Consider the following 72,089-nt stretch of genomic DNA (forward strand, 5'->3'; position numbering starts at 1 on the left):
GTAACGTTACCCTAGAATATGAGTATAATGATAATGGTTACTAACTATCTATATTCTGTGTATTCTTTCAAAACAAAACAAGAAAAGGTACTTCGGACGCATGAAAATTTCTAACGTGTCCCCCCTTTTTAATAAACATTTTCAAAGCATCACTTTGCGTTAGCGTGCAATTACTGAATATGAAGGTATGAAAATGTGCTATGATTGTCAGCGAGACAATTTCAACTAGCCACAATGCAGACTAAAAAAGGCCCGATGTGAAAAATATGTGAAGCAATTGATATGAAGTATATTGTACATTTTCAGGTAAAGACAGTTTTGTAAAGCAACTGATAAATTTGCAGACATAAGTTTTTGTGCCGCAGATGTTCATAATTATTCTTACTAACCATTTCCAAACAGTCGAAATATTCACTAAAAGGTAAGAAGGTAAGATTTTCCGAAAATATATATACAATTATGTATTCATGTTATCTAGGGCAGAGTCTACCTGGATTTTTAAATTGCGCATCAAATAAAATCAATCAGAAACAGATTTGTTCTTCCAAATTAAATTATTTTTAATGCCGATGATGTTGAAAGTCTTCCAGGAGCAACAGAATTCTGACTACATTTTAAACCAATGAAATTGAATGTAGGATTTCATAACTTTTGAAATCCCTACTCCCGCGTCTTAATATAAAGAAAACCCAAAGATATTTTTAACGCATATGTGATCTGACAAAAGGACAGGTTATAATTGAATGACCCCTCAAAAGTCACAGTGTATTCGAACCTTCTATTTATACTAAAGAACCGATATAGACAAACAACTATGTCAAGAAATTATTACTATTACTTTGTTACTTTCGGATTAAGCCAATACATTTAAGACGATGATAAAGCTCTGACTAGGAGGATGTCACCATATATATGTTTTATAACAAATATAAGTTTCAGAGATATACCTGTATCGTATTTTTTTAGAAACGTGAAAAATTATCATTCAAAACAGAGAGCTTAGGCTGCCTGGTTCACTTTACTGTCAATACAATAGCCTTATATCCTACTTTCTTTATGTTTCTTTTAATACAAGTCAGGAAACTGATAATAATCATGTCAGAAAGTTCTACAAACATCAAATTCTCCAGTAGGTAATGTAATACATTATAAATGAGGAATGCATGTCATTTTGTGAACAGCAATTCCAATCTGTGCCAAAAAATTTAAATTAATAAATAAGATACCAAATGAAGCATTCAAATATATGTCCAAGAAGACAGATAAATTCATGACCAAGAAAAATATCTCGCATCACAAAATGTAAGCTCAAACATTAAGAAAACATGCTCGAAGTCTCAAACTAAGATGGTCTAGCTATTTAAAAGGATTCGACACGACACGACCTAAGAAAAAAAAAGAAAAAAAAAAGGTATATAAAAAAGAAGATGTGGTATGATGCCAATAAGACAACTCTCCACAAGGAGAGACTAAAATGACACAGAAATCATCAACTATAGGTCACCGTATAGCCTTCAACAATGAGCAAAGCACATACCGCGTAGTCAGCGATTTTCAGGTAAAGATAGTGTTGTGTCGATAAAGTGGCAGAAATAAGTATTGTGCCGCAGATGATTCTTATGCTAACTTATTAAATTTCTTACTAAACATTTCGAACTATTAAGGATACATTATTGATAAAAGGATACTATGAACGATTTTCTAGAAATGTGATCAATTTTGTGTTCATGTTATCTGGGACACAGTTTACCTGGATTTTAATAATACACATTGAATGAATTAAAACAGAAACAAATGCGATCTGAATTTGCACAATTGAATTATAATGATATTCTGAATGGCGATGACTGAAAATGACAGACTTCTTACTAAACCAATGAAATTGCATGTAAGATTCCATAAATGTTGGTTTCCATATTGAATTGCCCAAACTTAAGAAAACCCCAAGATATTTTTAACGCAAAAGTGATTTCACACTAGCATGACGAAGTCAGGTTTAAATGACCAGGTCAAAAGTGCCTGTACACCTACACATATATTTATATATATATTTAAACTATACCATGTAATGATGTATTATTGACTTATTGGATAAACTTTGGGATTACAGCTTATATTACTCTGTTACTTTCGGTATCACGACTATATATATTAACGATATGTAAGTTAGTGCTAATAAACTCGTATGGTATCTGACAAATTGGTATGTTTTTGACATATGTCTGCAACAGCAAACATGTCTTAGTCATTTCAATTTATATATATGAATAAAAAAATACAATATATATACATTTGTATATATGTATATATTGTTGGGTTGATGTTTAGACGAGTTGTATATACATTATGTACACAGCCATGTATCACCATCATTTATGGTGATCCGACGGATACATCTGTTGTAGGGTTGTCACTGACTCAGACGTACTTATGAATATAATTATTTTCTGTGACTGTATCTTACATTAATTTGTAGGATCCTTTACTATAGATAATTTAGCTGATCTGTAACAATAACATCTTCATGCCTTATATATCATGTACTGTAGTACGCCGCTAGATTAAAACTGACGTGGAAAGGTAACACATGGCCAGCGAAAGCTCTTTTAATGAGAGCCCAGGTGGTCGTGTGGTCTAGCGGGACGGCTTCAGTGCAGGCGATTTGGTGTCACGATATCACAGTAGCATGGGTTCGAATCCCGGCAAGGGAAGAACCATAAATTTGCGAAAGCAAATTTACAGATCTAACATTGTTGGGTTGATGTTTAGACGAGTTGTATATACACTTGTATATATATATATCGATAATGCATGTTATTTTACAAAACATTAATTTATAAAAGAGGGACGAAAGACACCAAAGGGACAGTCAAACTCGTAAATCTAAAACAAACTGACAACGCCATGGCTAAAAATGAAAAAGACAAACAGAAAAACAATAGTACACATGACACAACACACAAACAACTAAAAGATACATAAAGTAGTAATTGAAATCGGCCAAAGAAAACAGACAAATCAACAACACATTAATCTCTCTGAGTATCATACTTATAAAGCTCAACCATAAAAAGCAATGCTCGTTTAGAGAAGTTACCAATTCCTGTTTCATTAAGAGAATAGCCCTGTTTTTCATGTCAAGTAAAATGGGATGACAAGCTACATTCGGTGATGGATGGTATCGTGACTATTTCCATAATGAAAATATCCATAAGCGGTCCACGATATCATCTACCAGTTGTAACGACTTGAACATAACTATGTTAAAAATACACTTTGAAGATCAGTCGTTCCACTTTCTTCATCTTCAGTAAAAACCTGTTGAGAACCGTCGATATGGTCTTCATGTTTTAAAATTTACAGAATTTATAAACATTTGAATTTGATTTATTTGATGAATTTCCTAATGGCACTAAAACAAATTTCTTTATTTTTCGAACTCACAAAATATACTTTGCAGTTTTGCAACATATTTTTGGAAAATATTTTTTATTTCCAAATTATTTAAATCGACATCAGAGACAACACAAACATAACATGTGTTTAAAATGATTAGTTCTATGGGAAATATTGCAGACACAGTATCTGAGTGTGTACATTATGTATAATATATAAGTTCCCTTGTTTTCTTTGTGGTTCGTGAATTCGCTTTTTCATCCATACAAAAAAGAAACAAAACTGTCAAACAAAGGATGATAAGTTGTCACTCTACCTACGATTCATTTGGTTAGCAATCACTTTATACACTTTTACTGTTTAGCCTGTGTTTTTTTTTGTAAATTTGAGTTCTTGTTTTTATTTTTGCTAACGTGCTCTGTCTATATAAAATTGAGACTAGAAATGGGGAATATGGCAAAGAAACAACAACCCGACCAATTTGATGTGATTTGAGTGCCAATGAGACAACAGATGAAAATGACACAAAAAAACTATTATAGGTCTCCATACGGCCATCAACAATGAATAAAACCCATCCTGCACTATTTACAAGTTCACATAAAAATGATATGAATTTGATTTGGCATGATGAGAATATCATAAACGTTTTGATTACTTAAATCAAAGTTTTCACAGGTGTTACGTGTAGAACAGGATCTGCTGACCCTTCCGGAGCACATGAGATTACCACTAGTTTAAAGTGGTGTTCGTGTTGCTCAGTCTTTAGTTTTTCATATTTTCAGCTTTTGTGTTCGAAGGTTCCAAATTGATATCTTTTGCCTCTCTTTTCTAAAAACTGGGTTTTTTTATTGCATCTGACCCACTATAACCATATTTTTGATGTTGTATATTGCTTGAAGTATAGTTTAGTTTAACTGGAATGAAGCAATGAATAATAAGCGCTTCTGCTTGAGCAATAAAAAGCATACACGCTTAATATTGCTTACATGTAATAAGAAAACCCATAAAAAAACGAAAGTGAAATGAAACTATGTAGATAAGTACAATTTCCGGTATATTGATTTAATTTTATGAAACTTTATGAAACTAAGGTTGTATTGCCGCTATTTACACGTTTATAAGTACATACAATTGTCAATGAACTACTTGCAGTTTTGGTTCAAAGTAAAAAATAAGTCCACTGATTAATTCATAGTATAACGATTGATAAACGTGACCTTTTGCTTGATTTGAATATGAAAAAATATATTTTTTTTGCGTGTCACCACATATGTATATGTCTGTTCTAGTGAAAAGTGATTTTTTTTTTATAATAAAACAAACATAAATAAATAAATAAGTTCTAAACTACGCTAGATTCTTTCATCGCATACGTATTTAAGCAAATACTGTTGGTTTTATCTTCAACGACAAATATTCCATGCATATTTAGTATAATAACTCCGTGTAGTGGGAAAATCAGGTCAAAAGATAGTAATCAAGACGACCACAGGAAAGTGAAGTTTGCAAAAGCTGAAAATGTGTCAAATCACCTTCGGACTTTTTGCTTCGAATCTATAACGTGCAAAGAGGGTTGAGCTTAAAATTTGCAGCACGATAAATATCATGCAACGCTCCCATTCTGACCGTGCGTTACTGCGTCACTATACATGCCACACAACCAAACGGAAAATGTACACGGCTTTGAAAATTCAGGTAAAATCAGTCTGTATCTGTTCTTTTGGACTGTTATCAAAGTACTGAAGGTATTATTTTGTAAGTGTCCAGTGTTTTAAAGTTAAAATCGGTAGTCGCAGTGTTGTTGATTTGAGTTACAATGACTTGATTTAAAGTTGAGTAGGATTACAAGCTGATATGCTTAAAAAGCATAATGCATATATGCAATTTATAATATAACAGTTAAAGGTTGGAGGCGTTAAACAGTAAAATTGATGATAATCCAAGTTTTCTATATACCGCCTTTCACGTCCACAAGAGCTGTCCACAAAGCTCGAAAGTGCCAGGAGTGGAAGACTGGTGTAGGTAAATTTGAAGACCAAATCCACAAATCCTAAAATTATAATAAACAAATAAACCATTAATATTTGCCAAAATACATCCACCAACGAATTTTAATTTTAAAGATAATTACCTTCCTTAACAATAAATAACTAAATATATGATCCCGATAACCTGGCTTGGTTCAGGTACAGAATGTGGTAGGGTTCAACCAGAAGCATGCACTCAAACGTAAAAAATAATTAATAATCCTGAAAAAGACATATTATGCACCACCCTTCCCCTTCCAGGTAAAACCGTTGTTTGCTATTTCATCTGTCCTGTTTAGGTCCTTTCGATTCTGTTTTTTTATAAGCTTTTTTCGTTAACTTGGCTTTTAGCATGCCTAATAGAATCATATTCAAAACAGTGTGGTCCTAGCCATTGATTGACGACCTAAATTATCCCATTGAATTGCTTTATTTAGGTGTTGAGAACCTTTGGTGACCCCACAGATTCAGTGTCTTTAACAAGTACATAGTGAGCAGTGATTGTTACCGACAAACGTTCACCTAATCTGTCCCAGTCAATGGGATAATTTAGGTCGTCAATCAATGGCCAGGACCACACTGTTTTGAATATGATTCTATTTTAACTTATTTCAGTAGCGTAATTCATTACTGTTGGAATCAAGTCTTTGGGTTGAATTGATATACCATTACTATTTAAGTCATGGATTAAAAAATAGGAAATCGGAATTAAATTTTCTTATCTAATAAGGGGCATAATAATAATTAACATTTCCGGTAGATTACTGTTTAAATTTAAACTTCTTTATTGAAATATTCTGTAAAGATTTTTTCGTTTCGTAAAACAAAAAAAATTGCATGATCTGGATTTTTTTAATCGTGGCTCATTAAGGAAAACAGAAACAATAACATTGAATTGGAAATGTCATGTAAAACATTTACATCAGTACCAGAATCATAGTGATTCACTGATTTATAATCTTGTGTTCGGTAGTCGTTGATTTGTTATGGAACAAAATCGGATTAAAATTGATTTTCAAATCGATTCAAAAATGTTTATTTGAATAGAATAATTATTATAAATAACACAATATGTTCTATTTTCAAATACTCTATTGGATTTTTAGCCGTTTAGTAAGACTGAAACTTTTCACCTTTATGAGCAATGACCACAGGTCAACTACTAAATATAAACATTTGTAGTTTGAACCAAAGATTAATTTTACAACAGATAAGAATAGTTTCAAAATTACTTAGTTAAACGTATGATTATATTTAAAATCAATATATACTTAGGCCGTGTTCACATTGACCTAAATTCGGTGTTGTGTTAGTGTAACTCACACGTAAACTAAACACAATTGCGTTCCCATTGATAAAACTCAATGTTTACATGTAGTTTAAATCATGTTTTATCTACACACAGTCGATAGTCAATGTAGGCCTTGTGTAGGTTAAGTGTACACAAAACTAGGCATTTAGGACATTAGTTTTACCGTGTATTTATTTAAGGAGGAAACTATTTTTGAGTAAAATTGATATTTTTGATAATTATTAGTATAGTTCTTTACATATATTGTTGTCTAAATTTTACAAATTTTTTTTTATTAAAAAAATTTCACGTACTTTATTAACCCCTGATCAAGACTCAAAGCAGCATCATTGCCGAACCCATAAGGCAGCAACCAATTGATTTTCGGGGGGGGGGGGGGGGCGCTATCGATTATAGTTGAGTATAAAACATAAAGGCAATGGGGTGGGGTGGTGAGCTATGGATTTTGTTTTGGAAACAAAAAATGTTTCCAGTTTTTGGCCCTGAAAAAAAAATTTGTTTGTTTCACCCTCAACGGCCACTATATATAATGCTAAAATTTATTTCGGCTTGTCACCAAAATTTGTCCTGAAAAAATCATAAGCCACGCCCCTCTACACCCCCCCTCCCCCTCCCCAACAAATGAAGTAAATAGTTGCTGCCTAATTCATTTGAAAAGATCTTCCCGAATCGATTTGACGTACACAGAAATATTCGCCACTGGTCTTTACTCAAACAACGATTCACACATAAATGCATGACTAAAAAAGTGTGGGGTAAATGCTATGTTTGTCTAGTATCTCAGATCCGTTAAATAACACTTAAAATAAATTTAAAAAAACGTTACCCTATTCTTTTACCAAATACTAGTACTCCTTGGAGAAGAAATACCATTTGAAACAAACAGAAAAGATAAAAATGTAGTGATCCCTAATATCTCAATCCTTTTTTTCGGCTGTAAGCATGCTGCAGCTAACGTTTTCTTATGCGTAATCGAGACATATCTAGTATATTCAAACTACTGCAAATTATAAAAATGGCTTTCATAAAGTAGCGACCACTTAACTTAAAAAGGGGGAGGGTTATTTTTATTTATATCTGAGTCTGGTTTTTTTTCGCGCGTACGTTTTTATTCCTTTTTTTTTCGATGCTGGTGATCAAATACATTTTTTTCAATATTTAACACTATGATGTATGGGGAAGCTCTTGATTCAGAATATTTTTTTATCATCTGTATGACCAATTTTTTTTTTTTTTTTATCAAATTGGGGATCGGAATATTTCCATTCCCACCCCCACCCCCCTTTTGAAGTCAAATGGTTATTTCCTTACCGTTAGAAAAATTGTCCAAAAATTTTGAATTCAGTTCTACGTAATGAACATTTAAATGACATATAGTTTACAAGTGGGAACAAATCTTATGTACAGGTAGCTAAACAAGGTGTATAGATGTGAACAAATGTTATGTAAAACCAGTGTACACTTCACTAAACTAATTGTAAACATGTTTACTCTACACGGCGTTTGGTGTGAACACGGCCTTATATTGGCTAGTGTGTGTGAGAGGGAGTGGCTTCCATGATCATACTTTAGAATGAAAGTTGATGCAAGAATTTTGGACTAGTTCGACCGTTTCAGCAGTTTCGGTTACATGGAAATTAAAAGCGTTCGTGTATAAAAACATTCCACATAGCCAGGTCACAAACCCAACATAGTCACATGAACATCAAAGAGAATAACGACAAAGATATTTATGGGTCAATAAAAGCCATAAACTCCTTATTATGTATTTAATTCTAATTGATTACTTTATTTGGACATCACACACATTTTCGCGTTTTCTTATTGGTCTTTACTTTCATACGTAAAGTTATGTTGTATATCTTTATAACACGTTTATTTTTGTTTTTTAAATTTTGTTACTTTTTGTTATGTGGATATCATCAAACTATGCATTTGATATTTAAACAGTCAAATGTCGGCAGCTGAAACAATGAAGGCAACAGTAACAATTGACTGAAATTTTACTTTTTTACAAAAATAGATTTACGATAGGTACAGTGTTTTAGTAATTCGAACTCCGGTATCTTCAAAATACTTTGAATGTTTAAATTCAGTTTATTCAAGCTCATATTTTTACAACTGCAACTGTAAGAAATATACAAAAAATATGAATATTTCCGCTGACGATAAAAGAAGTAAAAAAACAACGTTTTACCAAAAAAGTAAAATAACAAAGTTACAGAACTTCAGGGGAGAACGGAAAGTCTCGAAGCAAATGGAAAAAAAATCAAAAGTGCAAACACGCCAAACGGATGGGTAACAACAATACCTGACTTGATACACAGACATTTTTTAATGTAGAAAATTGTTGATTAAACCTGGTTTTATAGCTAGCTTAACCTCTGACTTGTATGCTTAGTCGCATAAAATTATTCCATTATATTGACACCGATGTGTGAACAAAACTAAAAGACATAAGAGGTAACAAGAATATGTCCCCTGGACACGGATGCCTCATCCGCACTATCATTGTCTATGTTCAGTGGACCGTGGATATGGGAGAAAATCTCTACTTTGGTATTATGATTTGAAAGATTATATCATATAGGGAACATGTCTCAAGTTGATGGGACATCGACTTCATCAAAAACTACCTCGATAAAAAAAAACTTTAACCTGAAACGGGACAGACGGACGGACGCACATACCAGAAAACATAATGGCCATAAATGGGGGATACAAATGTCAAAAAGAGGTACAGCTGTCAACATTGTGCAGTAATTTTAATCAATATAGACAATGACGGAATGTACAAGTGCCGAGCTACGTAAAAAAATAAAAGAATAAACTAAATAAATTAATCAAACATGTAATTTGTATCTCATTTTTAATGACCAATGGGAAGTAAAAAAGGAGGAAAATATAAGGGAAAGCAAAACAATCATGATGAAAAAATGTTTACGTAATTACGGTGTGTGTGACTAAAATATAATAAAGGGTATGATATTGTCTCACGAAACAATAATAACTGACTTTTTTAGTCAAAGCTCTCGTGATTTTCTGACTAAACCGACAGATTGTTATATTCTAGTTAAAAAGGAAATTTAATTAAAAGAGAGACCAGGTCCTCTCCTTTTTTCTTTTTTAAATCAAACTTCCTGTGTATTATGAACCTTATGAATTTGACAGTTTCATACATCAAAAGTATCCTTAAATGAAATAAAAAAAAAAAAAAAAAATTTAACAGCAGCGTGTTCAACATGGGGAAAAAAGTTGTGCCGAGAGTATCATTAACTCAGTAGTTGATACTCCGGAACTGACATGACTTATACCATACTTTTGTAATTTAGTTATCCAACCTCCTCAATCAAAAATGAGATATTGCAGATCTGCAGGTGTGTAGGTAATCATTATACACATTTCAGTATGCGCACATTTTTGGAAGGTATTAGCGTTCCTGGTAAAAGTTAATCCAGAAATGCACTTAGGACGTTATTTATCATTTTTTGTAAAAGGAAGACCATGGAAATTGTTGGTTGTTTTGTTTCTAACTGATACAGTATTCTTACAGCCTCATTATGATGTGTAGTGTTTTTCAAAATATATTACCATGCCGTGCAACACATTTTATATCCGTTAACACATATTATATCCATTAAAACATTTGTTAATATCTGTGAATAGAAAGAAAAAAAATATGGTAATTGAGAGGCGACAGATCCTAAAGAGAACATTTAAACTCAAAAGTAAAGAATATATATTGGGAATGTGTCAAAGAGACAACCATCCGACCAAAGAGTAGAAAACAGGCGAATGCCACAAATGGGTCTTCAACACAGCGAAAATAAATTGACAACGCCATGACAAAAAAAAAGAAGACACAAAACACATAGGAAACTAAAAGCTATGCAATACAGACTTCGCCAAAACCGTGTGTGATCTTAGTAATCCGGAAATGTAAGCAGGCAGATCAACATGTGGCACCCGTCGTGTTCATCTATATAGGTTAAAAAAGAGAACCATACCAGGACATGATCGATTATACCATATGGTAAATCCCTTATCTAAACATATTAAGCATGAAAGACAAACCGGCAGGTATTTTTTTTATGTTAGTACACCTTTGCTGTGCATTATCCTGATTATAGCACAGTAAGAACAAAGAGATTTTACCCATTCCATGTGTTAAGTCTCTTTTTGAATTCTTCGAATTTATTCAGTGCAATCTGCATATATTGCCCGAGAGTATTTTAAGACGTCTTTCGTTCTTGAAATCGTTTCATCGAACGAGTATGCATTATCATTTTATTGTCGAAATGATTATTAAAATAATTAACCTGCATGCTTCATATATTTTAGTTTTACTTTATTAGAAATGAAGAAGAGAGTTGCAAATGACTGTCAGGAGGTGTGTAATCTTCTCTCAAATGACTGTCAGGAGGTGTGTAATCTTCCCTCTTTGTTTCAGTGTTTCTATTCGAATACCAAAAAACAGTCAGCCATGGTTGGTCTTTTTTCTTGTTGACGGAACCAATATATAAGTGGGCAATCAATACTGAAAGATTCTAGAGGAATGTAAGCTGTCATTTGCATTTTCTATAAGAAGATATTACTTGAATTGTATCTGTATTATTGGATAAAATAAGACACGAAAATTTCTTTCAGTAATGTTATTAATTTAAAAAAAACACCAAAACATTAAGAATATTAAGGTCGCAGGACACATGAAAAATACACATTCGGTATTCAGATTTTTTTATTTATCTTTTTGTAAACAATCCTTGATATAAAACTGAGATCAGCTGATACATTCTATTTATAGGTTGATACCCGAAATATGTGTATTAGTGTCATCTATTCACTGGTTGTTGATAGTCTACTATGACTTGTTTCTTTACAATACAATTTCTGATTCTTAAAGAAAGACTCAGACTTTGCTTCAAGGTGAGACTATTTTTTTTAATGTTTTAAAGAGTCCTCAATTCTTTTAACAAGAAAATAGAAATGCCTTAATTTCTTCAATCATATCCCTGTTTTTGTCGATCCCAGTTGAGTATGTTTATTTGCCAATCCATCCCACATATCTTGCAGTAAATCTAAATTGTATATTTTGTTATTTTGCTGAACTATTCTTTTACATAACAATGTTTTTTTTCTGTGTTAAACAATTTAAGTCGATAGTATTTTGATATGAACAATTGCCATATTCCTATACTACATTGGGTCATATAGTATTTTAGCATGAAGTATTGCCAAATTTCTATACTGTATAGATTTATTTCCGACATAGTATTAAATAACTCTTTAACAAAAGAGTAGTTATCTATGTCATATAGTTTTCCGAAAATATCCTACTTCTTCTTTCAAATTCCATGAATTGGAGTGTTTCAAAAAAATATGGAACAGCTATTTCAATCAAATATATAATATATGCGTCGTGCATTATGGGTAACATTTTCTCCTACGACGATGGTTTGTCCAGTTAAGTAAGGTAATTTATGTTTCATTATAATGATACAAGTACGTTTTTTTTTTTACCAAATTTAAAAGTAATTAAAAAAGAGAGAAAAAGTAATAATCTAACATAATGTGATAAATATGTTTGTTTATACTAGTATTGGTTAAACCGTTTAATCTTTTAAAAATCTTTTGAAGTGCGTTATATTATACATAAAATATGATAACATACTAACGTAATAACACACAAATAATAATTGAATAATATTTCAAATACAGCAGAAAAATTTGTAGATTATTAAACAGAAAATATAGTTAACTTATCATCAGAGTCGGTGGTTTCCTCTGAATTCGTGTGTTTTCTTGTTTTCTTTGAGTTTACTTTTGAATTAAAAAAACAGAATAACATTTTCTCTTTAAACGTGTACACAATAAAAGTTAGCTGTAAGTTATGAAATTCAGTGTATTTAGAATTGATTGAAAACCCGTTCTGAATCAGTAGAATTTTATATTATATGTGTATTTTGTTGATTACTTTTACTCTTTATGCAAAATCAATTACACCTTTCATTTATTTTATTTTTTATTTGAACTGGATGTCATAAACCAAAAGACAAACAAGAAGATGGGGTCTACTTATCAATTTGGTACCCTAGAATATGAGTATAATGATAATGGTTACTAACGGTCCATGTTCTGTGTATTCTTTCAAAAGAAAACCAGTGCTTCGGACGCATGAAAATTTCTAACGATCTTTCCCCCCTTTTTTTAATAAACATTTACATAGCAAAACTTTGCTGTAGTGTGCAATCAATGAATATGAAGGTATGAAAATGTGATATGATTGGCAGCGAGACAACTGTAACTATCAACCATGCAGATTAAAAACAGGCCCGATGTAAAAAAAAAAGTGAAACAATTAAATATGAAGTACATTGTACATTTTCAGGTAAAGACAGTTTTGTACAGCAACTGATATAAACAGCAACTGATATAAGTAATTGTTCCACAGATGATTCATTATTATCCTTACTAACCAATTCTAAACAGTCAAAATATTGACTAAAAGGTAAGAAGGTAAGATTTTCCGAAAATACATAGTCAACTAATTAATTGTGTTATCTGGGACAAAGTCTACCTGGATTTTTTTAATTGCGCATCAAATAAAATCCTTCAGAAACAGATTCGTTTTAATCAAAATAAAATATTTTTTATGCCGATCATGTTGAAAGTCTTCCAGAAGCAACATAATTCTGACTACATTATAAACCAATGAAATTGTATGTAGGATTTCATAACTTTTGGATTACCTACTCCTGTGTCCAAAAATAAAGAAAACCCCACGATATTTTTAACGCAAATGTGATCTCACACTAGGACAGGTTATAATTAAATGACCATTCAAAAATCACAGTGTATATGAACCTTCTATTTATACTTTGCCAATATGGCCATATGACTAATTTGGTCAACGAAGGTATTCCTACTCCTACTATACTTAGTTACTTTCGGTTTGAAGTCGAGTACACTGATGACGATGATAAAGCTCTCGTTTAGAAATTAGTGACAATATCTCTTCTAACAAAAGTGTTTGAGATGCATGTAACAGTAATCTTTTAGAAACACGGGAAAATATCGCTCAAAAAGGAGAGTGTACTTGAATTGAATACGCCTTATACTCTTCTTTTTTCTGTATATATTTCATGCTCAAATAATGTTTCAATTTTGTTTATAAAAATTTAAGTACGTAAGTAAACAGTACACACTTATTTCACAAGGTTCTTCAAGCATCAAATTCCCCATTCGTAAAGCAATACATGTTATTTTGTGAACTTCAGTTTAGATCGGTGCAAATGATATGAAATGATAAAAAAGATACCAAAAGAGGCAATTGATAAAGTCTCCAAGAAATCAACTCCATTACCAAAGTTAAAATGCACTGAAAAAATTGTGTGCGTTCAATGAAGCTAAACCATACAATACCTATGCCAGAACTCAGAAGTTCTAAAAAAAAAAATTTTTAATAGGTTCCTACATGACAAAATGTGAAACAATAAAGATATGTTAAGTAAATTATCAAGTGACGATTAATTGAATATTTGATATTAAACGCCACTTTCAACACTATAGTGATATTTCGTAGGTAGATTTTTTATTGGTGAAGGCAGCCAGAGTGGCTAAACTGAGAAACACCAACCTCTTGTAGGAAATTGACAATCTTAGTATATTTTGATTTGAGTCGAGGTCATATGACCCGTGCGGGATTCGAACTCACAACCTCGTTGTTGACTGGCTAGTGATACAGTAGTCTGACAACTTAGACTACTCAGTCACCGAGGCTCCATTAGGTAAAGACAGTAATGTACTGACTGATAAATAACAAAAAACAAGTTGTGGCACATATGATGCTCTCGACCCAATGGTCCTACTGATCATTTTAAAATAATCAGGCTACGTATATCTAGGTATTGCACTGAATCCATTGGATTTTGGATACATATTGATGAATGTGCTAGTCTGAAATACAAGATGTTTTTTATAAGTTGTTATTGGCTTTGAACAAACTTCTTTGTTTCCAAATAAAAAAAAACATTCTTTGCAGTTTTGCAAATCGACATGAATTGACTTTCAGTTCATTTATTAGCAATATCAAGTAAAGAAAAATGTATTATAGAGTGTGTTTGAAATTAATAGTTTCACAGAAAGTACTTTATTTAGAGTATCTGACAGTGTACTTTAGGTATTGAGGATAAGTTTCCGTATTCGCTTGAATTCATTTTCAGCTATTGAAAAAAGTAGTTTAAGTCATCATTTGTTAAAGACGACATCATTTATTCACAAAGTGTTTTCACTGACCACCGGCCACCCACACCCCCCTTCCCTCTTAACTGAATTTAGGGAAAATTGATTGACCAATATAGATATATGTAAACCCGATTTTGGATAAACAGAACTTGCAGCAATTTTCACCCCCGTCCCAAACTATTTGATTTAAGTTTTTTTTTTATCTTTTGATGTCGTCTCTTATTCGTCCAATGATTTACTATATCACTATATTATCACGCTCTCAATAGGAATGTTGATTATGTGCCCCGCCTTTTGCGAACAAACCAGCATACATAATCACTTATAACATTCTGATTTTATTTTTATTGATAACTGATTTCGTTTTTATTTATTTCATCTTTTATAAAACATGGAATAAGAATTCACGCTTTTCCGCAAATGTTAAAAAAAAAAGGCAACCAAAGAGATATGGAACGAAATGAAACTAGATATTAAGGACAATTTCCGGTGTTATAATTTGCTTCACAAATTGAGGTTGTGACAACGAATGAAAAGTTTTATTTCCGCTATCTGTTCATATTTAGGTATGTTAAAATGTCAATTACCTAGTTGCAGTTTTGGTTTAACATTTAAAATCCTTACAACGATTACTGCAAAATATAACAAATTATAAACATAATTACGGGAATCCGTTTAATTTGAATAAAAAATATAAACCCCAAGGTCAACTATTTAGATGTTTTGATTTATCATTACCAAATAAAAAAAATATATATGTTTTAGGTGAAAATATGCAATTATGTCCATAAAACAAATCGCGTATTCTAAACTGCTCTTATGCCCTTAATGCATACAAATCCGATAGTTAACACTTTTCTATAACTACTGAAGTATTCTTAAGGTCTCACGGTATCATGGTTGCCTCGAGTATGGTAGGCCGTGTGATCGATCTCGACCGGGTCAAGTAAAAACTAGAACATAGGTATTTGCTGCTTTTCCGAAATAAAATATTAAGGAATAAAAACAACAATGGGGTCGGCTCTTAGTAAGAACAGGTTCTCCTTGAAGCGCAACATATATTCTTCTGGTTGTTAATTACCTGATGGCCTTGAAAGTAGAACCGTCTAGTTCTATTTTCTGACATATCAACCATCCCCCTTTAATCTTAATAAGTGTGGTAATAAAATGTAGATAAAAGAAAGAAAAAACGCTGTATTTTTTTTCTTCATGAAATGCACTTTGTTCTATAAAATGGTACAATAGCCTCTTGATATGACATTGAGCATGCAATCTTATATTCTAATATCGGTTGCTGTACTTCACAGTAGATTTCATACATCAGTAGACACTGACAATTACCTTTAGTCATAAAACATAGTGTAGTATTTACAAGTACTTTTTCATTCATAAGTTAAAAGATCAATAACCGGAGATTTTCCCATGCTATATTAAGCACTAGGTGAAATCCGTTATATACTTATAAACCGCGAACTTATATGCATGACATATATGGATAGATTAAAAGTGGAAACTTTCAGTTTCATTTTACTGCGATTGGAGTACCAAAATCAAGCAGAATTTCAGGCATAGGATATAAAAAGATGAAGTGGTAAGTCAATATTTCATTCAAGAAAAAGTAACAACACAAAAATGAGAGGTAAAATCAATGTTGTGTTTATAAATGTGCCTTTTATAACAGGGGCACGTGTATGTAACAAGCTAAAGTGATCTTGCATCAACACTTTGATTCATCCCGTTTCTCCAAAATTTAAAAAATCTCTTCAATACACAGTATGATATTTATGAAAAATAATACATGTAAATATATCTGCTTGTTTTAAGAATAAGATGAATGTTTAAGGAAGAGAAACCAAAACATGAGCTATTTATTTACGTGAATCTAACGGTAAAACTCCTATGTATGATACTTTCTCCATTTTAGGCCTAATCGTGACAGTCGTGTCATCTCTGATAATATGTCTGTACGGAACACCAATAAACCCACCACGATACTGTAATCCTTGCCAGGGTGGTAAATATACGTCACTTATACCAAGACGAGACTATGGTGTGACCAAAGACGCACTATCAAACGAAGTAGTTAATTTTTACCAAGTTCTGAATACAGCGTACACGAGAGAGGTAACTATAAATTCATGTTGAGACGGACAAAGACCGTTTTCTTAACTGTAATCAATGCGCCCAGTCATCATTTAAATAATTTATTTCTATATACACACCATTAAGTTTAAAAGGTGAATGGTTTATACTAAATGCTCTGCTCTTTAAAGTTAACATTTCTGAAACTTGTTTTCGAAAAGTTAATCCTGGATTAGAAAATTTAATATTATTTCTATGAGTGTTAAAGTTTTGTTGTATATACAAAGACATCTTGTCATCGTTGTTTTAATTTCAATGTAAGTACGTAAGGATGTTTTCTTGTAACATAAAATTCTGATTTATTTTATCCAGTCAGCAGCTTTGACACAATCACCGTCAAGGAATGATTTCCGGGATTTAACGACACCATGTCCAATGCCAACAAGACGTTCAATAGTAAGTGTTTTAGTTATTTGACGGGTTTTCTTGGGTTCTCCGCATGTATTTTTTGTACAGAAAAATAAAACCATTTGAATTCGAGAAGGAAAAAAGGGAATTTAAGTCAATAAACACGTGAATAATGTTAAAATATATAATAGTAGAAACATGTATAACTATATTGTTTCACAATTTATTGATTGTAAGAAATCATTAATCATATATGTTCATGTAGAATATTGATAAATCATATTGCTACCAAAATGGTCCAGTATAATTAAGCATTGATTGGGCGCGTGCAGTATATAATGAAAAAGTATATACTTTATTAGGAAAATTTCAGTTTGCCATAAATATATAATTATTACGAAAAAATTTGTCAGAGGTTGCGGAATTATATTACAGATGAAAGAAAATTTTCCAAGAAATCGTTTTGTTAACAGATCTAAATTAATAAATCATCAAAATTTCTACTGATGTTTTTGTTATAATTTCAATGTTAAATATATTTACCAAACGTCCATTTATTATATTTCAGAGAGCCTGGATTACGTGTGTATACAACAAATTATCAGATACTCTTAAAAATGTGACTGACAACTCAATTTATAGTTCAACTTTGAATACCAATGCTATTGTCGCAGCTGGTAGGAAAGTACTTTGCCATTTTAAACTCGTCTTGATACAGACAACAGACAGTCGTGACAGTCACTTCCAGACAGAATTATCAGACAATTCATGCTCACCAATTCCTCAATTGAGGATGGTGACACCAGGTCCAAGATTATTTGATAAGACCTTGGAATCTTTACGAGTTGCCAGAAATATTTTATATAAAACAAATGAGACACTAGTGAGGAATGTTTTAGGTACGTTGCTTCAATTTAGAAGTGAGAGAAGTAGAAGAAAAGGCAATAGAAAAGGGAGAAAAAATAAATGTAAAAGAAGGAAAAACAAAAATAGAAAATGTAAAAGAAGAAATAAAAATAAACTTAAAAGAAAAAATAATAAAAGAAATAATAAAAGAAAAGTCAATCGAAGACGAAATCAAAATAGAGTCAATAAAAAGAAGTCGAATAGCAAAAGTAAAGTTAAAAGTGGTAGAAAAAATATTGTTCATTAACATCTGAATCAGGAAAATATTCAATTCCTTTCTAGTCATATATTGTTTTGGGCATTTTGTTAACTTTTTATTTTTAATTCTCCAATTTATACTGCCGGTATTAGTTTTAACTAACGTAGCACAAGTTATTTTTTAATACAATTAGCGATAACTAACTAGTCACACTTTTAAAGTTATATCTATTGTACACTTGTAGTTAATAACATTTTATACTATGTACTAATATTTTTTATTTAGATTTATTTATGAGCTTGGTAAATAGCAGTGCTTCGAGTGTGTTCATAGATGAATTTAAGATGTTTTTCACAGTAACGGTGACGCACTTTGTATTTCTCCCATCTATATTTTTCCTCTTCTCTAAAATGTAGATCACTATATAGGAAGGGATATTTCTATTTCTTTGTTTTGTTGTTTTTGTGTGTTCTTTTCGGTGTAAAAAACTTGTTAAATTGACTTGTTTAAAATGAATCAATGGACGTTCAAGTAAATACTTTCATCATTTGGGGAATTATTGGAGATATTTTATGCAATGCTCTAAAGAATAAGTGCTTTAATAACATAGCTTTGAGTCATAGATATACTCTCATTTTCATGGGACTTTCTTACAAAAAGTAACGACAAAAAGTTTAACGTTTTCAATGTGTTTAGCTCAAATAAAAACCGATACTTTTAAACATGAAATAGTCACTATCCCTTTCTATGGTACCATGTATTTTCACATTAGCTTGCAGACATACACATGTAGTTATTAATATATATGTAGTAATTATAATCATGCTTACAAATATAATCTTTTCCTGTGTGTTTTTAATCTTATATTTAAATATATGTATTTGTACTAGCTATTTTAAAAGTATTATGTTGTGCCATGGCTTATTTGTTATGCAATCCTTAATAGAGTTTGCTTATATTTTTTTTTACAAATCTTAAATGAATTATAAATTTTTAAATAATTTCCTTTAATATTTTTTTTTTCTAAATTATGTTATGATTCATATAATTACCAACAGGTTAAAAGTTACATTTTATTTTATTCATGACTCATAAATCAAAATGTCATCAGTTTAAACTTTGTTTAAATCAAATTTTTCCTTTTAAAATGATTTATTCTTATTAAATTGATACAAGGCACAATACTTAATGATAATGTAACTCGCATAATTTCCCCGTTTGAAACATTTTTTGTAACATGCATGGTTATTTTTTAAGTTTCAGATTTCTAATACTTTAGCTGGAAGACAAAGAAATATGGCGATTGACTTACAAGTTGTGATTTTTTATTCAATGATGTATCAATTGTATTTGTGATATGTACAGACAGTCGTTTTGCATTTATATTTTGTGTTCATGATATGCATTTATGATGTTTTTTTGTGGATCTCTTCTTTATTTACAAAAGAGATTGTTTTTTATTTGTAAAATTTATCTGTATTGATTTTAAAACAAAAATTCCACAGAAGCGGATTCATTGTTTGCTGTCTAACATTAAGTGGCACCCGATAACATCTTTTTAAGTGGCGCCTGGGAACGTTTACATTAAGTGGCACCCGAGAACGTCTTTTAAGTGGCGTCTTTTTCAACATTTCAAGCGGACCTCTGATTGGATAAAACTACATAGATTTATGAATCAACTTTCATACGATGTTGTGAACCAAAACTTAACTGTATTACATCTATATATGGAATAGAGAGCAAACCGTGTGTCCACTTTTGTGGGATTATATTATATATGTGCATCTTCCATTATCACGTGATAATGATTTGACTATTATATTGGTCAAGACCTATCCTGTAGGAATACCGTGTAAGCTCTAAGAGCTGTATCCGTTCATATCATATCAGGGAAACATGTTTTTGTTTATAATAGTTTTCTAGGAAATTGTTGTTTATATATGTTTTACGTGATATTGAATAAATTTATTATTTACATGTAAAAGAGTTATACTTTTTATTTATATTGATGATTGTAAAAAATAAAAACTAGAATCTATATATAGATGTAGGAAGATGTGGTATGAGTGCCAATGAGACAGCTCTTCATCCAATTAACAATTTATAAAAGTAAACTAATATAGATCAAGGTACGGCCTTCAACACGGAACATTGTACAAGTTTAATTGAAACTTAAATCTACACTGAATCAGAATATGTGTACTAGTTCACATAGCATAGTCCATGTATCAAAAGACAAAGTATAATAAATCAATGGGAACATTATATCATTAATAACCACAATGTTAAGCAGCGTCACGTGAATGCAATCTATGGTGAATTTGCTTGACGAATTAGTTGTTTTGTGTATCAGAGTCGTTTGATTCTGAAAAATGATTTCCGAAGGCTTCTTCACAGCATCAATACGCTCTTGACCCGCATGACTTTTAGCATACCCATGATATCTAGCCGCGAAAGTTGCTTAACCAATGATGATGTTCGAATTTCGCAACTGCATTTTGATTTTTTTAACACTTCAGTGAGTTTTTTTTTATATATAGTTTGTTCTTATATTGTGTTATTAAAGCACTGTTTTGTGAAGGTTAGAGGGATTACTGTATAATTGATAGTTCTAATGTTTGAATGTCGTCTGGTTGCCTACATCAGCTTCATTTAAACTTTGGTAGATATTTTTCTCATTGGCAAGAATATCACATCTCCTTATTTTTATTTTTGCGTTTTGTGGACTGTTGCTTGTCCTGTCATCCTTTTACTTCCCGTCAGATTTTAAAAGGCGTATGAATACACGAAAATATTACCGTAATCAACAGAAAAAGGAGTTGCCAACAATAATGGAGGTAAACTTAGTAAAAGTAGTTTAAATGCATACTGTATTGGATGAATAATTTATTGAATAAAATTGAGATTGGAAATGGGGGATGGGTCAAAAAGACAATGCAACAACCCGACTAAATCGAGAAAATAGCAAAATCCATAAATGTGTTGTATTGAATGCATAATTTAATGTAGACTATCAATATTATATATATATATTTTTCTCTCCTAGAATAGTATTTATTCAAAAATATCATAACAAATGTGAATTAGCATGCGATTTTTCTAGCTACCTGTCGTGTAAAATTGCCAGAAATTTGCATACATTGTTCATGAAAGAACACATTTTGGGGGATAAAATGAAATTTTATGTGATAGAATTTTAAAATAAAATATAAGAATTTTAAAATAAAATATAAGAACTTTAAAATAAGAAAATATAAGAATTTTAAAATAAAATATAAGAAGATAGTTTTTATCATTTGCTAAAGAGAACAAAAAGATAAATGATCTCACCGAAATGTTTTTATCATGCTACAAACAAGAAAGAAAAAGTAGTAGGTCCTGTAAGGGCCGATTTTGGCATCAAATTTCAGGTTCATGATTTAACGAAGGATTTTGGACACTATCTAAACACTTAAGTGTCTATTTCGATTGATTCAATAATTATATGTGAAAGATTTTAACTGATTTAGTCATTAAAAACGCTCCAATTCAAGCTTAGACATAATAAATCTATCAATTAGGCCAAAAAGTGCACTTTTTAGATGTTTTTTTCTCAAATAGAAGTGGCCGCATCCGTGTTCATCCTCAACCTTTAGATATGTTATGTATTATCATCAAATACAACTTACATTTCAATATTATGAATGAACACGAATGCGGCTACTTTTATTTAAGACGGAAACCGTTTGAAATTTAACTAAAATGCTAAAATTGTGAAGATTTCAGTAATTTAGAATGACTTAATGATGCTTGTACCCAATATATGTGCATTGTATTGTCTAAAACAGCCCATATTTATGTAGCAAAAGCATTCTACTTTCCAGTAAATAGCTAAAAGATCACAATTTCACAATTTTTTAAAACTGCTATATTTTGGGGCCAAAAAGGAGTCTTACTGAACCTACTCCTTTCACTCTAATTCCAGTATAAAAAAAATACTATAAGAGTTATCTCCTCTTAAAGGAATCTGATGTACAGTAGTTGTCGTTTGTTTATGTAATATATACGTGTTTCTCGTTTCTCGTTTTGTTTATATAGATTAGACCGTTGGTTTTCCCGTTTGAATGGTTTTACACTAGTAATTTTGGGGCCCTTTATAGCTTGTTGTTCGGTGTGAGCCAAGGCTCCGTGTTGAAGGCCGTACTTTAACCTATAATGGTTTAATTTTTAAATTGTTATTTGGATGGAGAGTTGTCTCATTGGCACTCACACCACATCTTCCTATATCTAGTTAAACAGAACAAACATATGGTATTTGTTTAAACATTTTGGAAACTCATCATTATGCAATAAATCACTTATTTTTTGTCATTCATTTATATTGCAAATCTATCTCAATATTTACAGATATAAGCAAAGAACTAGACCAATTTATATTGTGATAATCTTTGCCGATTTGGCAATGAATATTATTGTTTTGCTATTTAAAAATACATGTATGTTGATGATTTTGACAAGAAATAGTATAATTGGCATATTTAATCAATGATGACTCTTTACTTAAAAAGTGATGAATATTTCATTTTTCATCGGAACAATTATATCCCGGATATATATATAAGTATGATTAACATAGTTTCGTTTGTTCTAGTTTTCTAACCCTTCACCTATAGTACTACAGCACTAATCGACACGATGAACAATATAAATATACGGCACTCTTTTTGTTTCCTCATTGTTAGGATACTTGTAAATTATTCAGCCTATTTTTTATTGATAAATACAATGCAAATATATTGTTATAACGTCATTGAAAAAAGATGTCACACATATGATTGGTCCATCATGAGACCTGTTTCAACAATCGGACCATGTCACGACAATGATAAAGCCATTCAATGTATACTTGCTACATTTTCGATTATTGAGGGTTTTATTCTTTCAAAATTCATCATTAAGTTTGACAAATGAGTTTTTGGTATCTCCAAGTTAGTATATTTGCCAATCCTATTCATACAGATATTTTTTCTAAATATTTTTTTGGGCTGGATATGACTAATTATGATATATACATGCATCTTATTGTTTTTAATCCATTCTTGCGGTTGGAGAACTTGGAATAATATGAAACGAATTCCTGGTGATTATGTTGTTAAAAAACTTATCTAACTAATGCATGCATATTCAAACTAAGTCTTTTGTGCACGTTTCTACCAATCTATACGAAGCTAAAACGTGATAATCACCTAAAACAATTCACACCGAAAGAAAATAATTACTACTTATTAACTCGAAGTACATGTATAAAGATCGCGACTCTGATAAACAAACAGTACAGCGAGATACTAGTAAGCATACACTGTAAAAATAGTGTTTAGAATTTAAACGTGTTGCAAGACTTATGTGCTGCGGAAAGTGTTTAATTTCTAAACATTAAAAACTAAACATGTTTTGGTTCTCAGCACTTCGCACTAAACATGTTTAGGCTGTCAGCACTTCGCAATAAACATGTTGTTGTGCTAAACATGTTTAGCTACATCGTCAAGTATAAGAAGCTAAACGTGTTTCAATTCTAAGCACTTCCAATATTTAGACACTTTCCTAAACACGTTTAGAATAACAACACATTTAGGCCGAAAACGGCATGCATACCACGTGCTAATTTTTGAGCTGGAAGAAGGAACAAAGAACCCGAAGTCAAAGGCCACGTTGTTTACTTCTGACCATAACTGATCGTAACTTAACTGTTTCAGGAAGGTAAGGAGTTATAATTATACTGATTTTTATTTTGTACTACCAATTTTAAATGATTATTGACAGTTATAGGTATTATTTACAAGTACACTACCGTATAGTCAATGCAGGAGAAGAAAAAGGGGGAATCATCCCACGAAACATGTGCTTGTAAGAGCATTTAGTGTTCAAACTATCTTGTGATGGATAAGAGTTGTTTAATGTTCTATCATACAAGCTAGCACTTATTATTTTATATGTATATATTCTTGGAAAGGAGTTTGTGAGGACAATTTTCATTTGGTATACTCCTCGGCAGATTATAATGGAACATGAAGGGAATTAAACGGAATCTGCCGAGTGCATCATTTGCAAAACCAGTGTCATAGCGAGTTCATTGTTTTAGTAAGCACTTCCTAAATGCACAATCAACATTTGTTGAAATAAATTAAAAGATGCTTGTTTTTCTTCAATAATTATAAGCGGTTGTGCTTTCTTATAGTTTTATTGATATGTATTGTTTTATTTTAGATGAAAGAAGTGCAGAGTAAATCATTTGTCTTGACATGCTAAAAGATGAAATAATGCACAGTAGCAACTATATTGCTAGGTAAGAATCCGAAGTGTATTTGATTTTATGAATGTCAATATATATTTGATCAAATGAATATTTAGCATGAAAAGAAGTTTTGTATTAAAAATATCAATTGACTCATCAGTACATTTATGCTTTTATACCACGGTTCTAATGTTGTTATCTTGTTCTCAAATCATGCCATTGCTTTTTGGTGTTTTAGTTCGTATACATTTATTTTTAGATTAATTCTACTTAGTTGCTTTTCTATCTTTCAGGCCAGTGACCAGCAGTTGGGTACTAAGAAAGGAGAAGCTCTTATTGACTTTTAAAATGAAAACAGGACATGTTCAAATTGTTTTGATTGGTCAATATTATGTATATGTACGTTGATATGAATTTATGATTTTATATTTGATTCTGTTCAATGATTAACTGGAAATAAACAATTACATAAATTCCTTTGTTTCATATGTTGTAATTTTGTTTTTAATCCAGGAATTAGTATAATAATAATTTCATTTCAAAAGTTCTAGACTGTTTAATGAATATTTGAAATGAAGAAACAATGCAATAGTCGAATGTCGACAATTGAATTAAAGAAAATACTCATTCAGATTGAAAAGGTTTTAGTCACAATCAATTTGATTTTGAATTCCAGTTTCTTAGTTTGATGCGTTTTGCTCCTTTTGTGATGGTATGAAAACATGTAGTATTGAGAGCCATCATACGTTTTACAGTCTAGCTTTCCCGAATATTAGTTTATTTGAGGTCTAATGAAGTAACGGCTTATCGTATTAAAACGATAAACATGTTTCTTCACGACCCAAAAACATGTTTACATTCAAAACTCTTCACAACTAAACGTGTTTCCTGAAAAAACACTTCAGAGCTAAACATGTTTCAGATACAACACTTTACAACTAAACATGTTTACAGTCTAAGCACTTTTTAGCAAAACATGTTTCTAGTCTTAAGCACTTTACATCTAAACATGTTTACAGTCTAAGCACGTTTAGGCTGTAAGCACATTAAATATTAAACATGTTTAGATTTAGAACATGTCAAAAGTCGGTTTCACAAATGTGTTTAGGAAAGTATTTAGGCTCTAAACACATTTTTTTAGAGTGTATGTATTATTTCAATACAGAGTGATGTTTATTTGATTTTATTTTTAATTCCAACGCGTTCCTATTTGTTGTTTAAACTTTGACAAAATAGTTGTTTTTGATTTTGGTGTGTTCAAAATTTTTCATTCAGAATCGGTTTTTTCGGCGTTAAACTTTTTCTTCAAAATCATCTGCGCAGTGCGATTACAGAATTTCTGCGAGTGGTCATGATATATTCACGACATACGTCAAGCTCTTTAACAAGTTATCGCAAATACTTCAATTGCATTAAATTTCCTGAGGGATCTTCTTTTAAAACGGTAGTCCCTAGAGAGGACATGTCACTTACCTAGGTCTTTGTTCATATTCAAAAAGGGACACTTTTACATGGTAGACTAGAATTTCACATATTACTAAAATCATTTTATTTGATGTTTAAAAAATCAAGATTAAAGGCAAAAATGATTTTTTTTTTGTAAAATTCATCATTTAAAGTCAATCACTCTTATAAAGGATCGTCTGACATTTGTAGATGGACAGTGTGTAATCTAAACATGTTAAACATTCTATCCATGTCAGATTGAGGCTGTTTATAACGGGTTTCAATATAAAAGACATAATTTGCCGTACATTCCTATTTTTGTGCTAAGCCATGTCGACTATTTTGCTTAGCAGGCGAGGTCATCGGACACATGTACACCAATCAAGATTGTAGTTTTACAGGAGAACATACTGTGAAACGACTTCTTGTCTACACATGAGTTAACACTGCCGAAATAATAATTAGTTGATGCCTTTCAGGAGCTGTTGCACTAAAATGATTTTAGCTCTTTCTCATGCCAGGGTTGAGAAAAAAGGGGAAAACACAGAGAAATAGAAACAGTAAACGGTAAAAATTATCAACAAGAATAGATATGTATGTGTATGGGCGTAAAGACGAAATTGCAAGTCAATTTCATATAAATGGTATTGACATTGAATTTCGATTTACCGAATTTGTTTGTATAATGGTCAAAAATAAAATTCATGTAGCGAGATATAGATAGAGAATCATTAAAAACGGGAAAATTATAAGCAATCCAGGATCAAAAAAGGGATCCGATTCATGCATTATATTCTCTACCCTATTGTTAGAGAACGTTCAGTGTTAAGCATGCACTTATTTATCGAGACGAGCAACACGAGGTCTTTATAGATCCCAGTAGTATTTCTGCGGATCGAAGGATTGAATATTGGTAAACATCCTTCATGCTCGAATAAAAGGATGTGACAAGAACCACAGTCTTTAGGGAACAAATACATGAAATAAGCGGTAGAAACAATTTCAGGTGAATTAAATTCATATCAGAACCATTTTCAAATAGTTAAAAGTTGATTGCTTAGTCTATATACATTTTGTGTAGTTCCGAATACCATAAAACCCTCTGCCGAATTCATAAAAAAAATAGTAAAATATGTGCTAATTACAATTTGATATTTCTTAGTGAAGAATCGCGTACGATTGTGATGTGTTTTAATTAATAGCTTGGAATCATTATTTCGAGGCAAGAGAATGTATATGCATTACAATTACTCAGGCGTGTCGTAACTTCCGCATTCAGCTATTCTATTATATTCATGTTAGTCCCTTCTAATAATACTTTGACAAATGATGAAAAATACAAAATAAATGTAACTAAACAAAAAGAGATGATTGACCATAGGTTCTAGTATACAAATATTCGTTTTCGATCCCTGTTTCATATCTCCTTATTTTATATTCGAATATATCTGTCAACTTTTACCTGGCTATTTAAAGTTCTATTCTATTTAAAGTTTAAAAATTCCAGATTTTAAACGCCTGTTTACACCTATGTGTATACTATGAGTTAGAAGCCTTTGAGAATTTTCACTTAATAGCAAATGCTGTTGAAAAAGTCTCCTTTGTACCAAAACCCAGAGATTTGGTTATTTAAAATGATGCCAATTTACAAGTAAGTATCAAACTATCAGAACAAAATCAAGATGAAAGGTAATAGATCTTTCTTAGCAGAGTTTTCTTAGATTAATACCAAACCATTGGTCATTAGATATTCATTTGTGATATCATAATCTTATTTGGCATGACCAAGCTCATATAATTTTTTGACAATTTTCATTCTATATCTTCGTCATAGATATAATGTTTATTTTTTTCTGTTTTTTTTTATCATGTATAACATTGACTAAAATTAAAGTTACACTTTTTTATTTACAGCTATATCAATCTGTGCAGTTGCTACATGTTTTGCCTGTCTCAATTCTAATCCAATCACAAAGACGGACTTTGGAGTAACTGTTGACGTAGTCGCTCATGATGTAACAATACTACTGAATTATCTCAATTTAACATTTCAAAAAGAGGTAGACTTTATGTTTATTATATGTATATATCTCTGAATAACATAAGTATAACGAATCGTACATTAATGTCATCTCGTTTTGATAGCCCATTGTTTCAAATTTTTGGGAGAATTTCATGTTATGAAGCGTTTCCATTAATAACAGAATGGATGACACTCGATATTTTATAAATGGTGTGTATTAATTCACTAGCAAAAAAAGTACATTAAACGTATACACCAGTAGTAGAATCATTATCATAAAAATGCTATAATTTCAAATAGCAGATTATTTAGAATCAAAGCACTTTAAACTATTGGTTTTATGCCATTTTGTTTTGTGTACTGTAATAGGTCCATGATGAAACTCATCATTGATATCTGGATTAAATATTTTGTACGCCAGACGCGCGTTACGTCTACAAAAGACTCATTAGCGACGCTCAAGTAATAAAAAACGCCGAATGGAAGGTCTATCTAATTTAACTGAATATATATATCAGTCGTACTTATGTATATCTTGTTTCATAATTCGATTAAACATCAGCCCAACAATGTTATATCTGTAAATTTGCTTTCATATATATTATAGTGTGAAGCCATAATCTTACTTTTATATTATCGTATAAACAGTTAATTAAACATAATTATACTTTAATGAGTAAAACAGTGATGTCTGTAAGTCATGATAAAATTTGGTTAAGTTTTTTAAGCACCTATAAATAATATATAACTTTACCATCTTTTAATTCAATTTTGTTTTATTTCAGTCGAAGCATCTGACAGTGAAATTGCAAAGCCGTGAAAAACAGCTAAATTGTACATTTTCAAATAAAAACGACGACGATAAGGTAATTGGGGATATATATCTAATCACAATTTTCATGCTGTAAAAGGGGCACTAGCTGTCATATTTAATATGCTTACCAATTGACTCAAAATCTTATATTTCACGGATTTATAACATGCTAAAACGTACATCCAAATTACAACCAATCTGAAATATTCTGTTTACTTTGCATGTACTCGAAAATATTTTTAAGAATTTCGTGTGTATTTTAGTCTAAACGCCACCTAACTCACTTTCCAGATGACCACTTGGGACTGCTGATTGTCATATAACCCCACATAACTAACTAATATGTTAAACTCCACATATATATTGAAATCACTAGAGGATAGCTGCCTATTATCATAAAATAGTGTTGTTGTTCTCTGCCTTATTAGACTTTCATTTATTAGGTGTATACATGAGATCGTTGATTTCTTGATTGAATCGTTTCACATTTAGTAATCCGTTAACAGCTCGATTTACTTCTCCTTGGTTTGCGTAATATTGATAAAGCCCGTGTTAAGTTACTTTTTGCATCTTTGTAGGCGCAAAAATACAGATAATTATGTATAAACCAAAACCGCTAATTTCGGGTATTAAATTATAAGTCTGGTACCTTTGATAACTATTTACACCACTGGGTCGATGCCACTGCTGGTGGACGTTTCGTCCCCAAGGGTATCACCAGCCCAGTAGTTAGCACTTCGGTGTTGATTTGAATATCAATTTTATGGTAATTTTTATAAATTTCCTATGTATAAAAGTATGATTTTTTCAGAATACTTTTATTCCAGTGAGAGATAACCTTGGTCGTATTTCGCACAACGTTTTGGAATTTGGGGTCCTCAGTGCTCTTCAACTTTGCACTTGTTTGGCTTTATAACTATTTTGATCTGAGTGTCATTGTCTTATGCAGCCTGGTACCTTTGATAACTACTAACACAGTTTTATAGTTGCTTCATATCTAGTTGTTGATTTTAACAAACATAGTTAAAACAAATAAGCCGACACATGTTGGTTACAGTAGCTAAGAGAGTTTAAATGTACGATCAGAGTTGATCGATGAATAAAGAGTTAAAAAATGGTTTATTTCCTAAACATTTTTTTAAAATAAGCAAACAAAATATAAATGCATATCATATATCTGAGAATGGAAAATGGGGAATGTGTCAAAGAGGTAACAACCCGAACAAAATGCAGAAAACTGCAACCAACTGGCATTCAACGCAGCGAGAAAATCCAGCACCCGGATGCCGGTTTCAGTCTGCTAATAAACAAACACTATGATGTGTACTACTTCAGTGAACATTGACGTCATACTTAACTGCAAAACATATAAATGAACTAAAATCATGTATGTTAAAATAATTTTGTTATCATGTATTTTTATATTTTACAGATTAAATGGATATTTTGTGCATATAATGCAATTTATGACATACTGCAAAGTATCAGAGACAAATATGGATTAAGTTTTGAAACTGCTGAGATAATTACGGCTCATATAACAAAGATTTTGTGCGACTTTAAGTTATATATAATGCAGCTTCAGAATACAGACGATGATATAGTTAAAAGTTTACCGGGATGTCCAAGTAGGAAATGTAAAGAAAAAGAACTTAAAATGCGGGAAATGATGCAGTCATTGAGAGACGCAATAACTATAGTCGGAAGCATAAAAAAAAGTGTTCGACAAGTTTTTGAAGTTGATGAAATGAAGGAAGATATTTTAAAATCAACTGTACAAAACGTTATTCAAACAACAGTGCATAGTATCACACAGGTATCTACGAATTCTGTAATGTCTACTACTGACAAAGGCATATTAGAAAATGTGACTGATGCTTCATTAAAAGACGCAAATGTAACTGCAGAGAACAATGTAAGCAATAGAAAAGCACATCGATCTAAAAGAATGAGAAAAAATAAGAAAAAGCGAAAAAATCGCAAATGTAGGAACAGAAAAGGAAAAGACGAAGTTCGCAAATGTAAAAGGCGTAACAGAAATAGGCGGAAAAATAGAAAAGGCAACAAACTAAACAGAAAACACAGTCGAAGAAATAGAAGAAGAAAGAATTTGAAAAATAGGAAGAAAAATAAAAACAGTTCTTCAAGGAAAGATAAAAGAAGAAACAAAACAAAACATTGATACTGCTTGTAAGATTTCGTTTATCTTCAAATACAATTGATCCTCAATACTAGTCAAAAGTGATTTGCATTTAACCACAAAAATATAGTCAAATAGTTTACTTTTATATATATATGATTGTGACTCTAGAATTTCATTTACTTATCTATTGCATTTCGAAAATCTCAAAAACAATGTGTTCTGAATTATAAGGTGCATATAATGTTCATTATTTTTATTTTTATAGACTGCTAATATGAATATGTATATACTTTTTGTAAAAAAAACTTTATTTTAAAAATTTTACTTTCTGTAATTATTACCAATGTGTTGTATGTTATATATTTTTTTATAAATATGTGTTCAAATAAAATAAACACAGTGCAAATCCTGTCAAAGGAAACGATATCTTGACGAATAGAAGTCTTAAAGCGATTTTCCCCTTATATTTATTTTATAAGAAAAGTTCAAAATATCATTGAAATAGGTTAGATTTTACCATATTTTTATATGTTTCTGGATATGCGATCGAACTTTAAAAACCCAAAGATTACTCTGGACCATAAATATGTCCGAATTCCAGTAATGGGTTTTGGTAATTCTTCGATTTTTATCATGAGAGTGAAAAAATGGAAAATCGTCATTTATCTGTATTTGTGAAGGACACAAGTTGCATTCTGACAGTTATGGAATTCATTTTCTATGGTATGTAGAAAAGAAATAGTTTTCATATTTTTGTAATCCAGTTAGGAATATCATGTAAGCTCTACGAGCTAAATCGTATGTATATATATATGCTTAATTGTTGAGATCTGATTAATTTCCATTAAACAAAAGGTTTATACAATTGTAACAGTTATACATTAATCTAATAAAATATTTTCTATAAAATCTATGTCAATGTTTTTCCTTAAAAATATATTCATATGACTTGTCATAATGATATAAGTACTTCACGAATTCCATTCATTATTCAAATGAAATAGCAGACGCAATGGTTATGAGGAGACTAACAGAAACGAACGTCTAATTACGAAAAATTCGAGCGTTCTTCCATTTAAACAATTGTTTAGTTATTTTATGTGGTAAAAAGAAAAATCTCAAAAATACTGAGCTTCGAGGATAATTCAAAACGGTAGCACATATTCAAATGGCAAAATTAAAAGCTCAAAAGAATGGATAACAACTGTTGTATTCCATGAATTTTTACATGTATTGTTCATGTAGAAAACGGTGTATTAAGACTATTTCTATAGCTAGCTAAACCTCTCATTTGTATGACAGTCGCGTTAAATTTCATTATATTGACAGCAGTGTGTTAACAACACAAACACAGGTAAAAGGTAATGGACTATTGTGGTGTTTAGACATTTTAAGAATTTCTCAATCCCTTCTGCTTGTGGGATCATATAGAAACATGCTTAAGTTCACACTGAGAATGTGTTGCCAATTTAAAGTAGCAACAATAATGTCTTATACCACCAAAAAATAGTGGCTCTGAATCAACGCGACATAAATTTACGGATGTTCAAATCAAGTTAATTGAACAATTCAAGGTAACACACACAGACTGATGGAATCTAAACAATTCAATTAGAGGCCAGACAAGGAACGTCGACATGATGAGAATCACCTGTTTTGAATATATAATCTCCATGCAAATCATTATAAGAAAAATATCAACAATATTGAGTAAGATGCAATCGGTAAAGTCAAAGAAGAACCCAAGAAACTAGAATGAAGTCCGTATATAGTGTGAACATGCAATACAAAGGAGCAGATGTGTATGACTGCTTAGAAATGGAAGGTTTACAATTACAAAAAAGTATGATATATCAAAGAAGGTAATAAATTGATAAAGAGACCTGTCAAACTTATATAGGGAAAGAAGGACATTGATTAAAATGCAAGTAACACGAATTTTTCGTTGTTTCGAGTTTGTTCATAATATCTTAATAACTTTAAAATCAAAGTCCTTTCAATCGATACTAGTAATTTAACTTGTTTTATTGTTTATATTCTGAAACATAAACATAACCTTAATATCGACCTTGGTAAGACTATATTTAGAAAATCCGGAATTTCAATCCCGGAAATTCTTTATTTCTTTTCATGAATTTGATTGGCCGAACAGTTTTCCGAAAATAGAAACTGTTAGTTCAGATTTTGAAATGAGGAATGCCCATACTTTATTATTCCTACCCCACAACAAGACTTTTCAATACTATTAAATGGTACCAATTTTATTACACAAGATGCATATTTTTAGAATTTATAATATCTTTTATTAATGTGATGCAATTTCTGAGAGGACTGAATACACATCGATCCACATAAAGATTTTAAAATAAAGATGAAACAATAATATAGAACTTAACCACGTACATTCCTTTTGTTTGGATACTTTTTCTTTTACCTTTTTATTTTTTAGGAATTCATTGTTTTCTTGTCGATAGCAGATATATTGTTAACTTAATGATCTTTATTTTTAGTATAAGTACATATTTGAGTCCTTCCATAATATACAATATAATAGTGTAGACAGTCGAAACGATCAGTTATACTAGTCGAACGAGACTAAGTACGAAAACAAACAAGTATGTTTTAGGACTGAATATTTTTAGTGTTAAATACTAGTTGAGGATTTTTTTCTGCGCAAGTTTATATGTCATAAAAATATTCAAAATTCAGAAATATTCGAATGCATGACGAAATTTGAACTATGTGATAAGAGTCTTTAACAATACAAACACTTTCAAACGATGGCGCTTTTTAAACAATAATAAAAATATCTAGTTTTTGCAATAAAACAACATGATTGCTTATTTTTGTTATTTCTGGCGTAGTATTTTGTATTTTAATATCCACAATCTTTTTCTTTTCTTTTTACACCAACTAATTTACAAAATTGAAAAAGTCATAATTGTAGCAATATAAAAGATTCAAATATATAAGTGAGCAAAGTCATGTATATCTGGCTTTCAGTATAACGATAGCTTAGATAATATAAAGGTAGCTGTAAACAGAACTATTCAATTTGTATGAAAGACCTTATATATTCACAGTTTAAAAATAAGTCACTTTAATATTGACGAGAAGTGGTTTACAGAAAATAAAATTAATAGCCATTTAAACAATTTTAAATAACTTCATATTGAGATATAAAAGGTATTTAAATCTCGTACTTACAACACATATAAAGGTCCTATGTATTTACATTTGTTGACGCCTACAACTTTAAGAAACCTGAGTCATCCAAACAAAATAAGTATTTGATAAATTTTGTCTTCCGAATAATTTAAAACTGAATAGTATAACCAGAATGAATTAAACAAATTAAAAAGAATTTTTATCAGAACACACTAATAGCAAAAATAAAAAAAAAACTTTTATTGCATTAGTAACGTACGAAATACCTGACTTTGGAAAACATGCACTATTAACACTTATAGGAAAATCAAAGGAAAGAATACAACAATTTATGATAGAAACATCTCGGTACTTATCTATCCCAAACTCATGTATTTGGTTTTAATGTTATATTTGTTATTCTCATAACATATTGTCTAATGCTTAGTCCGTTTCTGTGTGTGTTACATTTTAATGTTGTGTCGTTGTTCTCCTGTTATTTTTAATGCCTTTCCCTTAGTTTTAGTTTGTTACCCCGATTTTGTTTTTGTCCATGTTTTTATGAGTTTTGAACAGCGGTATACTACTGTTGCCTTTATTTTGGGATTATACGGTCTTGAGAATACAACTACATGTTAGGGGCTGTATATCAAGAAAAAACGAATTGATCAGTGTAGTGTTCTAACTACAGTGCATGTATACATTGTTACAAGACATTATCAATCAAAATATATAATAATGTAATAATGTGACTCAAAATAATAAGTAGTTAAAAGTCTCAGATATGAATTTACAGTACTAAATTATAATCCTGGTACCTTTGGTAACTATTTGATACCTCCTTAAGGATACTCTTGAGTTCGTTAAGTTAGCAATCATTTTTAATAAACATTTATCACATTTCATAATTTTCTGCATAGAAATTTATACTATATTAATTTGAGAAGAATCTTTAAAGTTAGAAAACATTAGCAAGTTGTATATAATTGTTCTTAAATGGCAATTACACCTTATGGGGGCAATCGAAAATGTTGGTCAAGTTGACTTATTTGTAATAATCTGATTTTGCAGAACACTTTTGCTGTAAACAGTTTATCTTTATTCATTATAATATTCAATATAATAACAAAAACATTTCCTTAAAATTAAAAATTTTTGGGCCAAAAAAGAAATGGGTTGTCTAAACCATCTCTAGGCAGATAGAGATTTCGACCTGATAAACATCTTCACAGCTGTCAGATTTGCTCCAAATGCTTTAGTTTTTGAGATGTAAGCAAAAAACTGCATTTGACCCCTATGTTCTATTTTTCGCATTGACGGCCATATTTTTTGATGAATCCAACATTTGGATACAATTCATAAACTAGATTCCTATAAAAGGAATATTCATTTCAAGTGTAGAAGTATTAGGTAAAGTAATTTCGGAGAAGCGTTCAAATGTAAGCAAACATGAAGAGCAAACATGAAGAACAAATTGTGAAAAGTTGTCTTTTATAGGCGATAATTCCATAAGAGGTCGATTGACAATTTGACCCCTATGTTATATTTTTAGCCATGGCGGCCGTGTTTGTTGATGGACCAAAACTCCGGATACAATTTATAAACTAGATACACTAAGACACATTCAGTTAAAATTTGAAGGTATTTGGTCCTTTAGTTTCAGAGGAGAGATTGTGGAATAGTTAACAAAGAAACATATCCGATATCATTCGTGAAGGCATGTATTCAGAAACGACAAGTTAATTTAAAAAGTGGCTAAAGTACCAATACAACAAAAAGATCCCGCTAGAATTGCTATACAAATCAATATACTTTCAAAATTCAATTCACATGTTCGATGATTGAGAAGTTCAGAAAGCACCGTTTTATCCCATATGAAACTGTTGATATTGTAAATTTTAACGATTTTGTTGCCGAAGACCTTGATATTTAAAAATCATATATACAAACGATTCCCTCAAACTTTATTTGATATAAAGGATTGACGGATAACATTCAAAACGAACTCGGACAATTAACTGTGAGATTGTCGGCAAAATGTTACATCTGAATGTCTATCACCAAATATTTGAATACAATAATGTATCATTAAAGTAACATCATTGTAAAGCTATTTATAGAACGTCATCAATATTGAACCCGGAAAATGTCTATTTTGGTTCAATGAATTTGATTGGTTGAACCGTTTATACGAAAATAGAAACAGAAAATGAGAAATGCCCATAGTTTATTGTAACAAGCATATAGTAAAAAAATAACCATCTCGAGTTTTACGTAGACGAAACAAATATAACATCAGCCTGGTATCTCTGTTAAGTTGAGTTTCCCAAATGAACAAAAAAAGGGGAAATCTGAAGCAGCCTGGCGACTTAAATTTCAAAAAGAATACCAACCACAAAAAAGGCATATAACATCACAATAGATATATATGAAGTATGGCAATATTTCACCGTGAAGAATGAATGTTGGACAGAAATTAAATTTAAAGAAATTATAAAAAATCTACCATCAAAACCAAAATATGACAAACGAAAACTAGCAATTAACAAGGTCTTGGATTTGCACCAGAAACATACGGAGGTTTCAAACTTGTGTTTTGAAACCTTAACCCTCCATGATTTTGCTTTCATTCAGAGTTGTACCAATAGTCCTATAATGTAACTTTTTAATTATTTGGACACATGGTTTTACAATAAATAGTAACATTAAGATCATCAAGTTCATGTAAACAACTTAAATCTCGAAAGATTAAATAGACGGATAGCGTAATCGCAGCTCTCCCTGCCAACTTTCGCGATAAACAAATTGTATCATGCATATTAAATGATTTTTTTAAATTGCTAATTTTCACATATAAAGACGAAAATAAATTAGAATTTAACATATTCTTATTATAATATATAAAAACGATGCTTTGGAGATTGAAAATGCTAAGCATGCACATTGTACTTAATTTTTCGAATTTCAGGCAATTGAAAAACTAATAAACTAATCTTTCCTTGCTCTGTTTTTTTAAATGATCATAAGCTTCTGGGAATAATTACTTAATTTTGTATGCCTACAAAAACCAATTTCGTATTATGTATACAATAGAATATGTTTGTAGTATATTATTATTTTTTAGAAACTGTATATTTAATTATACTCAACGTAGAGACAAAAATAAAAAAAAGAGCCATTTCATTTTCTATTTCAGTATTTCTGCTGCATGTATTATTAGCGTATTAAAGGTTATTGATATTTGTTGAGGCATTTCATTCTAAACTATTTAATCGGAAAAATAATTTATTCATATATTGTAAAATACTAATGTGTACATTTGATCTAGGTCAACAGCGATTTTCAGAAAATGTATTTTTAGACTACTAATGTTAACTTTAAATGTTGACCTATATATTTAAGTTATGCTAGGTATTTAAATTTTTCATATTATTCACTAATGTGAAGGTCCCTTTTATTGATCTTTTTATACACCTACTTATTATACATGTTATACATGTTATAAGAAACCCATGCGATAATTACAACATTTTGTTGTCACTGACTAAATGAAAAGCAATCAAGTATATAAATCACGTTTTAGTTACATATGGTATGTAAGAGGCCAACACGTAGACTCTATAAATCTAAAGATCAGTTTAAGGGTATTAATGATACATAGTATGCATCAGTTTCATGCCAAACCCCAGGGCTTAAAGTTAAAAAATATTGTGAAAAAATATAAAGAGACACCACATAATATATATTTTTAAAAACAAAATATAAAATGGATAGCTTAACAGAAACAAACAATTATATTAATCAACGAAATAATATTTAGTCGGCACAATTTAATGCTTAACCTTCAAGGGAGCCCTGATATTTCCCAGGCTTTTATGGGGTTCTTACATATTGCTGAGACTTTAATTTTCTATGTTGTGTTTTAGTAAACTGTTGTTTCAATTTGTCATTCGCCTTCTTTTTTCGTAACTTTGTCAGTATCTTTGAATTTTGAGTCTGAGTGATCTCTTTGGTATTTCCACTATCGCTTTGTAAAAGAGTAACAAAAGATACCAGATGGACAGTCATACTCATATATCGAAAATAAACTGACAACGCAATGGCTTAAAATGAAAAGATAAACAGACAAACAATAGTACACATGACACAACACAGAAAACTGAAGAATAAGCAACACAAACCTCATAAAAAAATAGGGGTGTTCTCATGTGCTCCTGAAGGGTAAGCAGACCCTGCTCCACATGTGACACCCGGGTAGATCACATTCATGAAAGGGAAATAAATTGTAGTTAAGGAACATGTCCGATTTCATCTGTGAAACGGTTATTCCATAACGGTCAACCAACTCGTGATGGCATCCGTAAAATTTATGAAGGGATGATTTCAACTTCACCATTTGAACATTTTTGAATATCTTGGTTTAATAGCGTCCTTGTGAGCAGCAACCCTCTATCAAGAAAATCATGATAGGAAATACAAGCACGGGGATAACGTTTAATTGGTAGATATATACCCCGTTTGCAGGTGCTGCAATTTATGAAACGTTAGGGAGATTCCAGGTTGATTGACGAGCACTCAATACTTTCCCGTCTCTATTTGTGATGGAAAGGTATCATATTGCTCTTATATTTTTTCAATTTGACCCACCATTTATTTAAGTTGTTTCACAACTTAAGTAACAAAGCTATAATATGAACGGTGTCATTCACAGACATTTTAGTTCTTTTTGCATCCAAAAGGTGAATCCATAATATATTCTTTGATTACATTTTGGTTTTGATGTTAATGTATAATAGATGTGAGTATGTCAATCAGATAGTAATCAAACGACGAAAACATCAATTCGATCCAGTTTTGTCAAGTAATGACTGTGATAATTTTTCTGTCTATGTAGAAATAACATAAAAAATATGATGCACACGGAATAACGCGCGTAGCTGGTTATTTTACAGTGTGCACCACATTTTTTTTTTTAACTATTTCGACTTCAAAGAAATATGAAGGACTGTGAAACAAGTTTCTTGTAAGTTGGAAGACAGACAGCTCTTATCAGCCAACCACTTTGAAACGGTAAAAGTACATTTTGTTTACCTCACAGTGGAAATATCACATGCATTGTAACACGGAATGTGTATAACACTAGATATATGTAGTCAGATAACAGGAAAGGGCTTGAATTAAATTAACACATAATATACTTATATGTTGTGCTTAAGTACAAAGAAAGATAATTCTGATACTTGTTTTCATACCTAAAAAATGTGTCGAAATGAACTATTCAGAATCATTCACATCATTGTAAATATTTGACACAGGTTTTAAAAGGGGTTCGTGAACACACTTTTGTTTTATTTAATGCATTCTTTATGATTCTGAATCATGCATTTTTTTGGTTATGTTGTGTTTATTCAGTTTTAAGTCGAGCTTGAGAGTTTAAGTCGAGTCGGTAGATTTTTATTTGTCAGATATTGCTCTTAAATGGTATTGCGTCTCAAACTAATAAATTATTATAGTATATAATTAAATCACTTGATTTGCTTTCACTATATTTTTAATAAAAAATATATATGTATGTTTGTGCACGATGATGTTCATAGTTTTTAACGACATTGGCTGTCTATACAGTAATGTTTGGCACCAAAGTGTATCCTCGTTGTCTTTTTTTTTTTTTTTTATGTATATGCATTTTTCTAATACTTTTTTGGCACATTCACTTTTAATCTAGCTCCCAAATAAAATCTTATTTAGTGCCCAATCGTCTTCAGAGCTATTATACCCTTGATTAAAAATAACGAAAACATATGAAACTTTCTTTTGTGTATTTTAATTTACGGCGTTGATTATCTCTCTTTTGCCACATGTTATTTTAGATAAAGTAAGGTTAAGCTTTGTCAAAGTTTGCATGCATCTTTGTCTCGAAAAAAAAATCGAAAAACTAATGCATATATCTTTTTTTTAAATTTTATTCTAAATTTTCTGAAACTTAACTTAATTTAGTAACTAGTTTTGTATCATCATCAGCATGAGAGACGTATGCAGATGTATTGTGACACTTATATTGTTTCAAATTCAGGGTCAGGTTGCAAGAGGGATGCATTTATGTTATTGGGATTGATATGAACAATGCTGTTTATCAAAACCCAAAGTGACTATAAGGCAGGGGATTAGTGATATCTAAGTGATTGGTCTCAGTCCATTCAAACTTTCTGCTTTCTGATATTCTATGACATAAGAGAGTTCATCAGTCATCAGTTTAGAATATAAATCTGTATGCTAATTTTGATGTTTAAAATGAAGATGTATTAATTTACTTATAACTGCTTTTTTCTATGCGTATCCTTGTTAAAATATTTGAATTTGCTCTAGCCGAAGTACAGCCTTCTTATGCTAGGGCGGCGTAAAGAAAATATCAATCAATATAATCTTTTAGGTGGTGTTTTTTTATATATCAATGTCAGGAACAGTATAAAGAATCACAACAAACACATGAAGCTCCGCCAGTAAATTTAAATCAGAATTTTAATAAAAAAAAAACTAATGAAACACCATAGTTTTGTCCCAACCTGTATTAGCTAATAAACCAATTGTCATTTTTCCTTTTATTCATAGGAAAATACATATTGATAATAATAAATATAAAGCATTGATACAATGTTTTCTTTTTAAGTGTATACATGTATATTTTATCTTTATCAATATTAAACGAATGATTTGAAGAACAATTTGTCTATCCCAAATTCATGCATTTGGTTTTGATGTTATGTTTGTTATTCTCGTGGGATTTTGTCTGATGCTTGGTCCGTTTCTGTGTGTGTTTTCAGTGTTGTTTCGTTGTACTCCTCTTATATTTAATGCGTTTCCCTCGGTTTTAGTTTGTTACCCCGATTTTGTTTTTTGTCCATGGATTAATGAGTTTTGAACAGCGATATACTACTGTTGCCTTTATTCTTTACTATATTAAATAGAAGATGTGGTATGATTGCCAAAGAGACAACTCTCCACTGTAGATAGATCTAGTTTGCTTTTTTAATATTTGATTTGAACAGTTCTTATAAAATGAACAATTGTTCATTAGTGTCCCTCGTTTTTTTTTTTTCATGAAGAGTTTGACGGGTTTTACACAAGTCAGTTTGGGGCCCTTTATAGCTTGCTGTTTGTTATCAGCCAATGTTCTGTGTTGAAGGCCGTTCTTTGACCTATACTTTAATAAATTGTGACTTGGATGGAGAGTTGTCTCATTGGCACTCATACAACATCTTCTTATATCTTATAAATCATGAGTTTATTACAGACTGAAACTTATGTTTTGCAGAGATATGCATACACTGTAACCGAATATGGATATGATTATAAAATTGATTAAAGATTGATTGATTGGTTGTTGCTTACAACTCCCTCATAGAATAACGGCTATATCGCGGCAACTTGTAAAAGACATAACGCTTATAACATGTTAAAATTTGTACATTTTTCTGCACGTTTTCTTTCAATAAATTTTACTTTCTTTGTTGACATAGTTGTCTGATATTATATTGATTAGGATAATAACACAATGTTGACTGTTGTATCCCATTTATTTTACATTTATAATGACAGCTTGTTTTGTTCATGTATTATTGTCAATATATTTGAATTGAATGCGAATTTCAAGTAAGAAGTTTAGCTAGCTATAAAACCAGGTATTATCCATCATTTTCTACATATGAGAATGCCTGTCAGAAATATGACAGTTGTTTTGAATTCGTTTGATGTATCTGAGTTTTTGATTATACCATTGATTAAGAACTTTTCGTTTTGAATTTTCCATGGATTTTGGTTATTTTGTTATATGACTTTCTCCCATATCCATTACGAATCTACCATTCCCCTTTGAGTTAGCATTTTTTGTTAGAATATTATTGGTATTTTTAAAAATTATCAATATTGTTAGTATGCAATCCCGCTGCAAATGTTTGCACCTTTCCTAACTCAGGAATCTGATGTAAAGTAGTTGTCGTTTGTTTTTGTAGTTCATACGTGTTTCTCGTTTCACGTTTAATAAAAGATTAGATAGTTGGTTTTCCCGTTTGAATGGTTTTACATTACTTATTTTTGGGGCCCTTTATTGCTTGCTGTTCGATGTGATAAGGCCGTACCTTGACCTATAATGGTTTACTTTTATAAATTGTTATTTGGAAGGAGAGTTGTCTCATTGGCACTCATCTCACATCTTCCTATATCTATGACATGTTCTGCGCCAAAAATTTCGTAATTGAAATATCTTAAGAGATGCAGATAAGGTAAGCTAAGCACATTCACCCTCCCAGTGATAGTTGTTGCCTGCCAATCAGATACAATATCTCTATTGGAACACAGACTTTTTTTGTGAAATCTTTTTGCTGTGTGTCAATGTTTTATGTTTTTTCTAAAGCAGTGATGGAAAGCACCGACAAATTTGGAAATAAAAAGTGGGATACAGAGCAATGCGGATGACAATAATATAAAAATGCTAAAAATGTGGCGTCCAGCACTCAAAACCACTTACGGATTCGGAAAATTAATAGTGGGTGTCTATGTCTATGGCAATCAAAATAAAACTTCTATGACTAAGAGTTCTCAGAAAAAGTCATCTACGGGAATATTTACCTGTTGTGTATGAGATGCACAGCACAATTATATTTAAACATTCTTGTATAGATGTGCAACAAAGCAGAAACAATAACAGTACTCATATTAACCTATATCAAGGGCTGCATTTAAAGTAGGAAATACGATACATAAAACTGTTACTATTTTGCCACATTAAAATAGGTAAAGGTTGCTCGATTCGATCAGTTAAGGATTATTTACCCTCCTGTTGATTCAATGTTAAACATGGAAATTTTATAGAAAATTTACAGCCTTTATCCTTGTACTATCATATTTCGCAATTCGACGACTAATAGATATAGGATTATTGCATGCAGTGTTAGCATTGATTTCCTTAACATAAGTTTATTAATGTAGTTATTGGTTAAAACAAACAAAAATATGGACCAAATCAAGTACGCCATTTAAGGTGCGCTCGACTTTAGTGACTCTGCACGAGGTATTTTAGACTTTACAGGTTTGTTAGAAGTTTTTTTGTAAAAAAAAACCACTAGCACACCATAGAAAAGCAAGTGACTAATCTCTGTTCCAAATTTTATGACAAAAATCTCGTATTAAAGGCTGTTGATTTTCTATTTAAAAATTCAGTTAAATGCAATGAAACAGTTAATAACGATGCCTTGCATCATCAAGTTTCCCCCTAGTATATGTACAAAAAAGCCTGTCTCAATTATTCATTATATCTGTAGTTTTGATACAATTGATGTTTGAAAAATTCGTACACAAATGGCCACAGAAGGGGTCATAAACCTTAATATAAGTTTTCAAAAGTGTATGGGAGGTGTTGTAAAAAGTAAAATCACAAAAATACTGAACTTGGAGGAAAATCAATTCGGAAATCCATAATCACATGGCAAAATCAAATAACAAAACGCATCTAAAACGAATGGACAAGAACTGTCATATTCCTGACTTGGTAGAGGCATTCTCACCACATAAACGCACCACACATTAGATTAATTGTTTTGTTTTCAAAATATTATGATTAATAGTCATGTAATTGCTGTTTATGCTTAACATAAGTCTTTGTTTTATGTTCTTTCTTCAAGAACCCTTTCTTCGTACCCAAACCCACACTCAAATCAATAAAACAATTTTGTGTTCCGTATAACCGAGACTGAGGATAGAAATTCAGAATCAGGCTATACGAATGTTGCAGGCTGGAATTGGTCAATGTGCTGTTGCTATACAAGTAAACGTCAGACATACCTCTTTTAGTCTTTAAATGACACAACTAAATAGCACATGGTGAAAAATTGTTCAGCTTTTCCCACTTTAATTCACAAGTGTGCCATTTCTAAAGAATGTTTCTTTATGTAGACGAAACGCGCGTCTGGCGTATGAAATTATAATCCTGGTACTTTTGATAACTATCTTTTCGTATAATTTATGATGAAATAGATGCTAATCCCCAAATGGAAGGGAGTGTGATTGATTTTCACATGATGAGGACAAAATGTTTTCATCGGTAAAAATATATCAAACCAGGAAAGTGGAAAGAAAACATGTTTACTGGAGGTGGTGCAAATTTGTAAAAACAGCAAACACAAAGTAGTAAAAAAAGTTTTACTTCGAGGTTACTTAACTTTTATTCATCGTGGCATGACCCATTGTTTCCCCCGATTAAATCACAATTTAACACTTTTACATACATGATATGAAAATGTATTTTTTTTGTAGCATTTTCTTAACAAAATTTCAAAGATCAGCTGTTTTGCATGTAAGCATAAGGAGCAGTCTAATACAAGAATACAACCTTACTACAACCTTCGTGCAAAGTATGTTTTTTTTCTGACGTTTTTGAACCTCATAGACCCAATTTATCGAAATTTGTTTCCCCTCGAAAGGGAGCATAACTTAAATTATATTTATCAATATCTGTACTTTTAAAGGCTTTCCAAGTTATTTTTGCAGCCTGACAATCAGTTAATACTTTCTTGTTTTCACGAGTTTGTAATTCCACATTCCTTTGTGCTTCATATTCGTAATATATGGGTCTTTTTGTTGTTAGTCATTTTTTTGGTGCAAGCAATTTTGGAAATCACACACTCGGAAAATGAAGTGGGGCACGATACAATGCGAGAGACAATAATCTAACACGACTCGGAATGTTGCATCCAGTGCTGGATATCATTTACATATCTGGAAAATGAAAACTGGGGTACACTTAAGTGCATCTAATAAAAGCTCCATCACTATGTGCGAGATTATGAAATCAGACGAAAAGTTTAACGGTGAACGTTTATCATCATTCAAACCAACAACAATTACGGAACTCACGAAGATCATACAATCTGCACCATCAAAACACTGTGAACTAGATCCAATGCCTACCTATTTACTAAAATCTTGTTCAAATGAACTTCTTCCGGCAGTGCAAAACATTGTCAATTGCTCGTTTTCAGAATCACTGGTACCATCTTCATTTAAGCAAGCTATCGTTCGACCATTGCTGAAGAAACCTAGTCTAGATCGTGAAGTGTTAAAAAACTACCGTCCAGTGTCAAACCTTCCGTTTTTGTCGAAGGTCTCGGAAAAAGTTGTTTCCTCTCGGCTTGATCACCACATAGAATCGAGTAATCTGCACGAAAATTTGCAATCTGCATACCGAGCTCGTCATTCTACAGAAACAGCTCTTCTACGTGTTCACCACGATATAGTTTCTGCACTGGACAAAAACAGTTGTGTTGTACTTCTGATGCTCGATCTTTCGGCCGCATTTGATGTTATTGACCACAAAATTTTACTAGAACGTCTGAACTATTCTTTCGGAGTCTCTGATAGCGCCTTATCGTGGATCGAGTCTTACTTGAAAGATAGAACTCAGCGAGTTGCCATTGGCACCAAACAATCTGACGATCTACGTCTTCAATATGGTGTGCCTCAAGGCTCTGTTCTAGGACCAAAGTTATACTGCATGTACTCGAAACCTGTTGGTGAAATATGCAGGCGACATGAAATGCTTTACCACTCGTATGCCGACGACACTCAGGCATATCAAGTGATTAAACCGGAAGGTGATTGGGACGATCTATCCGACCGTTTGAAAGCGTGTTTGTCAGAGATAAGCGATTGGATGACATCAAATATGCTGAAACTAAATCAGGACAAAACAGAGCTCATCGTCTTTGCTCCGAAACATCGAGTCAAACAGTTATCCAAGTATGAGCTACCCTTCGATGGCACTATTTTAAGTGATGCGAACTGCGTTAGGAATCTAGGAGTGTTCTTTGATAAGACCTTGAGTATGGAACAGCAGGTAACAGCCGTCTCAAAATCATGTTACCACCAGATTCGAACCATCGGAAACATTAGATCGTATATCACCGAAAATGCGTGTAAGACACTAGTCTGCTCTCTTGTCACCTCCAGATTAGACTATGGGAACGCTTTGCTATATAATGTTAACTCTTCCACTATAGCAAGACTACAACGCGTTCAAAACACAGCAGCTAGACTTATCACAAGAAAAAGGAAGTTTGACTCTATAACACCTGTTCTGATGCAGCTACATTGGCTCCCCGTGAAATACCGATCACATTTTAAACTTTTACTTTACGTTTTTAAGGCATTACACGATAAAGCACCTAAATATTTGAAAGAACTGATTGTACCATACGCTCCTATTAGAACACTTCGGTCAGAAAATGAAGGACTCATAACGAATCCAAGAGATGTCCGCACTAAAACATACGGTGAAAGACGATTCGACCGAGCTGGAGCTACATTGTGGAATGACCTACCAATTCATTTACGGAGAGAACAATCGCTTCCTCGTTTTAAAAAAGGTTTGAAGACACATATTTTTAGACTGGCGTACTGTGATGTGTAAGAAATGTGATAATTTATTATTATTCTAAAAAGTTTAAGTGATAGGATCTTTTTTTTTATTTTTAACTTATTTAAATTTTTAGTTTTGACGATTTTATTGAATAGACAGTTTTATTTATCTTTTCATTGTGTTTTACTGGAATGTAAATACTTATAATTTTCATCATTATTCTTTTATTGACTGTTATATTTAATATGTTTTATGGTATTCATTGTGATATATATTTCCCCTGCCAATGCTCTTAATTTCCATCATTATTCTATTTAATTTCTGTTTTATTCTTATGTTCATATATATATAATTGCTATTATTGTATGCATTGTGATATATATTTTCCTTCAATTTTATATGTTAAGCGCTTAGAGTATTATGTTTATTAGATAGGCGCTATATAAAAGCTATGTAATAATAAATAATAATAATACACTATTTATGCGAAGGAAAACAAACTTTGAATGATTTTTATATGACTAAGAATTCTTGGAAACGGCATACATACAATGATGGGACATTTAACTGTTGTTAATTAGATGCAAAACGCGTTCTTTTATACATTGTGGATGTTAGGTTAACAATTACAAAATGCACCCTTTACATGTACCTATGACAAGTGTAGCATTTAACATAAGGAATTCAATTTAGCATAACTATGTTTGTCCTGTTGCCATAAAGTAGGCCAAGGTTAACTTTTAAAAAAATTACAAAACACATTGACCTATATAAAAGAGAATAATGGTATGAATGTCATAAATTGCTTTAAATCAATTTACATTCATCGCCTGCCCTATACATATTTTGGTGTCGACAATGAATAGAAATGCATAACAACATAACAACTTACTACTATTTACTTTTTATTTTGATTAGAATCATATTCAAAACAGTGTGGTCCTGGCCATTGGTTGACGACCTAAATTATCCAATTGACTGGGACATATTAGGTGAACGTTTATCGATAACAATCACTGCTCACTATGTACTTGTTAAAGACACTGAATCTGTGGGGTCACCAAAGGTTCTCAACACCTAAAATAAGCAATTCGAAAAACCAATCCGGAATAATACGATGTGTTGATTTATATTAATAATACAAATCAAAACATAAAGGTTATTCCTGAATAATTTTTCGAATTATTTTATTATTAAAGGCGTTAATAACCTTTGGTGACCCCACAGTTTAAATTCTATAATAAGTAAGAAGTGAGCAATGGTCGTTACAGACAAACGTTCGCCTAATCTGTCCCAGTCAATGGGATAATTTAGGTCGTCAATCAATGGCCAGGACCACACTGTTTTGAATATGATTCTTTTCACGTTTGAATTTCACATGTTCATTATGAAGTTTAATGTAAAAAACAATATTCGAGTACCATTCTTCCTTTTATTCAATAAAAACATTTGTATCTATCGTTGCACTCTTGGGAATGGGAAATACAAAATTAATCCGAATGTGTATTAGAGTGCATTTACCTTAATAATATTTGCTGCACAAAATGTTTCAAGACGGAGACGATTTTTTTTTACGCAGATTCGTATTTCACAAGAACTTGATGAACAAGCTGAACACAAATGGTCCCTTTCTTGGAATGCCAGCCCTGTTTGGTATATGATGTATTCGAAAGACTAAGGGGTTTCTTATCCAAGGCATATAAAACCGTGTTTGGCACAATGTTTTTGAAATTTTGGTCGACACTGCTCTTCAATAATGTACTTGTTTTATTTTCTAAATAAAATTTCCAAGATTAACTGTTATGCATGTAAACACAAGAAGCAGTCAATTAAACGACTGCAACCTTAAGATGTACAATAATCACTTGATGCATATTTTTAAAAATTTGTTTCCCATTGATGGAAAGCATACTTCAATGGAAGCACATTGTATTTATCAATATATGTACTTTTCATCTTGATGTAAAGATAAGTAATCTCAAACAACGCATTAACGCTTTCCAAGTGATGGTTGCTGCCTGCCAATCAGTTACAATATTCCTCTGGGAATCCTTCTTCTTTTGACGAGTTAGAAATTCCAAATTCCGACATGTATGCATCATATTTTTTCTCTCTCGCAAGTTGTGTTGGGAAACACACACATTTGGAAAAATATAGTGGGGGTACGGAACAATGCGAGAGACAATAGTATAACATGACTCGGAATGTTGCATCCAGTGCTGGATATCATTTAAGTATCTGAAAATGAAAACTGGGGGTACAATATGTATGAGAATGAAAATAAACCCTAATGAATTTTTACATGACTAAGAGTTCTTGGAAACGGCATACATACAATAAATGGGACATTTAACTGCTGTTAATTAGATGCAAAGCGCATTCTTGCATAGATGTGAATTCAACAATTACATAATGCATCCTTTACCTATGACAAGGGTTGTATTTTACATTTAACAAAATCGAGTTAGCACATCTTTTTTCCGTAAAGTAGGTCACGGTCGACTGATCATTAAAAGTAACTTAACAAAAAAAATCTATCTGTCAAAGAGTGTAATAGTATAAATATCAAAAATTGCATTAAATTATCGCCGGCCTATATATATTTTTGTTATTTCAACAATGCAGAGAAATGCATACATTACAATAAACTACTATTTCATAATGAAGTTTTATATAAATATATTTGTTTATATACAATTTACCTCCCATTTAAATATAAGACAAAAAAAAGGAAATGTTATCCATCAATGCAATTTTCCATTAAATCTAAGGAAAATGCATACATGACATTAAAATTATTTGTAAATACTAATACTAACTTTTTATTAAAAATGATGCGTTACAGTTTATTAGTAGAATCATATTCAAAACAGTGTGGTCCTGGCCATTGATTGACGACCTAAATTATCCCATTGACTGTGACAGATTAGGTGAACGTTTGTCGGTAACCACCATTGCTCACTTCTTACTTATTATAGAATTTAAACTGTGGGTCACAAAAGGTTCTTAACGCCTTTAATAATAAAATAATTCGAAAAATTATTCAGGAATAACCTTTATGTTTTGATTTATATTATTGATATAAATCAACACATCGTATTATTCCGGATTAGTTTTTCGAATTGCTTTATTTAGGTGTTGAAAACCTTTGGTGACCCCACATATTCAGTGGCTTTAACAAGTACATAGTGAGCAGTGATTGTTACCGACAAACGTTCACCTAATCTGTCCCAGTCAATGGGATAATTTAGGTCGTCAATCAATGGCCAGGACCACAATGTTTTGAATATGATTCTACTAATACTAACTTTTTATTAAAGAAATCCCGCGAGTCGTGATCTAAAAGATTCAAAACCCTATAGAATAAATATATCAAAGAGAATAAAAATGATGTGTTACAGTTTGAAGTAGATAGTAAATACAAACCCTTTTCTTTAAACTTTTAAAAAAGGATTGGGTTTGGGGGGGGGGGGGGGCAGGGTTGTGGTTGGTTTGCTATTCGATAAATTCCTTCACTGAGCCAACAATGTGTGAAAAAGTACTATCTGTCTGATATAAACTCATCCAAGAGCTCTTCTCTAAAATCTATTCGGAGTTGAAATACATAAATAATGCAAATGTGTTTTAGAGTGCATAATCAAATTAAATTTACTGCACAAAGACGGTGACGGCATTTTCTTGACGCAGAATCGTTGTAAACAAAGTGATCCCTATTTGAATTGCCAGTTCCCAATGTATTAGAAGATATACATCCTGCAGAGATCAATTGCTTGACCAAGACTACGGGTTTAGCCTGATTGGAAAATATTACAGTCCTAGACCTAGAATCGGCTGAAAGCGACGATGACCTGGCTGCATGGACTGAACAAATCGAGACCAGACCTTCACACCTCGCCATTCCTGCAACTGATCCAGAAGTAAGCAACAAAACAATAAAAAGAATCGTGTTTGACGAAGAGATTTAAAGAACTGCTGTTAAGAGGTAAACATAAATGTTTCCTTAAATATATATATAAAAAAGTATAATTATGGAAGCATTCTCTTAGTTTGAGTTAGGACCATCTTGAACTAACAGTAAGGTGAGCGATTGTACTCTATTATAAAATCTTCTCTTTTAAATTCTAATACTATTCTTCCTTAACCAACATATAACAGATGACAACTTCAGTTGGGTCTATACGGTTGTTACATGTATAAAAAAATCTTCTTATTATTGTAAACCTCATTTCCTCGTCAACATGTATTATGACGTATCATTTAGGCAACACAAAAAAACCCAATTGTTCACTTATTTAATGCCGTTTTGTAGTTATCTCAAATCAAGTAGTTAATCAATTAATTTAAATCTGTAAAATACATTTTGGACACAGAGATTGAAAACACTACATCCTCGTCCGTAAAAAGTTTGGCAGAGTATTTGATAGATATTAAAGATTCGTTAATGAGACTGCAACCCATTATTTAAATCAAGCAATTAGATTTTGTTCTGGATCATGTTAAATAGAAGATTGACCGTTGTTTGATAAAACGTCCAGTGGCAAATATTTCGATGATATTTGGTACTTAAGATAAACTTTATTTAGTTATCAATCAGTTGCATAGAAATAAGTTAAACTTTCCCTCTAAGTGAAAATTTTGTTCAGATTACAATGAAAATAAATGAAGAATTACCGAAATCATTTGTGTTGCTACAGTAATGTGAAAAGAGGACTCTATGATCGTAAATTTAAAGTAGTGGTATGTACTTTAATTCTTTGCTTTAAAATCAAGTTTTTGGTTAGTAATAAAATGATGAAAAATCTGTAAAAGTGTCTTCTATTTTCGATACCGCTGAAAAAACTTAGAAAAGATAATATCGGCTATAGACTTTTTTAGAAAGTGTCTGTTGGAAAGAAACGAAATTGCAAAACAAGACAAGAACATTAGTTGCATCAAAAATGATCTTGATGAAATGACAAAGATAAATCTTGTTACTCATTATCCAGATCTATATTCGAAGTGATAAAGGAAAATTGTAAAGATTATCATGGTCAGACATTATATGAAACAGATATAGGAAGATGTGGTGTGAGTGCCAATGAGACAACTCTCCATCCAAATAACAATTTAAAAATTAAACCATTATAGGTTAAAGTACGGCCTTCAACACGGAGCCTTGGCTTGAAACATTCATTAACATTCAAATGCATTTAAATCAACAAAGTAAATGATACAAATTTTTGAATGACGATGTTTGTTTACAGGTTAAAATCACCTTGCATTACACTATGAATCATAGAGCCCCTGCAGGATTAGGGATTCATAAGAAAAAAGGGAAATGTAATAAATTTCTGAATGACGATGTTTTTATACAACTTAAAAGCACCTTGGATTACATTATGAAACAAAAGACCTATACAGGATTAGGGATTCACAAGAAAAACGCAAAAACTGTTTTAGTTGAAAGAGAAGAACTTTTGTGGCAAAGAGGGATTGCAGGCGACAGTATTCCAGCAAGGCTAGTAGAAACAATATCTTATTGGTTTACACTTGGCTCTTCGGGCTGAGAAAGAGAATAGAACACTCTCTGTGTTTTGGTGAAAGGTTGTTTTACCAAACTTTTGAATTCATTCGAGCTACAAAATTATACACGTTTGCAACTTTTTCACATGTGTCGGTTTTAGTATGGTGTTCTTTAAATTACTTACAAATTTGGAAATAAAAAGCTTTCCGAATCACAATAATCTTTCATAACTGAGTAACATTTGGATATCAAAAGTGGGTGGTGTACACATATGTGAATGAAAATATATATGACTAAAAGTTCTTCGAAAAAAGATTCATACACATTTGGGGTTTGTATTTAAAGTAAATAATACGATTTGGTACAACAGTTCTGGTCTTGCCAATATAACGTAGGTCAAGGTTCTACCTGTTGAGATCAAGGTTTATAAGGTTTTAAAAGTAAATTACATAAAACATTTACCTCATCAAAGCAAAATATTAGTATTAGATATCTATCAGGAACTAGAATTACATTTCATTATACTAATAGAGACTGTCTCGTAAATAACGAGTTTTAAAAAGTATACACAAATGCACACATTAAAATTTATATATTTTCTAATTTTACTTTCATGTTGACAATTCTTGTTCATAACCAGATGAGCGAATCAAACACATAATCTAATTTGTATGTCTCATTAAAACACGTTATAAATTCAGTATTTGTAAAACCTATTTTTTAGTAAATTGATTGATTTGATTTTGATCAAACATTTATTAATCAAATTATTGCAATATAGTATAATAAATGTATTGTATTATACTAGTCTTGACTTTTCTTTCGATATTAAAGTAGTAAGTAAAAGCATGTTGTTATTTGTTGTCTCTTTGCCGCATTCCCCATTTAATGTTATTACAGGTGGTAGTCTTTAATAGTTATCAAAGGTATCAGGCTTATAATTTCGTACGCCAGAAGAGTGTTTCGTCTATATACAGCTTACAAGTGACGCTCAGATCAAAATATTCAAAAAGCAAAACAAGTATAAAGTTGAAGAGAATTCAAGACACAAAAATCCAAATATTGTGCCAAGTACGCCTGAGGTAATATATGCATGGGATAAATAAATTAAAAAAAAGTATTTCGAATTTTTTATACATTTGCAAACGGTTAATTTATAAAGTGAAAGACTATATAGTTGATATTCATGTCAACACCGAAGTGCTGACTAACTGAAGAAAATAAATCCGGTGATAAATCTCGTGATGGCTTTCGTGAAACTTACGAATAGATTATTTCAACTTCACCAATTGAAACTCTTGGATTAATAGCTTCCTAATAAACAACACTAACCAAGGAAATCATTTTTTTAACAACATAAATAAATATGTATTTCAAATACTGGCTTGTTACAATATTATTCAAGAGTCCAAGCTCCTCCTGATTTTCCCTGTTACAATCCACTAATCACTCAGGGTATTGATTAATTGTAAAATACATATTACATTTTTTACATCATATATATATTGGATAATATCTCTTAAACACTTAATATGACTATTCATATGTTTTCTAATAGTTGCTAAAACATTACTTTTAATTTTCAAACATACTCCTCTATTGAACATATTAAGAAAAATTGAGAAAACATTGACATATTTTGTCTTTTCATCAGATATGTAGTAGGCTTTGTAAATTGAAAACCCCACAATTGTTAAAAAATAGTTTAAGTCAAAATATTCTTCTTCAGAAGTTTTATATTCAAATACTAAGTGTCTTAGTTTTATCTTAACAGTTATTTTACTGTTCTTTAAAACTTCATTTATTTTATTCCAAAAAAGTTTTAAATACGGACACAGTATAAAGAAGTGATCATAATCTTCTTCTTGTGTACAAAAGTACAAGAACTATTGTTTACAATTTTCCACCTGCATAAAAGTTTCTTTGTCGTTAGAATATGTTGTAGTACTTTCCATCTAAAAATTCTAAAAAAAGTTTATTTTATTAATAAAATTTATATAGATAGTTTTGATATAACACATCATCTATATCAAATATACGCAGCCATTTTTTGGGTCCAATAGCTGGTTCATTTTTTTTTTATTTATCAGAGACTTATATAAAAGTTTAATTGTTAACGCTTCTAATTTCATAGGTAAACCATCCAAAATAAATTGGTTTCTTTTTATATTAACAATACTTTTTATAGAATATTCCGATTTTAAAATTGCTGCCCAGCCTTTTGGTATAGATTTCTTTACTAAATTAATTTCAGCCATCCAGTTTGATTTATTTTTTAGTTTATTTAAAATGATGTCTTGAAAAATACAACCGTTGTTATATGTTTATTCCGGAGCACTCCCACTTGGGATAAATTGGTTGCATTCTCACAGATATTTACAGTGTGGTGGGATGTTTATAGGTTTGAAATCGTTATATACTGGTTAGCCTGTGATTTTAAAAACAAATGTTGATATTTTTATATAATACTTACAAAAAAATGGTGCGGGAAATGGACATGATTACACATAATATTTACAAAAAAATAGTGCGGGAAATGGACATGATTACATTTACGGATACAGGAATATCATTTTTTTTTAGAAAAAAATAGGTGCGGGCGGGCCCGTCGAACAAGGAATTGAATTGGTGTGGCCTAATAGCTAAAACTATCAAAGAATCACAGCAATCAATATCGTGATATAATCTTAATTACTATAAGAATAAACAAATATGTCAACAAAGAATATCTAAAAAGGCATAAAACAATGAACAGCAGCAAAAACGAATTGACAAGAAAACAAAAAACTACCATAACAGAGAGCTGGGACATATAGTTATTGAGCCACGTCAAATGGCTATTAAAAATAGACTTATCAGTAAAAGAAATAAAAAAGATCACTTTTATTTAGTTGATTAAGTTGATTAGCAACGACAGTAACGTCAAGCACGCTGCTCCTACAACTTCTATGATTTAAAACAAAATCTTCGAAATTTCCTCCGCTAAACAAAATAAAATGTTAACATACACTAACCACTATAAAAACTAATTCAGTATATGTTTTCCTTTTATTTGTGTTCTTATAGTTCTTGGTCATATGCTTAGTAATATCTAGTATATTTGAGGATTAAAACAACAAAGCTATGTGAAAAAAACGGATGTCCAACGTTACATTTTTGAACAACTGTTTTATCTCTTATGTATAGTGATCCTATTTCTTTCTCTCTGATCTTCCCGAAACTTGACACAGCAACGAAGTGTGTTAGTGCTTGGTTAAATTAAAGCCGTTCTTTTGTCGAATTTCGTTTGACTCGGTGGCTGCATATTAAGCTGGAATAAGAAAAATGTCCAATGACGTTTTTCGTTGACAAAACGGCTGAAAGGTAGTTTTATAAGTAGACATAGCTAAAAATGTCTAACAAATATGAGATAATTATAACATATACCGAAAGAACAAACATTTGCCTTATTGTTTGTGAGTTCAAAAATTGTAGTTTCTATAAACCCATCTCTACACATTCGTTTTTCAAGCGGTAGCCATTTTGTCCAAATTGATATTTCATTTGTCCAAGCAAATAATGCGGGTTTTTTTACCTGATATTTCAATAAGTAATTTATAATTTACCAAAACAAAAGTTAAATACACGAAAAGAACATAAAGTCTAGATTCTTTTTTTATTAACTGCATGTTTGGGTCTTACAGGAATAAAATGCTACGAAATATTACAAAACGATAGCCATTTTGTCCAAACGTCGAAAAATCGAAACAAACTCTTTTTTTTCGACGTTACATACATGCAAAATATGTTCTATTGTATATTCCTGATACTTAAAACGAATCGCGTGGTGAAATTTAAAAAAAACAATGCTGGTTGTCGAAAAAAAAACACGGTGCGTGTTGTGCATGAAATGAGGTACAATGTAACTGAAAGAGTTATCGGAAACAGCGACAAAAACAGTTTCTTTGAATTAATGCAACCCCGTATTATACGGACGATTCAGGAGAAGATTAGTACATTTTAATAGCAAGCAACTTCAAATGACAGGGAAAAAAATTTTCAAGATCGGTTTAAACTAATTTTATTCAATGGCTGTATTTCGACATGTTATGTGTCAAGCAAATTTTTAATACAATTCCATTCAAATTAATCAAGGATAAATATGTTTTTATTTACTTGCAGAGTGTCGAATATATTGGTATTAGGATTGAATCAAGATATGAAAAATTTACAATGACAGATGATATGCACCATGCAATTTAAGCAGACTGCCATTAAAGTTTTGATATAATTCATTTATTGAAAACCGTATATTTCTGTCCCATTTTTCCAATCTAATTAAAATATTGATCTCAATATTTTAATTAGATTGCCATTTTTCCTTCCTTCAAGTTCATTACTTACTACGATACAACATTTTAAGGTGAATTAAGGGTAAAAAATATTTAATCGATTTCCACAACTTGAGGTAAATAAATTCATGGTAAATAGACATCACAAAATTAATAGAGATGGATTTTGAATCAACAAAATTACATAATAAAATCCAATGAAACTTGCAAATTGAATAAATGTACGTCAAAAGTTTCAGAAAACCCTATTTGACGTCGTGTTGGTGTAACGTCGTGTTGTAGGAACATCGTGCGCAACGTTAGTACGTACCTATACTCGATACTTCAAGATCATCGAGTATTATTTGTAAAGTTGATAAAGACGGAATATTTACCGACGAGGTATACTTTTTTTTAGAAAAAGGACGAGAAATACATTGACATAACCCTTAATTTTCTGCTCAGACATTGGTGATGTTTGACAAAGTCTGAGTAGCAGCTGTAAGTTCTGAAGCCTTGCATACTGAATGAGCAGGAAGATATATCACATATGCAGGTGAAGTTGGTATATTGTATATCGACGGTATAGATTCTATCAGACCTAACAGACGGAAAGATTAAAAATTGTCAATTATATTTCACTGCGAGCATAATTTCCCTTTTTTTTTTTTTTAGATTGATCAATAATTATTCATTGTTACTGAAATACACCTGGTTAAAAATAATGCAATATTTCTGAATGAAAATACCTTAGCGATTGATTATATATAAATTTCAGTATTACGTGCACTTTTCTAAATGTCTCATTTAATTTATTTCTAAATGTATGCTTAACCTTGTTAAATTTTGTAATGGATATATCTAGAGATCTTAACATGTTTCTGAAGTATCGATATATCATGTTCAGATTTCCCAAATTGAAAAATTACGTTGATACTAGAACCACGTAATGTTTGATGTGTTATCATAATCTGTTTATTTTGGCATCATTTAAAGAACTGCACCCTTTAATACTTTAAATAATAATTTCGTTTGCCATTTGTTTAATGAATTTCCGTTTTGAATTTTCCTTTGAAGTTTGGTATTTGTTTGTTATTTTTTTTAAGATAATTCTAGGAATATTTACACCTCGTTTCTGAACACTTTGGATCTTTCAAATGCTTTCCGAATCACAATATTCTATTTATTGCAATGTTTTTGTAGTTGGAAAATCCCGTCTTTCTTTTTGCTGATATGAAATAAAATGTTTGCTGTATTTGCTGTGTGTTGATTATGGGAAAATCTAGCCATTTCGATGAAGTCACAGTAAAACTAATTAATTTTGCCCATGCACACGGATTCTTACATTTTCTGAAAGCCTGTCTTACGAAATTCTTACTTATGGGATTGATAACGATTATAAATAATTTATATTTTCAGGAAATATCAGGGCAAGTGAGCATCAACTGTACCGCTTTCAATATCCGCAGATATAAATGGTTACCAAACTTTAGATTTAAGATGACACACAGAATATATTTAGAGGTGATAAAACTCAGAATATAGTTCGTATTTGAAAAAAAAAGACTTTCCCCCATATACGTCATGTAAGAATTGAATACTTTATAAAGTATTACCGTTATATGGGATGAAATTTTTACACTACGTTTTATATAAAACCATTAACTAAACCTGCCTTCAATAACAAGGGTTCTTGTTACCTTGAAATACATTCCCTTATGAAAGATGTGACACGATAAAAATATAGTCATTGAACATTAAAATGATGTATGGAAATGTACACTGTACAAACAAGTTCAATGTCCGCTCAATAGAAAATGTATAATTTGTGATCTTTTATTTTAAATAACCAATTGCTATAAATGTTATTTCAAAGCCGGTAAATAGTATAATTCGGCAGGTCACATTCGTGAAAAGGGAAGGGGATTGCAGTTACGACATAATGAACATATATATCCGATATTATCTGTAGCACGGTTATTCCATAACGGTCAACCTACTTGAGATGGCGTCCGTGCAATTAATAAATGAATGATATCAAGTTCACCATTTGGAACTCTTGGTTAAATAGCTTCCTTGTGAGCAGCAAGCTTTTCTGAAGGAAATTATGATAGGATATACAAGCCCGGGAATATCGTATCAATTGGGAGATAAATACTCCGTTTACATGAGCTGCTGGAATGTCGCTACCTAGAAATAGAAATTTCCCAATTGAGAAGCTGAAATAATATTTTTGTCGTCAAGTTTTGTTTTCAACCGACCCTCATTGTCAATTTCTAGATGTTAGTCAATATGTAAGTCAGTTTATGTTCGACTGATGAGTTTGAATGTCTCACTTGTATCTTTGTCCTCTCTTACTTTCAATTATGACATCTTTGCATTCATACATTTAATGGGTAATTAAAAAACAAAAACACGCTATTGAACCATTGATTTCAATAAGCTCATCATAGATACCGGCATTGAAATTTTAGATATGCACCAGACGCGTGTTTCGTCTACAAAAGACCCGTCAGTGACGCTCGAATGAAAACATGTTAAAAAAGCCAAAAAAAGTACAAAGTTGAAGACCATTGAGGAACAAAAAATCAAACGATTTCAAGAAGCTTAATGCTGTGGATGTTTGTTTACCTCGTTTTTTTCTTCATGAAATTCAAACAATGAAGATTAAGAATGCAAATAAGAATCAACTGAGTCATCACACATGCAAATAATCATTTATAAATGTAAACTTCCCATTTCTCCATTAAAACATGCTGCCGCTATACTTTTCAGTTACAATCCTTTATTTTAGATAATTGTTTTTTTTCTAGTTTTAAAATAGACCAAACTATTTTTCCTAAAATAAACCGTGATCAAAATAATGGAACATTTCTTAACAACTTACTATATTCGTTTCGATACCAGAAATATCGTAAATTTGTCATTTAATGCATTTTCACAAATGCTTCCTTGTGTGTATCTTATTGAAGAAAATTTCAAGAAAGTATACATGTTGAAATAACTAAATTTTACACTGCCATGATTAAGTTACTATATTGAAAAATCTACGGTAAGAAAATCCCAAGATCAAATTTCAAAAATAAAAAAAATCATCAAGAAAAAAAAGTTTTTGATGTCTATTTATTTCCTCACTAAGAAATTGCTTCACGCAATCGCAATGCAACTTTGGTACTATTATTAAAAGTTATTAATCGTTCAAGCATTTTATAGCATTTTATTGTTTCAAATATTGTAATATAAAATTAAAGATTTGAAATTGTTTCCGTTATACGATATTGTGAGACATTCCCCACAGAATCACTGAGTAATGATAAAAACCCAAAATTTATAAGATAGCGAAAGTAGTATGAACGTACGTAACATTTTGACTGTGTGTGGATTTGCACATTTAGTAAATCGTGTAAAACAGGAGATGCTTATTATATAGACACAACCGCATACTCATTTTTTTAGTTCATTCGATTCCCTTAGTACAATGTATTTATATGTGAGCCTTGCGCGGGGAACACAGAAAGACCTGGGATTCGTCTGTCTGTCTATCTGGTCTTGTATGTACTCTTGCGTGTGAGCACCTTGAATATTTTAATAATAAACGAAAAATTCATTGTATCACATGTTCCATTTGTAGCTAGGTTTTAAAGAAATTATTTAAAGGGTTCAATGACCGCCTTAATGTATTAATTTTATCAGCAATGTTTTGGACAATTTGAAAAGTAGTGCTAATCAAATATTTTTTAAAGAGTTATATACCTTGAAAGTTTTATAGAAAATTGCATTGTGTACAAAACATGTCAGATATGTATGAATCTTAAGTCAAAAGTTTATATTATCAATGTTTCAGACAAATTTGAAAATATGTTACGATGAATTGTTTTTTTTAGGAGTTCGGTGCTTTGCAAATATTAATAGGAGACTACGGTTCGTATCAAAAGAGGGACGAAAGATACCAAAGGGCCAGTCAAACTCATAAATCTTATACAAACTGACAACGCCATGGCTAAAAATGAAAAAGACAAACAGAAAAACAATAGTACACATGACACAACATAGAAAACTAAAGAATAAACAACACGAACCCCACCAAAAACTAGAAGGGATCTCAGGTTCTCCGGAAGGGTAAGCAATACAAAAGTATTAAGTAAGTAATTGCTATTTCATAGATCAAATATTTGTAACTCGGGGAAATGCAAACTCCATTCTTTTATTTTACCTCGATTTGTATTTTAAGGTATTTGTGAGATTTGCAAATCGATTTGACTACTTTTGTCCCAGATTATTTAATTATTATCTATACCAGTTAGAAAATATAACAAAAAGACAGACTATAAAAATGTGGAGTAACACGACGCGATTTGAGATGCATTACACCGATGATAAAAAAAAAAACCAAGAATATATTAAAAATCTTGTATTAAATAAAATACTAATTTTCAAATTCAAATGTTGATGTTTTTTGTCGTTTAGAAATATACCGACAGTATCTATATAATGAGCATTGTATAAAATTCGTAACTTTATTTCGCCGACAAGAAATGTCTGTAAAATAGAATCCATTATCTTTGAGATATTGAATAGGACTTATCATAGAAATCACATTACCTATTCAAATTATATATTCCTTTGTTAAGCCCTATAACGTTCATTTATAAAATTAACTGACACATCCCATTCATTTCAATCTATGTATGATTTTACTACCGGTGGGAAAAGCTAGATTTTTTTTTAAAAAAGAAGGGAAATTAGGATTTTTCTTGAAATGTTATTGCTTTCAAATGAGATATACTTTGTGGTAGTACATTCTGGAAATTAATATGGTCATTCAAGAAGGATACAACTGTCTCTCGGAAAGGGGTGGGGGATATGACATGTATTTGAAATGTAAAATAACTAAATAACTTATAAAAGATAGCTTTATAGTTCTGGTATCAACATCACTGGCATCATCTGAAGAGTAATAAGAAACACGTTGCAATGATATCTTTTAAGACATCTTAAGTTTTGCAGTGTCGAACGAATATCTCCTTGGCAACTTTCCTATTAACAGGTTTTTTTTTGCATTCTGTCAAATCAACTCATCATAGATACCAGGATTTAATTTAGCATGTACGCCAGACGCGCGTTTCGTCTACAAAAAACTCATCAGTGACGCTCGAATCCAAAACAGTTAAAAAGGTCAAATAAAGTACGAAGTTGAAAAGCAAAATATTGTTCAAGTTTTGCTAAACAGATAAAATTTTACTGAAAAAATCCAGATTATTTTAAAACTTCTGTCAAACATCTTGACAACCAATTTTACAATGCACGTCATCACAAAGATCTGAACTCTACTGCCTCATGTATCCAGTACTTTGACTGAACTTAAACTAAACACTATAAAATGAATCAAGTCGACGAGTGTGACAGTTTTTGAGAAAAACTATGATAAGAAGACGCAACTACTCCGCCCCTATGGGTAAGGGCTGTGAAGTTGGTATAAATAAAGACAATAGCTGTATACCGCTGTTAAATAGTCACCAATTCATTGAGAGAAAACAAATCCTAGTAACAAACTAAAACAGAGGGAAATACATCAACTTTTGAGAACAACAAAGGAACAACAGGAACACTGAACTGCAACTAAAAAACCCGTCAACATACATAGAAATGGGCTATTTGACAAAACCATGACATATGACATATCCCTGACTTAGAACAGGACATTTAAAGAAAAAGGACTGGGCAGAAAATAATGTCAACAGTAGTATACCGCTGTTCAAAACTCATAGATCTATGGACAAAAAACAAAATCGTGGTTACAAACTAAAACCAAGTGAAATGCATTAAATATAACAGGAGAACAACGACGAAACACTAAAATGTAACACACACAGAAACGGACCGAGCATCAGACAAAATCCAATGAGAATAACAAATATAACAGGGTTTCATAGCTAGCCTAACCTCCAATTTTTATGGAAAGAATATCTTTAAAATGATACCACTACTTCACAGAAATACTGTACAAAGTCTACACGAACACTTATATTAGCACAGAGAATTGCATAAACACATAATATAACTGTTACAGTACATTACAACATGTAAACCGCAAATAAACAACAAACATCTCCCGTTAACTACAGCACAAGCCACCACAAACAGTGAGGTATTTTTGTATAAATCAGAAATAAAACAATTGTGGGTATTATGCTACATCGGAATTCCATCTTCGAAGTCCCAAATGTTGCTAAGCAACTATACTATATATTCAATATCTATTCTCGTGGTTATTGCTAGAGAGTAATGGGAGCTATAAAATGGGTTCAAATCTCACAATTCGATAACAAACTGACAACGACTTGAAAAAAGGGAGGGAAAACCCCCAAAACAGTTTAAAAATTACAACATACAATTTTAGACTGAGCAACACGAACCACAAAAAAAGTAAAATCATAAAAATACTGAACTCCAAAGAAAATTCAAAAAGGAGTCCTTACTCAAATGGCAAAATCAAAAGCTCAAACACATCTAACGAACAGACAATAACCGACATATTTCTGACTTGGTGGCTTTACATAGAAAATGCCATATCAAAAATTGAATATTTGCTGTAAAAAAATGTCTAAATATGAGAGAATAAAGGGTGGCATGTTGGTGAAACTCGCATAAATGAAGAGATGAATGAGTAAAAAACAAATGCAGGCCCGATTTGTGCCAAGGCCGTCAGTCGGCAAAAGAAGCAACGAGGCCGCTCATCCATTTTGGACAGGCAAATATCAACCTGTTGATAAGGGACCAACTTAAATGTCTCGTCTGGCTTGACAGTCGTCGAACGTTAGAGTAATCTCGGACTACTGATATTAAAAAAGAAAGGACTTGATGTGTCTATTCATTAGATAATTTCCAAACGAATTTATTATACAAAGAAGTAAGAAAAAGTAAAATTAATAATTAATGAAATATTTAATGAAAAGATTTATTAGATTGGTGTTTTATTTGTTAAAATAATGGAATTGACCATTATACTTATTCTCAACAAGGAGCTTGAAAATGTTGAAGACAATGTATCACGCAACTGACGGAAATAAACAAATTTTGACAAGAAACATGAAAAGACATATAATGGTTTACTTTTATAAATTGTCATTTGGATGTAGAGTTGTCTGATTGGCACTCATACTACATCTTCCTATATCTATATAGACATGCATAAGCAACAATGAAAGAAGAGAAACACGAAAATATCATAGATCAATGACAATATGTATAAGTACAGAGCTACGTCTTATGTAACAAAGAAACACAAGGCACAGATCTAGACGAAGCACACCAGCTAAAACGAAAGACAAGAATATAAAAATTATCATAGAACAATAACGGGATGTATAAGTACAGAGCCACGTCGAATGAATACTAGCCAACACAGACTAAACAGTAAAGTTAGATTCATAACGACATTACAAAGTAATTACTTTAACACGTTATTAGCTAATAAACAACGTCAGTACACATAATCTATATTTTAAGACCATCGTGCATTATTTTGACACAGAATATTTATCTCTTGGTACCTTCCGATGACTTTTTATTAGAAATTAAAAGGACGAGATGTTCGTTGACATACCCCTGGTTTACATCTTTCTGCTCAGACACGGGTGAAGTTTTCTCAAATTCTCAGAAGTTGCCGCATGCTCTTGAATACCGAATAACTATATGTGCCTAATTTAAATAAAGACATTTTACCCCGTCTTACATTGTGCTTAAACATCTATGTCGCCCGTCTGCTAGGTACCGAACGGGACCTATTCCCAAATTCGACTTTTAAACCTTGAGTGGATTTACATTTCTATACGACGTGTCTCGGTATTTTGCACATACAACATACATGCTTTTATTTTTTATGTTTCTGTTATGGTTTCGATTGGGTAACGTCGTTTGTAGTCTAAATAGTATATAATAGCATTTCAATGTTTCGTGATTGTATGTTCGTTAAGTGAATGCGTCAGTTTGTGATGTCCTGTTATGAATGTCGTTGTTTGAAGATGTTCGTTGTTGTCTTGTGCTTTGCATGTTGTGTCGACTATTATATTATTTGTTTGAGCGTTTCTCTATGCTGAGTATTTTTAGCGTGTATGGGTGCTGTTTTTCAGTCGCATTTTAGCGATATTGTTTTTCATTTTTTTTTTATATAAGCGGAAGGTTCGGCTAGCCATAACAAAGTTCAATCAACCATTGGTTTCTTAAAATGTCCTGTACCGATTCAGAATTATGGCAGTTTTTGTTGCAATTCTTGGCGTTCCTATGTTTTCCTCTTGTTGGTGATACGTTTCCCTTGGTTTTAGTTTGTAACCTTGTTGCACTTTAGTGTTCTTGGCGTTCCTATGTTTTCCTTTTGGTGTTGATGTGTTTTCCCTCGGTTTTAGTTTGTTATTGATTTTTTCTTATTCGGTTGATTACTTTTGAACACCAATATACTAACAATCACGCGCATTCGATTATAAATGACATGATAAAATAAAATGCATTTCATCCTTAATATCACCAACACACAATGCACAGGTACTAAGGTTTCTATTTACATTAAATTACCTTCCCTTCTCTATAGCTAAATTATACGAAGTTACTTTCAATTTTACAATACACTTTTTGAGAATTTCATTTACAAGACTATGTCCGCAAAGAAAAATTGATATCATATATGTGTACAAAAAAAGCCATGTTGAACTATCTAAAGAAGCATCAACTTCTTATTTGACAACATCACACAGTCTGTTTAATAACCATGATTTGTTTTTACCTTCATAATATTTCGAATACAACAAATTATTTCAAACAATTCCTTTCGTTTATTACAAACCAAGTTTTTTTTTCATACAGTTTCTTCGTACGTATATTATATACATAATTATAACAACCAAGCAATAACAATTGTATTATTCAATACATGTTAATATACGTTTTTTGATTGAGTTAAGTCTGCCAATTGATATTTTATCGTGTGTTTTTCTATGTTGTGATGTTATGCTATTATTTGAGGAAAAAGGGAGAAGGTTTGCTGCAAATGATTGCACCTGTCCTAAGTCAGGAATCTGATGTACAGTAGTTGTCGTTTGTTTATGTAATATATACGTGTTTCTCGTTTCTCGTTTTTTTTATATAGATTAAACCGTTGGTTTTCCCGTTTGAATGGTTTTACACTAGTAATTTTGGGGCCCTTTATAGCTTGTTGTTCGGTGTGAGCCAAGGCTCCGTGTTGAAGGCCATACATTGACCTATAATGGTTTACTTTTTTTTAAATGGTCAGTTGAATTGAGAGTTGTCATATTGGCACTCACACCACATCTTCCTATATATATGTACATCACGGTTTATATAACCCCTTCTGTAGCCATATGTTTTTAAAAAATTTCAAACTGCAATAATATCAAAACAGCAAAAATACTGAGTAATAGAGATGTGTCATTTTGAACATAAACAAAGGAGAACTTCATGCAGAGCAATAGTATTTACTGTGTTATTGCATTTAATAGATAAATATATAGAATAAATTTGGATTTTAGTGCAATTGAAGCCAAAACTTTTGCAAAAAAGTCAACAGCCTTTAATACTGATTTTCGGAATAATTTTTTTAAAATATATAATTACTCACTTGTTTGTCAAAGACGTGCTACCTCTTATTATTTACAACAAGTCATGAACAACCTTTAAATCCCCAAAAAAACTCTCGCCCAGTCACTAAAGTTGAGCACACCCTAGAAGGTGTCCTTGAATTGGTCTGTATTTATATTTTAATATTTCATAAACTTGTATAAAGGAGATCATTGCTAACTCTGCATGGAATTATCTTTTATCAATCAAGCACCGAGAAGTCAGAAACTTAGGGAAAGGCTAAGGATTTTCAATACAATTTCATTTGCTTAGCATTAAAAGAACAAACGGGAACATTAATTAAACACTACAATATACGCGATTCCCTCGTAATAACATTGGATATCTGTCAAGTTCATAATAAATCATGACACTCATTGTATTTGTATGAATGTTCAAAATAGTTTTACAAATATCAATCAATGTCTACTTTTGTTATACACACTGCTCATGTATTTGAATTTACTGACGAGACGTAAGGCTCAAAATAAAAAAAAAGAATTTGAATACCTCTTGAGCTTTTCAGAAGCCACATATTTCAGATAAATAGATAGTATTTTTCTCATACTAGAGGTTACAGAGAAGTCCGATATTTCAGAACCATAACCTAAACGTCTACCCAAATATGTATTAAATAATGATTATAACGTTTCATAATTAAATAAAAATTGTCTAATATTACATAATAATTACATTAGATGTAAGTTTCATTATAATACGTTATTCTGATTGGCTAACATGTTATTCTGTAAACAATTGCATCATACAATAACATTTATCATGCATGATGACACGAGGTCCCACAAAAAAGTGCACAGGTGAAGTAAATAAAACTGGATAAAAATCGTGTTTTCATTATTTTAGCTAAAAAAATGTAATTATAAGTATTGAATACTTCTTTTTGAAACTTTATAGGGTTGTAAAAGCGTAGACCGTGCGTACATTTTTAGAATGAAGCGCTTCCGCGCTTCATACAAAATGTACTTCGGTCAACGCTTTTACCACCCAATAAATTTACAAAAAGAAGCATTTAATTCTTAAATGAACAAAAGGGCCTCGTGGGCAAGTTGTCTATTTTCTACTACTGTATTCACCAACCAGTCAACACTGAGGTTTTGAGATCGAAACCTGCTTGTGCAGGTGCACTCGATTCAAATATTATTCAACTAGGATTATCAGTTTTCCTATCAAATTGTTTTGATTGATATTGTGAAAATAATTGTATAAATTTCAAGATTGTATGTTCGTTACTTAATTGCGTCACTGTGATGACTAGGATTATCAGTTTTCCTATATAAGCCTGGTGGTTTTCTCGGCATTCCGTCTTCCTTCCTCAATAAAAGTTGGCTGCCACGAAATAGCACAAAATTTGCGTTAAATGCACCAATATTCAATCAATTATTCTAAATAAACAAAACATAGATGTTGTAACTTTAATAAAAAAAAAGAAGATGTGGTGTGATGTGGGACAACTCTCCACAAGAGACCAAAAATAGCAACACTTTTTGGTTTAACAGAGACTATTTCATTTAAGTATACCCAATTAATATTCACATTCGAAATAATTATAATTTGGAGATTTTTAAAGCTCTAAAAGATAGTCCATAGACGACTTGTTGACAAACCATATGGTAAAATATGTGTTTGACAGATTACATTATATGGATGTGTTATATAAGGAGAGAAAGTATAAATCAACGGAGACAATCTGAACCTTGTCGAACTCTTCTGAAAACATTTTAATATTCAATTGCTATTTTATCAAAAGATAAACGACGTATTCGTATCAATTTATAAAATCAAGCTAGACTAAAATCAAAATAAATATTGTAATGGTCAAAATACTGCAAAGTTAAAGTTAATGGCACCAAAACCGACATAAAAATAAATAGAAATAGGAACATCAATATGCTGAAGAGACCATCTGTGCGATGTCTAGTTTCAATACAGAATATTGTTGAGGTTCTTAGAGAGTCGGTATATTGAAGATGCGACCTAAATGAATTCAAAGCACTGAATTTTAAATCTGTTAGCCTTATTCCATAGAAGTTATCTCTCGCGCTCTCTCCCTTCATCCGAAATAATCCTTTAATATAAATGGAAAGAATTTGTAATAAAATTATTTTCAGCTTTAACATTGATATTCACCAACTGTTGTTGTCGATATACAAAGAATTATTCGGAGTTATACCTCCAAAAGGGGGAAACAGTATTACATTTTTCTTAATCAAGTTGGACATAGTGACATACTAGTAATCAAGTAAAAAAAGTCGCTTTGGACTACTGGGATTGGATGTATGAGTATAATATATATTTGTTATTTTATTTTGTCAAGAACTGCAATGTGTACATTTACAATAATATACCTATTAAAACGCGTTGAAATATTTTTTGAGGATTATTCAAAAGGGTTTCTGAATTTGCACTACTTTGATGTTAGATAATGGTTCTGGATACTTCACACAAGCTCAATAGAATGATGCTCTTGCCAACTTTCAATTTAATAAACACAAAGTATTACTGACAGACATACAAAATTCAATGATTGTCAGTAAAGTCGTATATTGTGGAAATGTACTGCCGTTTTCATTATTTATAAGTATAATTGCATTTCACATTTCCTACGTTAGCTGAAATGTTGAAATAGGTAAAGAAAAGGGGATGAAATGATGAAATTTAATCTAATTAGATGATACAAGCATGCAAACGATATGTGGCTTTTTTCCATTGAAAATTTCAAATTTCGGAAGGAGTACAAGTTCTTCGTGCAAAGTTGAATCAGCTGAAACAGAAAGGTTAAAAGCTGTGACCTGCAGTAGTATGTAACAGTTTATTTTTTTGTCAAACGTTAACATTTGACAAGCCCAACTGTTAAGAATGCGCAAATAAAAAAATATAGATTTATTACATACATCTGCTCAACCATTAAATGAAGCCGATGAGGTTACCGTTTGGGCTATCGAAATTAAAATATGATACCTAAATGGAGGAGTGAAAACAATCAAATGGAAGTTATTACCCCATGAGATTCATTTGATACACTTCCAGAATTATATCTGCTCGCGTGATAGAAGATGATAGAATTCTTTACATTTTTTCACATCAGGTTAAGATGTGAATCCCTTTGACCTGTCCACCACTAAATGTCATATATAGGAAAGTGTGATAGAAAATATTCCCGGGAAGATAGGAAGATAAGTTTTCCGTTTCGGGAAAAGTTTTAAATATATGCTTTTGGTTAGGAAAGTCTGGAAAAGAAGACTATAAATATGCCTTCTGAAAAAGATTGTATTAAACATAAAATACAACAGCATGGAGCTAATATGTATGTATAATTTGGTATATTTCTAAACTAGAAAAAAATCTGCATTAACGTTTATCTATACAAAAAAATCCATACATCTTCTTTTTTTTTATTCATCAAGTCAAATACAAATGTAAGTTAAAATTTTATCATATCTTATAATTAATCAATCAAAGAAAAACAAAGGCAGAATTTATAAGTTACCATAGGAAACCCAAAAGATAATCACAACACAAAATCACGGTGAAAAATGGCATGATTTTGGTGATTCTGAAAACGTTTGACTAAATCATGATGCGGAGTTTTGGATGAGGGAGAGGCAGATACATATGAAATGAAGTGTTCAAATATAACAGTCTATTTTTTTACACGAAAATAACTTTTTCACTAGTATAGACCATCTACTTACATGTAAGGGTTTAAAGACTACAGAAAATCAGTAGTCAACGAAATTTTTTTTTTTTAGTATTTTGAAGTCAAGTAAAGTGAAGTTAACCTTACTGTTACGAACGAACTGATTGGTACACAATTTCAACGTAGCATTAAAAAATATCAATTTCAAGAAGGATAAATGCATTATATGTATAACGTGACATTTTCATTTGCAATACTATTGTTAGATTGTTCCAAAAAACTTCATGCTTCCTTTTTTTATTATAAATTTGACAAAACAATTTTAACTTCTAACTCGCGTCTTATTTATTAATATACTTTATATATTGAATTTAGTTTGATCAACAACTTTCGAGTTCGATGCGTTTCCGTCAAGAACTTTTGTTTAAGGGAACATCATTCGTGCGTTTAGAGGCACTTCCGTCTCTATGTTGAGCAAATGGTTGGAACACTTTGATGCTATATTGCACGAATTATTCGGCAAAATGTATTCTAATAATTAACAATCAGCACGCCCGTCATTAAGGTATTGTGATTAAGTACCTACAGAACTTCCATTATCAAAAGAACAAACATTGTTTCTAGTTTATCCTTCAAAATGACGATCACTAAGACGCTTGATGAACGTTAATAGTGCAGGCTTATAGGCGACCCCTCTAGCTGGTAAATGAATTCATGCAAGCGCGCATATAATTGGCGATTTTGTTCTGGTGACGGACAAACTCGTAAGTGGTCTTTTTTAATTTAAAATACTCATTTACAGTTTTCTTTGTAAGAAAAAAAGCAGATTGTTTTCTCAAATTTTTTTTTGTTGGTAAATATGGTTTTGTGTGTTATTAGGACGACTGTTTACTGGTGATTGTACGAATAAAGTATGTTAGTAGTATAGCGATTTTTGTTAACAGTGCAGCAAAATTCAATAGTTCATACGGCGTTCTGATAATTGAGAAGGATTGAGTTCTCCTTGAATTATTCCGGTGAACTAGACTAGGTATTATCAATTATTTGTCGACACGCATCCCTTTAAATATCATTTTCATTAAATACGTTGTTGTTCGTTGTTGTTTGGACTATATATTTCAGTTTGGTTTACTTCCGCAACATATTAAACATTGATTGGTGGCACGTTTTTTTTTTATCTCTTGAATAATTTTTATATTTGACTGACAAGAAGTCAAAATGAAAAGAATTCTTATATATCGTTAGATTCCGATTTTCTCCTTCAACAGATATATTGTTGTCAATTATTATTCCAATTGGTAAAGGATTAAGCATACGGGAACAGTGTTTACCACAAAACATTAGAGCTATGCTACTGAACCCGTGTAGAACTTTGGATATAGAAGCATCGCCTGTGCCAGATTTTGATATATCGTATAATATGAGAATGGTTGTGAAAGCAATGATTGAACAAACTAAAGAAATAAAAAGAAAATATGTAAGTATATTGAATGTTTGTCCCTAATATTTTATTACACAAATGTAAATGTGCATTTGCATTCAGATATCTCCGATCAAATTTATTCGTTCATAGTGTGTTAATTTACGTTTTTTGATTGAGTTAAGCCTTCCAATTGATATTTTATCGTGTGGTTTTCTATGTTGTGATGTTATGCTATTGTTTCAGAAAAAGGGAGAAGGTTTGGATCCATTAAATCGTTTAATCCCACTGCACATGTTTGCACCTGTCTTAAGTCAGGAATCTGATGTACAGTAGTTGACGTTTGTTTATGTAATCTATACGAGTTTCTCGTTTCTCGTTTTTGCATATGGATTAGACCGTGGGTTTTCCCATTTGAATGGTTTTACACTAGGGCCCTTTTTTGCTTGTTGTTCGGTGTGAGCCAAGGCTCCGTGTTGAAGGCCGTACATTGACCTTTAATGGTTTACTTTTTTAATTATTATTTGGATGGAGAGTTGTCTCATTGGTACTCACACCAAATCTTTCTATATAAAAGAGGGACGAAAGATACCAAAGGGAAGTCAAACTCATAAATCTAAAACAAACTGACAACGCCATGGCTAAAAAGGAAAAAAAGACAAACAGAAAAACAATAGTACACATGACACAACATAGAAAACTAAAGAATAAACAACACGAACCCCACCAAAAACTAGG

The 72,089-nt window shown here is 31.4% G+C and overlaps 3 protein-coding genes and 1 long non-coding RNA gene across 6 annotated transcripts in view; all 4 read left to right on the forward strand.

The window, feature by feature from the left end:
• Positions 1-16,467: 16,467 nt before the first annotated feature.
• On the forward strand, positions 16,468-20,537 carry LOC134715955 (uncharacterized). Of its 3 annotated transcripts, none has more exons than XR_010106821.1 (4): positions 16,468-16,573; positions 16,907-17,106; positions 17,437-17,520; positions 18,041-19,472. XR_010106821.1 is itself a non-coding variant. In XM_063578550.1 (4 exons), exons 1-4 carry the CDS (start codon positions 16,882-16,884, stop codon positions 19,846-19,848), a joined length of 654 nt encoding a protein of 217 aa, XP_063434620.1. In that variant the 5' UTR covers positions 16,584-16,881; the 3' UTR covers positions 19,849-20,537. The 3 variants fall into 3 exon arrangements, 2 of the variants coding, with proteins under 2 accessions (XP_063434619.1, XP_063434620.1); XM_063578550.1 differs by lacking the exon at positions 16,468-16,573 and adding an exon at positions 19,835-20,537 and having other exon boundaries at positions 16,584-17,106; positions 18,041-18,371; XM_063578549.1 differs by lacking the exon at positions 16,468-16,573 and having other exon boundaries at positions 16,583-17,106.
• Positions 20,538-24,197: 3,660 nt separating this feature from the next.
• Positions 24,198-25,290, forward strand: LOC134714176 (uncharacterized). Its single transcript, XR_010106506.1, has 3 exons — positions 24,198-24,313; positions 24,821-24,899; positions 25,142-25,290. It is a non-coding gene; the product is annotated as an uncharacterized LOC134714176 (long non-coding RNA).
• A 2,686-nt stretch (positions 25,291-27,976) lies between these two features.
• LOC134716808 (uncharacterized) lies at positions 27,977-32,044 on the forward strand. Its single transcript, XM_063579817.1, has 4 exons — positions 27,977-27,983; positions 28,209-28,354; positions 29,103-29,183; positions 30,564-32,044. Exons 1-4 carry the CDS (start codon positions 27,977-27,979, stop codon positions 31,311-31,313), a joined length of 984 nt encoding a protein of 327 aa, XP_063435887.1. The 3' UTR covers positions 31,314-32,044.
• A 39,095-nt stretch (positions 32,045-71,139) lies between these two features.
• LOC134714177 (uncharacterized) overlaps positions 71,140-72,089 on the forward strand; it is a 5,681-nt gene continuing 4,731 nt past the window's right edge. Inside the window, exon 1 of the mRNA XM_063575415.1 lies at positions 71,140-71,408. Within this exon, the coding sequence (XP_063431485.1) occupies positions 71,280-71,408 (129 nt within the window). The 5' untranslated portion in view covers positions 71,140-71,279. The remainder of the gene's footprint in view (positions 71,409-72,089) is intronic.

Source organism: Mytilus trossulus, chromosome 4, assembly GCF_036588685.1.
Source record: "Mytilus trossulus isolate FHL-02 chromosome 4, PNRI_Mtr1.1.1.hap1, whole genome shotgun sequence".
In the NCBI taxonomy this organism is placed as follows: Eukaryota; Metazoa; Mollusca; class Bivalvia; order Mytilida; family Mytilidae; genus Mytilus; species Mytilus trossulus.

Bases quoted from the DNA above. Each gene is read 5' to 3' on its own strand.
- LOC134716808 (XM_063579817.1), top strand. The intron at 28,355-29,102 runs GTAGACTTTATG...GTTTTATTTCAG, and splicing joins ATTTAACATTTCAAAAAGAG to TCGAAGCATCTGACAGTGAA. The intron at 29,184-30,563 runs GTAATTGGGGAT...TATATTTTACAG, and splicing joins ATAAAAACGACGACGATAAG to ATTAAATGGATATTTTGTGC.
- LOC134715955 (XM_063578549.1), top strand. From the start codon at position 16,882: ATGTATGATACTTTCTCCATTTTAGGCCTAATCGTGACAGTCGTGTCA. The intron at 17,107-17,436 runs GTAACTATAAAT...TATTTTATCCAG, and splicing joins ATACAGCGTACACGAGAGAG to TCAGCAGCTTTGACACAATC. The intron at 17,521-18,040 runs GTAAGTGTTTTA...ATTATATTTCAG, and splicing joins TGCCAACAAGACGTTCAATA to AGAGCCTGGATTACGTGTGT.